Source organism: Cygnus atratus, chromosome 9 (assembly GCF_013377495.2).
Source record: "Cygnus atratus isolate AKBS03 ecotype Queensland, Australia chromosome 9, CAtr_DNAZoo_HiC_assembly, whole genome shotgun sequence".
NCBI classification, from domain to species: domain Eukaryota; kingdom Metazoa; phylum Chordata; class Aves; order Anseriformes; family Anatidae; genus Cygnus; species Cygnus atratus.
Genome location: NC_066370.1, coordinates 23,051,732 through 23,123,820, shown reverse-complemented (window position 1 = coordinate 23,123,820; position 72,089 = coordinate 23,051,732). Strand labels below are relative to the sequence as shown.

At 37.7% G+C, this 72,089-nt stretch overlaps 1 protein-coding gene across 1 annotated transcript; it reads right to left on the bottom strand.

The window, feature by feature from the left end:
• Positions 1 to 32,450: 32,450 nt before the first annotated feature.
• On the bottom strand, positions 32,451 to 60,368 carry BCHE (butyrylcholinesterase). Its single transcript, XM_035557150.1, is given in 5 exon segments — positions 32,451 to 32,838; positions 39,249 to 39,278; positions 39,281 to 39,355; positions 39,358 to 39,413; positions 58,852 to 60,368. Coding segments are annotated over 5 exon segments (1,806 nt in total). The 3' UTR covers positions 32,451 to 32,710.
• Positions 60,369 to 72,089: the final 11,721 nt, after the last annotated feature.

Genomic DNA, 72,089 nt, shown 5'->3' with positions numbered 1-72,089 from the left:
TTGTGGCCCTCTGCGGACTTGCTCCGGTATGTCCCTTTTTCTCTAATACTGGGGACTCCTGCACTGGGACCCAGCACTCCAATTGTGTCTTACCAGTGCAGAACACAGGGAAAGGAACATCTCCCTTGACCTGCTGGCAACACTGGCAGCCCAGGTTCGCTTTGCTGCAAAGGTACCTGGATGTCAGCACGACCTTCTGCTGTACCAGCCGCTCCTCCCTGTTTGTTTGTTTGTTTGTTTTGTATCTTGAAACAAGCTCTAAATATCTTTCATAATACATTCAATCTCTTTTCAAACTACAGCTGTATCATAAAGCAACATTCAATTTGTTAGCCAACTAACCAAGTAAAAAAAAAAAAATCTATATACATTTTTAACAACAAATTTTTAAAATTATGTCTTAGTCGTGGTGATCTGTGTGTCTGTGCTAAACCTAAGGATGAGACCTGTATTTTTAAATGGCCCTGTAACACACTGAATATCATTACCAAGAACAATTTATTTATTTATTTATTTTGACAAAATTGTCTTTTGAAATGCCTCTAAAAACTGTAGATACATGTTGAAAAATAAAAATGTATTTGTTTGTCTTTCATTTTACCCTGTAGAATATTGATAATAATATTTTATCTAAGATAGTTATAATAGTTATATATCTAAACTTTTTTTTTTTTTTTTTTCTGGGAAGTCACATTATAATCACATTAAGACACTTCAGGGTGTCTACCCTAACAATAGCATGCCCTGCTGTGTCTTATTACTTAAATGTGCTTGCAATTTGCTCTCCCTGCTGACTATTCATTTGTCTTTTCTAGGCACAGATTGATAGCAACTTTTATCAAGTTGTATTTATTTTAGTAGGAAGACTGTTGGTCAATAACATATGAGCTGAGGCAATCAACCCAATTTTCTAATGATACCATTTTTCCAGAAAGCCTGATGAGGTGTATTTATTTGTACCCTACCTTACAATCAAGTACTCCATCCATACAGATAGTTAGTGAGAAAATAACCCTATGATCACTGTTTCCACATTTAGAAAGACTGGTTACTCTGCAGATACATTTGAGCAATCCAAGCAATTTAACGCAAATCTAGACTCACGGACACTTATTGTCCATCCCCAGAAAAACAGACACTTCCAGTTTGGCTGTTCTGAGACTGTTGTAAGACACTTTAACTTGTTGGGAACAAGGGATTTGGGAATACAGCATAAAATAGGATGAATAGAGACCAAGTGCTTATTCCTGTGGCGGCCCTGTATCATGAATACACATGGCAGTCTTCATGTGAAGAGGAGGATTTAACACTTTTTCAGTGGAATTCAAGGTCACGGAATCTTTGTTTTTCACTGCAAAGATATATGGAAAACCAACCCCTAGACTCAAAAGCACTTAAGAAATATTTTTGTCAACCTTTTAGTACTGAAATGAAATTATTGTAATTAGTTTACAGGAATTCACATGAAGGCAGTAAGTAGACAAACATGATAAAGTGTGAAGACGTGGTCTGAGAAGTACTTTGAAGCTGCTTTTGGATACTTTCATTTAAGCAAATTCCTCAGTAGACAAAAGCCCCTGAGTCACGTTTGACATCCCTTCTCAGCGGGAATCTCTCAGACAAAGCCCAAGGCAACCCCATGGGGGCTCCTGTTCAGCTCAGGGTGAAGGTGCAGCAGGCTTTGCAGGTACATGAGTGCTGCTCTCTGTGCTCAGTTAGCTATAGACAGAGATTTGTTCCCCTCCTGGAATGTTAACTGAACTGTAACAACGCCAGGCTAAAACCCATCCTTCCTGACATCGGTCAGGAGTCTGCGAGGAGCAGCTGAGCTCGTAAAGGTGGGATTTTACACCCACCTGGACTCTCTGATGTCTAATAAAGGGCCATCTTCATTCTCAGTGCAGGCAGTAATATCTCCCCTCTGCTCCAGCTTCTGCTTTTATGAAATCTGAAGGAGTTGAATAACTTTGTGAACCCCATCTCTTTGTTAAATTTCATTATAAATGTTTAATGGTTTAAAAAGGCACTAGTACAGATAGATGGACAAATAAACAGAGGGATGAGCATGCAAGCTTAACTTCCTCTATTGAGGTTTATAAAACTAGGTTAAAAATGATGTAGAAAGCAGTCAGAAGAGATCTTCCCTTTCATAAACTCTTTGATGTGACTAATGAGGAAACCTCCTGATGAGAGAATAGAATACGATAACTTCTCTCTATTAAAGTTCATATGTATCTAAAAATGATTTTCTACTTGGTCATATTAACAACCTTTTCCTATTTCTCCAAGAATCTCAGAAAGAAAAAAAGCCTTACTAGCAGTAAATGCAGTAAAGCTCATTTTATCTTAGACTTGTTCTCCAAAATGACAAAGCACAAAGACTGCATTTTGAGTAGGTGAAATATCAACCGTTTGTAAATTATATGTTTAAGTAATGATTCATTTCTCTCTAGGTTTTTGTTAGCTGAGTCTAAATTTGTTGTATACCTCTCTTGTATTCCAAACCAGGAGTATCAAATAATGGTATTGTGTAGAAACCTACAGAAAACTATGCAGCAACTTGTGGCAATTAATTTCTTATAACATATTGAGGCTGTAGCGCTGTTCTCAGGTTGTCATCCAATACAAACTGCCTAGCTTTTAAAGCTGAAAGAGGGAAAAAGACTAGTAACACTGGGATAAACAGTCCTGCTTCTGAGAGGCTTCTACAGAGAAAGCAAAAAGGAAGCCATTCCTAATTAATGGCACTTTATCCGAGAACTTTCTTAATATCGCAGAAGCCAGGGAGTGAAGTTCCACATTCACAGCTGTTTTATGATTCCCCCTGCCCTAAAATGAACCATAATTTCATTATCAATTCCAGACATCTAAGTCTGAGATGTATTTTCAGTGTTTACAATGCTTTTCAAAACAGAACTAATGAACTGTGTGTTTTAACGGATTCTGTCAGTTTTGCAGGCAGGCCTGTTATTAGAGATAGAAAGCAAATGGGAGCAATAAAGTTGAAATGATGCCTGGTGTACAAATAAAAGTTGCAGGCAGCAGGTTCAATATCTTTGCATAATCGTGACTCATCTAGCTGAGTTGTCTGCAAGCAGTGAGCTCGGGATGTGAAGTCATGAAATGCTGTTACTTGAGAGAAAGGAAGAAGTTCTCTGCACTGGGAGCATGTCCGGCACAAACTCATGTATAAATATAACCTAGCATCAGTGGGAGACAAAGAGTTTTACTGTGGAAAGGGCACCCAGCAACTATGCTCTTGAACACAAAGTAGATATCAGAAAAAAAAAAAAGAATTCAGATATTTGAAATTACTGAGCTTTTTTCCCATGATATTTCCTAGCCATTCAGCTGGACAGGAATTCTGAATTCTCACTGAATTAAACTTTGGAAATGGCATAGCAGTATGCATGATGCACAAAAATATTTTTTCTATTACAGAATTTGGAACAGTCCAAAGAAATACCTCAGAAATCCATTGATTTTGGCAAAGTACTCACTATGAGCCACTGTTTAATTTGATATTAAGCACCACAATAAAAGGTCAGAAAGTCAGTCTAGAGCAATGTGTAGTTCACTACCGTTTTTCTTTTAAAAATACTAAATAGTAAAAATTTAAATGATCATACTTCATGCAAGAATGGAAGAAACATTGAAGATGACTTCAAAGAACTATCTCTGAGGTAAAAAAATCCTTCAAGTATAAGATAATGCATCATCAGCAGGCTTCCTTTAGCCCGATTTCTTCCACCTTTTGTTTTGTTTTGTTTTTCCTTTCCTTTCCTTGTTTGTTTGAGCCAGCTCCTGTAGCCTCTTGTCAGCTGCTCCTTTGCCCAGACAAACTGCCCAGAGCTGACCACAGCTAATAACAGAACTCTGCTTACATTTCTACTTCTGATCATCCCCAAGTCTCTCTCTATCCACATCAGCTTTTCATGTCTTCACGGCCTGATATCTACGCTTGCCTCTCTGATATTTCATGCTTAGAGTTATTTAGGTTGCTGGCAATGTCAGAACCTATTTTTTCCTCATTCAAGCATCTTCTCCAGAACATTCAAACACATCTTCTCTTGCTTCAGCATTTTACTGATAATTGTAACACCGCTTACATCCTTTTACAGATTTCGTTATTTATTTGGTACAGAAATATTCTGCACAGCTTTATAATAAACCCTCTTTGCATAACCCCTTTTTCTTCTTTCAAGTTTTATCCTAGATCTTACACTTGACAGTAAGTCAAGTCTTACCCTTTGACAGTAAGGCTTGTCAAACTACTTTGTGCTTCAGTCAATTTTATCGTCTTCAGAGCAGATTCATTTTTGCCTGCACAATAACACTGCTATTTTCCTGATGAAGGAGATTTATCTCATATTTTGTTTTAATGCACGGCAGGCTGATTTTTACCTAGCTACAAAATGGGAACATGGTCAGAATAACGTTCTGAAAAGTGGTGGGCCTATTTTGCCGGTAATGTATTAGCTATTTCCAGAGGAAAATTCTTCAGATTCATATGTTTTCCCTGCTTGCTTAGCTACATAACTTCTCCCTAGTAGCCAAAGTCTTTAAAGGTCATTGTATGTATATATATAACATAAAATTGCTCCAAGATTTCACTGCTTGTTTCTGCCACATCTTTGCACTGGAGCATTCTCCTCCAGGTGAGCCAAGGTCTCATTATCACTATCATTATTCTAAGTAAGCCAATTTAGCAATGCTTTCCATCTGGAGCACTCTTTACTATCTAAGACACAAAATCAAGTCCGTGACAGGAACATTTTATCAGATTAGGAAGCGATTTGGGAGGATTTGTGGGGCTTTTCTCCTCAGGGTGAATTTAACATGAGGAATAGATCATTTTGCATGGCTAGGATTGATTCCCTAAGGTTAGGAGCCTATCTACTATCTATTAAATGACTTGTATTTCATACACCCAGGGGTCTGTCTAAGTAGGAAAGGAAGCATGAAAGAGGTCATGGACTCTTCAAAGGGAGTACAAGCAGGAAAAGCTGTGCAGGAAGGGTGGGTTGCCAATGTCCAGGAGAAACACTGCTGAGGGACACCTAGCACTAAGTCCACACTGTGTGACTCTACACAGAAAGGTCTGCTAGAGAAGTATTGACTTGCAGTAAGTACTTTGTAGTTGGTGTCCCTATATTCTTCTTAATTAGATTACTAATTAATTGTATCACAATGATCCTAATCCAATTAGGTGTACAAATGCACCAAAACCATAGTAAGATGTTCAGCCTGAATATGCCAGGTACCTTAAAAAGTGTGAGGAGAAACAAAAGCAGAGAGAAGGGGCTGACCTTTCTGAATATATCTTAAAAGGAGGAGCAAACATATAAACACAATAATCAGTGGATTCACAGAGATACCTGAAGGAAGGGAGCAGCAACAGAAAAACTAATATGGCCAGGATGCTAAATAATATTCTATACTGTCCATGTTGTTCTCCATGAACACATCAGTTAGAGTGCATTTTGACTTCAATGTTTCATTACAGATGTTTGGTATTATTGCCAGTTTCTCACTAAATCCAACTGTTTGTATACATGGTCCTTTACATGATGCTGGTCATCCACTGTCCTCAATTCACAATGCAGCACACACAGCACTGAAGGGAAGTATATAGCCCTGAGACAGGAGCCTGGCAGAATTAAAAAATAGCTTGTTAGTTTTCTTCAAACCAGATGTGTCTGAATTACTGCAGATTACAAAGGGAGGAAGCCGGTCATTGTGTTTACTTTAGGAACATATTTGATAATATTCAAATTATAAATTGATACCTTAGCATAGTTGACTTATCCTCATTTAATTATTTTATTTTCCAGAGGCTTCCCTGGCAATCAGTGTCAAGAAAAGCAGCAATCTCTCTCCTCATGGCCTCTCCTGGCATTAAATGTGCCTCCAGGTCAAAGCCACATCTGTGCCTCCATCCACACCTGCTGGGATGGATGTGTGGGAGGACAGGAGAGCCTGCGATGCTCTGCCTGTGCTCCCCAGAGCTGTCTGCAGGATGTGGGGTGCCCCAGGGCTCCATGTGTGGCTGAAAATTTCCTAGAGGAGAGCAGAGCAGGAGCAGAAGATTGTGTAAAAAGCAGGATGAAACATAACACCATGCTTTTCTGTATGCCTGGAGTGTGAGAGGGCTCCAGCTTGTTGCGGGGGGAATGTCTGCAGAGCTGGAAGTGATGGGAAGCATGGGCAGGGCCAGCTTTGCTGGGTGCTGCATCAGCCGAGCTGCCTGCCTGCACACAAAACTACCCTGCATTAGGGTAAATCAACATCTGAATCCCCTCCTGCACTAGGACTCCACCTCAGATACAAAATATTCAAATTTCTTACCATCTTCAACTACCTGTTAAATAGTGCCGATCATTGTTGTCAGCAAAATTTGTTTGCATGGTATTTCTATTTGCAAGGTAAAAGTGGCCTTTCAGGGCATGAGACCCCAGGAGATTTGAATAATTTTTATTATTTTTTGCTTGATTTGAAGCTTACATTATTTTGCATGAGGTCTTAGTGGCATCTCAAACATTCTTAATCTTCCGACTGCAGGTCCTTTAAAACTGAGGGGCATAAATCTAGTCCAAATTTGCAAGTTTTTGTATGATCTCCTGTTAATTCATTTTTAATTCCTTTATACATTTTTAATTACATTATTAGAGTGCTTGTGTTGAAATTCACCTAGAGTGCTGCACAGAGATAATTAGTTAATGTATAACTAGAAAGCCTATTGTATTGAGTACAGTTGAGGATTACTGGAATTCAAAATATTCTGGCTTTTTAACTTTAAGATTGTACACTAATATGGTCCAAATGAAAATTTGAATACACAATATTAACCTGGCAAATATGAATGGAGAAGAACAAGGCAAGCAAACAGCCGTTTTTCTTGGTAGTCATGCAAGGCTCATTATTAGACCTGATCCAGTATCTGACAGACACTGTATCTGAATCTTGACTAAAAAATTAATTGCTGGCCAAGTCTAAAAAAATATATAAAACGAACAAGAAAAGGAGCTTTCACAGAGATGAAATTAATAGTAACACAATGCATTCATGAATCCAGCAGTGTAGTACATATTGTAATAGCCTTAACAAACTGTCATTTACTACTCCAAGTTCATAGTGCTGGAAAATAAACTCTGGTAATGGCAACAATACCTGGCTCATTCCTATTTCAAGCAGTACGTTCTAATTTGTTCTTGATTTCCACATGTATTTGAAAACAATAATGTTACATTTGTGCTCTGGAACTGTAAATATTACCTATACTGTTTTGTCTCAAATTTTTAGGGTGTCCTATGCGGAGCAGTGGCAGACAAATTTGGCTACTTCTGCTTCACCCAAGAAATATCACTTAGAAAAGCTCAATTCATTTTCAACTCTTTGCTATCATGATGGTCACAGCTTATAACTTCATTTGAGATTATGGTGTGGTTAAGATGGGAATTGTGCAAATAAATTGCAAGGGTGACCTGGAGAGCTGACAGTCAAAAAAAAAAAAAGCAAGATAGAGAAAAAATAAAATGGGAAGTGGGCAAAGGGGTGGTAGAACCTGCTCAGTGGCAGAACCAGAAATAAAAGCCAGGGATAATCAGTGTTAGTTCAGAGCACTGTTCAGAAGAGAGGAGTAAAGAACTCTGCTCAGTTCATGCCTCGTTGCATGTATGAGGTGCAGGTGTATACTGGAATTAAAGCAGGTGTATATCAGAAACTCCTCTGACACCCTGATCTCTTAAAAAATAAAATAAAATAAAATAAAATAAAATAAAATAAAATAATTAAAAAAAAAAAGGAGAGAGAGAAAGAGAAAAGAAAAAAAAAGAAAAAAAAAAAGAAAGAGAGAGTTGTATTTGGTTGTGTTCTGCAGAAAACTCCTCAAAAGCTTGCAGGAAAGACGACATTTTCCTTTGGGAGCAAAACACCAATATCTGCAATTCAAGATGGAAAACCTTTAAATTCCCATGTAGCTTGTTACTTAGTTATTCCATAAGACTGACAAAATTAAATGTAGGTGAAATACAAACAGCTCCATCTTCAATGAAGCTTCAGTGATGACAACATTTTTGGTACAATGTTGGTGATATGTGTGAGGCAGATCAGCAAAAGACTCTCAGACCTGAAGACAAAGTCTTATTTTCCAATGAAAATCTTTGCTCATAAATCTGAGATTGCCCTTTCCCTTTCTGTATATATTTCACTTGAACTTGGGTTTCCTTTATGTTGGTTTTATTATCTAGCCATTTCTGGTGAGAGAACTTAAATGAAATATATTTCTCCTCTCCATGCACTCACTAAGGATTAAAAAAGATCAAATCTGCCAGAGATTCCTTTCTTTTCAGAGGATGTGGTTAGCTGCATCCAGTGCAAGGACCTTGACTGCTCAAAACCTGTCCAGCCTGGGACAAGCATGTGCTTGGTCGGTAAGTTAAAACAACTTCGGTATGAGTGTGATTGCAGCTGGTCTCTAACTAGTCTTTCCTCAAAAGATTAGTGTAAATGAAACTTCTCTAGGCACCCCTTCGTAATCAGTCCATTCCTGTTTTGGATTCTGGTATCTCATTTCAAATACCATTCCTGCCTCCCTAGCTGAATATAGACTCTGCTTTTAAGTCATTCTTCACCTTCTTTTGACACTGACCTGCCTGGAGCACGGCCCTAACCTGCCATCAGATGTCCCTGCCATGTACGTGCGGATCAGCTACAGAGGCTCCCGAGCCTCTGGTCCTAACTTCAAACAACAGCAGCTCAAACTTCTAACTCAGAAGTTTATAGTTTTGGGTGCTGGCCAAAAACGATGCTGTCAAGCTGATATAAACCATCTGCTATTGTATTTACCTTTTTTTTTTTTTGGCTTTATACAACTCTCTGGTTTGGAGGCAAGTCCTTCAGCATAGTCCTTGAATACCGAGCTTTTGATGGAAGGGACAACGTGGTCACACCCCATCAATTTAACTGAACTCAGAAAAAGTGCCATTAAATTAACCAAATACTCCACAGCCACTTGGGAGCTTGTGGGCCTGTTCCCAGCAGAGAAGGCCACAACACAATCATGGTTACCAGGGACTCAGAGGGAAAATTGTTTTTGTGATGAAAACAGAGACACACACACGGCCTCAGAGCTTTACCTTTTCCTTATTGAAATTTATGTCAAAGTTTCCTTAACCAGATAAGAACATTTCAAATGTTTATCCATTTAGTTCGAAGCTATTTCAGCTGGAGGATTTAATCAGAATACTAACATTTCCACCGCAGAGAACACAAGCAAAAGTTTTATCGCAGTGCTTTGGCATGATAGTTTCACTTCTCAGGTGGGATCTGAAAGGACCAACTCAAGCAAAAGGCAGTAAGAAAGGCACTTGCAGAACCAGCTTTCTCAAAGGGCGTCTGTGCCCACCTCATTATGCAGTTTTTCAAAAAAACATCTGTGGAAAAAAGAATTATCATAACTGGCCTTCCTCTAAAAGGCCAAATAACATTAGTTTGTAGTGATTAATTATTTTACTTTATCTCTAAAGAGTAGGAGTCAAGCTGATAAGCAGTGTAAGAGTTTTATCCAGCTCATGAAAAGGCATCAAGAAACAACCTCTGTTGTGCTGCTGGTCAGTGGTCACAGACAGGTGTCTGCAGCCCAAACTGCTTTGTTCTTCTTAAGCATGAAGTTAGAGTGAAATAACAGCCTGGGAAGTGAAAAAGTTATTTTATACAGGCAAGTCAGCTGGCTATCAGTTTTTTTGCCAGGGTTGACAGAAGGGAAAGGACAGCCGAAGCAAGGTGATGATTCTGGAAAATCCAAATAATAATAAAAATCCACTAGAAGTAATAGTGGTTTAAGTAATCTACCTCACCAGACCTTAGAGCATGCCACTCTATAATCTCCACGAAAATAAAACATCAGTATTTATCTGTCAACACTGCTTAATATATAGTCAGCAAAATCAGAAATAGGCCTACATAAAATAAAATCTGGCAAAAGCACAGAGACTGTTTTCCATCCAGCACTTTTCAAAATGTCACCGAATGATGTATTATTGTATTTTGCAGCAGAAACCACTGCCGCCCAACTACTGAGATTTAAACTGATGTATTTGCGTGATATTCCTGATCTTGCCCATCAACTACTTAATTTACTTTCTTATGTTTTAAATATGTTACAAAACTTTGGAAAATATTGATTTATTTTTCATGGTGTTTTTATCCATGGATGCTACTACGGTTTAAGAATTTTTTTGGTTATACAAAATTTCTGGCCTGAAATAAAAGTAATAAAAGAAAATAGAAGCTTTTGAACCTCCAATCTTCTCCATGTCATGAGATTATGCACAAAGCACAGAAATTATTTCAAAACCAAACATTGTCTCTGTGTATAATGGATGCAAAGCCAGAGCCCTTTGGCATCTATAGCACCCATCAGCATCAGGGCCAGAGACTGCAAATCCTTCCACAAAATTGTGACAAACCTGATTACTAAAAAACTGTCCAATCTTTCCATGCCACATGCAACCCAGGAATCAAATAGGAGCGGACTAGAGCTTAGCTGATAAATCCTGTTTCTCAACCTTATTACCAAAGGATAAACTGATAAAACAACACCCACCCTTGGCTTTTTTCACCATTGCTTTGAGTTTTTAGAACATGCAGTTTATCTATGTCTATTTGAAAAGAAATCACAAGTGGGACTGGGAAGGAAAAGGGTAAGGAGTCATTTTAAATATGAGGATTAAAGAAACTGCTCAAAAGTCAAAAAATAATCTCTTAGAACTAGCTAAGTGTAAAAATCAGCATCTGTTTTTTTCATCTTAGGTCCCTCCCCTCTATGTTTTTAGCCCCATCTGTGACTCGTCTTGAATTTGTGGATTTAATTAAGGGCTCATGCTAAATGAACACTTCAACGTCATTTAATATCATTACGCCACAAATGTAGTAGTGAGTCATGATGGCATCATGGAACCAAGATCCTTGAAAGCACCATTAAATGAATGGCAAATGTTCTGCTAAGTGTTGTATTCAAATAAGCTTGCTTTGGTATTGCTTGATCCTCAGGACTCATTTTTTTAGCATAGAGGCTATTGGTGTTTGACTAATGTTTTACTGCGACAAATGTGTAAGGAAACAATTCTGAAATTATCGGCGTTCAGGAAACCTGTTTGGAGATAAAAAGAGTGATTGTGCAGGGACTAGAAGTATATGCATGCTCAAATTAATCAGGCAGAAAGATATAGCTGCTAGGGAAAGACAGAGATAAAGGTGAACAATCCCAAATAACCATTTTACTCAGAATTATCCCTATAAACAGTCCTATGTAAATTTATTAAAGTTATTATGAGAAATGTATTTTTGTACAGTAAAGACACACGATACTGTTACACTATTTCTCATTGCTAATCATCCAGTAATATTTCTTCCAAACCTGAATCTTTGGTTCTTCCTTGTACACACAGCCTCTCACTTGTTTTTTTGAAAGAAGATAAAGGACGATGGTGAAAATATCATCTCAGGAAAACATTTTCCATTTTGCTAAGAATGTTAGTTTTATCCCCAAATAGTGTGCTGTATGCATGAGTTGGTAAACCATATTCGCTCCTTAGGTAAGACACAATTTATTCACCACATTTCATTCAATAGATCAACATTACAGTGTTTATTTATTAACATTAACATATTTTTGATGTACAATATCAGTAGCTTCTTTATGTTAATAATGATTAATTGTACTTCTATTTTGGAAAACAGCCTACCTCCGGGAATGTATTAGAATAACAATTGGTTTTAGCATATCTTCTGCAAAGCTTACAAATATTTTGGTATAACTCTAAGTATATGACAAAGTCAATCAATATCATTAATCTCAGTGGATTTTATAAAATCATTATTTATTTATTTTTTTGCTGTTTTTCACTGAACAGTCTCTCTGATGTCAAGTGGACAACAATTACATTTTGCAGTGTCTTGGGTACAGTTGAATAAGCTTATTTTTTTTTACTTAGCAAATTCACAAGTGACGAAAGGAAAAAAAAAAAACTGATTAGAATGCAATGAGACTTGAAAACTCACTGAGTTTATATGTGAAAGCACAAAAGAGACTTGGGTACAGATCATCCAGACTGCAGAAACAGTAGAGTCAAGTTCAAAAATCCTTTCCAAAGGATCTGCATGAGATGCACAACCCATCCAACCCCCACACTGCAGCTACTCCATGGGCCCCATCACTGGCCCTTCACCCCTTCCCCACCAGGTGCACCTGCACAGGTAAAGATGTGCCCACTCCATTACAGCTGCTTGGAGCCAGAAGCCTCTCATGATGTTCCCTGATGTGGAGGGAATTTGTTACCATTTAGCAGCTTGTCCCTCTTCTGCTTGCCACAGTGTGAGAGCATCCACTGTAAAGATGGCAGCCATGGTAACTGTAGCTATATAGTTATATAGCTCACATTTCTGACAAATTGGCGGCAAAGTGCTTCCCATGTCTCTTTTAAAAGTAGCAATTATAGCATCTTCTGCATTTTATCTTGCAATAAAACACATGATTTTAGGAGTTTTTAGGAAATATCAATAAACAGTAGTTGCCACTTGGTGTTTGTTGGCCTCATAAACCCTGTTATTATTCATTGTGTTTAGTGTAACTCTATGCCAATCAATTTTTTGTTAAAAGAATTTATCTATGCATGAACACACAATCCCCAACTGAGTAATACTTTTTCACTTCCCCCTCTCATTCTCTTTCCCAAATGAGCTGCAGGCACTTTAAATGCTCACTTTAATTGTAAATCTCCAAAGCTGTTCAGGAGAGGTGGTCTAGAGAGGAGGATGCAATCCAGAATTTCTCCTAAATGTGCTGGGATTGAGCCATGAAGACAAATTCTTTCACAGAACTCATGCGTTTGAAATGGAAGTTCAATTATTTATTAGTAGTATTTTTTAAAATATGGATTTAATCTTTCAACTTTTGTATTCTTTTCCAGTGTTGCCAGGTTGACTTTGGAAATAGATGACATATCAAGACATGAAAAAGGACCTATTTTCTTAGACTTCTGCCTGCTAGAGGCAACTGTAGGGTATACATATGGCAGCTTTTCTGTGCTTGGTATAACCTATACCTAGGCCAACGTATTTATTGTATGCAGCATCTTAGGAAGTATATGGCCCTTGAGACAAGTGAACTGGCGTTACTGCCAGAATAAGTTACGTTACATCTAAATAACATTACAACCAAAAGAAGATCACCGTCATATGGGAAGTAGTGGGAAAAGGTTTAAAGGGAACTTTGTTTTCCCAAAGACCCCATGTTTCTTCACCTTTCATCCTTACAGTCTAAAAAAAGGGGGTAAAAAACAGCTGCATTAAAAAATATGGAAAGTACCAATGCGTTGCTTTCATTGTCTTCACTGTCTATATTACTTACATTTATCTGATGAAAACAAATATTTAATATAAATGTAAAACAGCACTATCTGAAGCAAAGGTATCAGTATCCTGGCATGCAACTGAAGCATTAACATAAAATAGATTGCTCTGATGGCTAATGGATCCTGTTTTCCCATCATATTTTGTATCTTTGTGACTAACTGTGCACTAAAGAACTGTACACAGATGCTTCATTTAGGGATTTTGGATTGGTCATTTTGGAACGTTTGACAACCAACAAGTGAATTGCTGAATATTAAAAACTTTTGCTGTTCCATATAAGTATGAAAAAGAATGTCATATTTTATAGGATCAAATAGCCATGTCTTTCTTCCTACATTCCTCTTTTTGTAATTTAAAGCCACTTTCACCTAAGTTTCCTATCCTGCATTTGTCAGAGAAAGTTTTATCATCATCATCATTTGAATATACATGATATTTTGCACTAATGGACACGAAGACAAGACACTTTCAGCCTGCAATCCCTGCAATAAACTCTGCTTGGGCAATTCCTGAGCTCACCCAAAACCCTGTTGAGAAGGTTTAGCACACCACTCTCAAACACTGTTTAAAACAAACCTAATTTAGATAAACTTTATAACCAATTATAAAGAGAAGTATGAAAATACATAGGGACAGCTACTGCATTCAGTAGGAAGAAACTTAGCTCTGGGGACTTCACAAAAGAAGAGGAAATCATATATCTCTTCTTCCTCTTGATTAAACATAATTTTAATAAAGATTAAAAAACAAACCAACCTAACAAACAAGACAAAACACACACACACACACACACACACACACAAAAAAAAAAAAGACTCAAAAGGAATGTTCTTCCTTTCCCAATTTGGTTTAGAGGTATAAAGCTTTTCATTCAGATATCAGCAGCCTGTAGTATTTTAAATTCTTTTCTGCTCAGGTGCTCCTTGAACAGTTTTGCAACTCCCCTGCAAAATCATTCTCATCACAGCTACAAGGGAGCTCTGTAAGGGTGTGGGGGGAGCTCCTAGAAATACTCATTAAGTGTTCTTAAGAGGAAGAAAGATCCCATGCGGATCTTCATAGATTCCCTATGGGGAAATACAGCAAAGAAAAGTTTCTGGTACTCTAAAAGTGAAGATTATATTGAGGCTCAAAAGGATGAAGAGAAATGTTTGTACCACAACTGATAAATTAGTCTAAATGTTTCAAATAATCTTCTTTTATAAACAACGATTAAATTATAGTAAGTAATTCAAAACAGTACTGTTTAGTTTCGCTTACTAGTTAGTTGTACTTAATCGAGGACATTAGACATCTATGATGATGCTCTCTGACCCTTTGTACCAAACAGGAAATAAAACAAACATGTTGCAATGTTGTGCTTCAACAGACCTACTGAAGTTTAACACAGACATTCTAGAAACATCATTTCTGTAAAAATAGGAGTTGATTTTTCACTAACTGAGTGAAATAATTTTCTAGGTCTCAGTGGAGACACCCCTTATTCATACAGCTGTGAAAAAGGAAGGTCATGGTGTTTGCAATAAACTTTGCTTCTTGCCTTAAGATAGAGCAAATGATACTGCATTTGCAGCAGGAATAACCATGCATTCCATCTTATTGATTTTCTGTGCTATTGCAGATCTGGAATATTGTCTGTTCATGCCCAGCTGGAGGCATTCTGTTAATTTCTAAGATTTAGATATTCATTGTTCTTTCAGTAATTTTTCAAATTTTTTTTTCCGACTTTTTCAACTTGCCTAAATCTTAGACAATCTAAACCTATAGGAAATAACATTTTTAAAGCTGCCAAAAAGCAAAGTATTTTTAGAGAGGGCTCTACATATTGATTATTGCCAAATCTCAGTGGACTAAGGCACTATGTTATTGTCAGCATTTTTATTCTTGCCTTTGCTTTTTCTTTTTCCCTTTAATAGTAACAAGTGTCTCCAATATATTTTAGACAAAACTGCTCCACCAGCTAGAAGGCATTGAGGACTTTTCATAAGAACTCTATCTAGCTTTAAGAGAGAGAAAAATGAATATACTTGCTGTGTTTCTGTTTTTATCTTACATTGTCAGTCCACAATAAAGAAAAAAAAAAAAAGAGAGAGAGAGAGAGAAATGTTATTTCTGTTGGTTTTGAGGAGTAGCAAGGATAATCCTGTTCCTTTCTTGATCTAGCTATCCTGCTGCAAACTATGAATAGCTTATATATAATGTAAAAATGTTATGGAAATTGAAATGCCTGAAAAGTAGGCAGAAACAAATCTATCAAGATGTAGAGAAACGGGAATACATAAATATCAAGGGAACTGGGCCCAGGCTGCATACAGACAATTTGTGAATGATGAATATTCTGCCCGTCTGGAAAATCTTGTGATAAGTTCAATTCAATGCATGCTCTGACAGTCAAGGTTCTCCTTGCTTCTGTTTGCCTCTGTTTGCAGCTTGGTCAATATTTACCCCTTTACCACAACCCTGCAGACAGCAGAAGGCCAAGGAGAGGCTGAGGCCCTGTCAGAGCTGGCAGCAGAGATGAGCATTTGTTCCTGCCCACCGCAGGGCCGACCATAACCACAAATCACAGAACAAATGATTAACTTAACAATTCTGACAACGAGATACCTGATCTGCACATAATGCTACATATTAGTGGCTAGCAAAAAATTTATTTCCATATTCGCCTTTGTTAAAGTTATATTTTGGTTTGTTTGTTTGTTTGTTTGTTTCTTGCCTGCTTTAGCTAATTAAAAAAAAAAAAAATTAGAGAGAGATCGAGAATATCATCACTACCAGGCCTTTCCTGGGGCAGTGATAGCACATTTCTGTTGGTGAGGCCTGGTCATTGAGTACCAGGACTTCCCCTGCAGTGGGAGGGCCGAGGCCCGTCAGGGCGGGCCATGCCACAGCACCACCAGAGCTAGGCTTTGGCTGGGAGGACAGGCAGACTCACAGAGAGGCCCTTACTTGCCACTTCTTAAATAAAGGACCTGCACAACTCCCTCTTCTCTCTGATTTTAACATTCATGTGGTATTCACACCATGCATATGGCACTTTAGGAATACTAAATCTTATTTTTATTTCTTCCGCTCCTGCTGTCTCAGACTGAAGCAGGGGTGGTGTCCATGGGGATGGTGTGACAGCTCATGCAGGAACTTGAGGGTCCCCAGGTGTCCTTGTGCATTTTGAGACGTGCTGTTCCTGTATCTCAGTGTCCTCTGTAAGACCAAAGGGCTGGAGGAAGGGCAGCCGGGGTTGTCCCTGACAGGGCTGTGTCGAAGCAGGAATGCTGCAGCTGGCTTTCACGGCACGTGGAGGGGGGCAGAAACCACTCCAGAAAGGAGCTGTGGAGGTAACTGATCTTAGCTTGAAAGGACTTTAAGAAAACCTACAGCTTCTTGAGTTACTGGGATCGGAGGGTAACTGAGAGGCCAGCCTGACCTTGGCTCTGCGTCTGCACAACCTGAAGGGCTGGTTTCTCAGTGCACACATTACCAACACTCTTTTCTCAGAAAAGTGTATCTTCTCCTTCTCCTCTTTGATGTTTCCTATTGCTTATTATTGGAATGAGAATCAGAGCTATACAAATTCCAAGGATTTTTCAGTGTTTTTATGAGCCTGCTTGGTTATTTTCACTTGTTCTTGAGAGTGTCCTTCAAACAATCGCTACAAAGGCAAACCCTAACATTACCATAGAGTTCTCCCTTTAAAATAATGCAGAGCTTTTTTTTGCAAAGTTCTAAGCAGAATCTAAAGTCTTGCATAAATTCTGCATACCTAGAGAGCTGTTACACAGCAAATAATATGGAACACATTGTGAATGTCCCAGCTAAACTCCTAATATACAGCACGGAGCAGCAGAAGAGTTCTGTGGTGAATTTAATTTGCAGAGGTTTTCTTTCTCCATTTGTTATAAACAAATTCTTCTTTGTATAAATATATAAATACCATTTTTTTTTGCCTTTGCTGGTGTTATTCCCAGTGGCTCTCTTTATAGTGCCATTTTGCCATTTCTTATAGGTTCCTCTGTACTGTAATTATGCCAGTTTGCTTTTCAAATATAGTTTTTGTCACTGAAATATAGAGGTCGGGACTGCATGAAGCAAGGTAGAATAATCTTTACAGAATTATTTCTGTCTCTTCAGAGACTGCATGTAATGTTTTTACAACTTTCCTTGTTTTTTCTTCTCGCCTTCCTTCCACATATTTGGTAGTCACTCAGATAATAAGACACACTGAGTGTTTGAGAGTAGGAAAAGAAACTGCTGCGTATATATCTGTTATGAGCATGTAGTGCACTCTACATAGATATTTTACATGAGAGAAGTGGTTATTGTCAAACGGACCGGTATTATCTTGCTTGAACATTTTCAAGCTGGCTCTAGGACTGTATATGTAATGCTAGCAGTGATGGAGTAGGTACAATATTCCTACAGTAGCATAGCTCCCTGCAGACGTCAGTAGGTTTTATCAGGCTCAGAGGGAAAGTCTGACTGTTTATTGTACTTTTGAAGAAGTTCTCATGCTTTGAAGAGTGCAGAGCAGTCTGGGCTTTTAAAAAGCGCTGACTCTTTAATTTTATATTGTAATGCTTTTTGATGAGAAGTGGGTCTGAAGTTTTTGCAAATTTTGTTATCAAAAAACAAACATGCAAAATATTTCCCATAGATTGCTCTACAGTCCATAAACTTATATAATATCAGGTATGAAATGTGTAAACAACGTGATTAGGCAGTAATGACAATTGCCATATAAGATAAAGCTGCCAGAACTAAGTTTCTAAAGTTCTGAGCAGCCTTTGGAACTGGGTGGTAATAGTTAAACGTTAAAACTCCAGCTCTCTTAAGATAAACAACAGAAATCCTCTGAGGGCTGCTGCATCATGGTACTGGATGGATATTCAGATATCTACTTTAAAATATTTGTTCATCGGTATGGGAGGCCAGCTTTCTTGCATTAGTTTGAATCTCTCCCTACAGCAAGGTTATAGAGTGGCATTATAATTTTGTAATAATATGTAGTGAGGCATAGAATGAGCACAGTCTTCCCAATGATATGTAAAAGACTATTCTGAACTGAAGGCACAAGGAGGTGCCTCATATTAAAGGATGGGAAATTACACAGCCCAGTTAATATTGACTCAGAACTTTACACAGCAAAGTGCTTCAGCTTAAGCGCATCCTTTTTGAGCAAAGCACTTATTTTTGTGGGTAGCTTTAAGCACCAACATAAGTCAGCTGATTTTAATATGACTTTGCTGCTTGTTGAATCTAAGAAACAGAAAAACAGTTTAGTGAGGGTCATCAAGTTTTCCTGACAGAGGCCAGGAGACAGTAAGTTCCACATGAGCTCCCTTGTCTTGAGACTCTGAAGCACCGCTGAAATTTTGCTCCCTGCCAGCACAGCACCTTCATGTTTCTCTGAACCCTTGTCTCATTTGCTGTCCAAGGGACCAGTCTGTCACTGTGCTAGGCTGGGGAGGAGATGATTTTACCAGAGCAGCTTCACTCTGGTACATGACCCAGTGCAATGGCATCTCTGCTATTACCTTCCATTTCCCACTTGCAACCACCCCAGCATAACTCTTTTCATCACACCTCAGAGCACAGCAGAACCAGTAATTAGATATCTGACTCCATTTCCTTCCAGGCACCTGCTTGCCTGAAAACTGTCAAGGGCAGCCAGCACTGCAATAGGATTAGAAGGATAACAAGCTAAAACCTTATCCTTCCTGATCTGCAAGGTTGGTTTTGAAGGAACTAGGGGGCCTTAAAGTCCAAAAATGTCCATCCCACATATGATCCTGGATTGCAGTAATCCTGCTGATGATTATTTACTTACTAAAAAGTAAAAGAAAGAAGAAAAAAAAATCATATTCTTAAATCTACTGTTACACAGCTACAATTTACAATCTTAGCATTTGTCGTGATGTGGAAACTGTTGCAAATCTGGCGATCTCCATAGGATTGCCAGCTAACGCACTGGACTCCACAGTGTCTCTGTCACTGTTCATGAGATAAGATGAAGTACGGAGGAGTGGGTATATCACCCCATGGTGAGGCCGGGTACCGCACTGCTGCTTCTCCCTGCAGGAGCAAGCTGAAGCTGCTGAGATTTCTCCTGTTTATGAGGCCTTCATACAGCAGTTAATTTTTTCTTATATTATTAATATTTCCCGGGGGGGGGAGGGTTGGCCATTTCTGATTATAATAAATAAATTAAATCAAAATAAATTAAATCAATTAGTAGTAAAATACAAGTCTCAAGAGGATTGGATCCACACTATCCATTGCAGATGCGAACCGAAGGCAGCTAATGACAAAAGACTTTGGTTTCTACCTTCTCAACTGAAATGCTGTGGCTGAGTTGGTGGCTGTATTATAATGCTATTTACAGACACTGTGTGAAATTACAGACATACTAAATCCAGGAAAAGTGCTAGTGGAATTGAGAGGAAAATTCACACTTCATTGAATTCAGTGTCAACTTGCATTAAGTTCAGAGGGACGCAATAGTCTTCATGAGGTTATCGAGCATCTGTAAACATTTCCAAGTATTTCCCAAGTTATAGGTTTATTTTTCAGTTGACAGAAATTATTTTATATGTTTACATCTTAGTGTAGAAATAGAATAATGAGACCAAAGGCTTGACTAGAAAGCAAAGAGATTTTAAAAACTGATCAAAACCTTATGATATTTGGGGTGCTACACAGTTTGTGGCCCCCACTGGATGTGGGGAGCACAATCTGATCTGACTTATGCCAATTTTTTAATCGGTCTTAGCTACACACTCTCTCTAGCGTGACCTCAAAGGCACTTTGGCATAGCCATGTTTCAGTTCTGGTGTGCTTCATGTTGAGGCACTGAACTAATGGGCACATTTGAAGACTGCTTCCTCTTTAGCTGTCTTCAGCAAAAGACAAAATATTAGCTGATCTCAGGGCAGAGGCAGCAAGATCACTGGATCTTAAATTCATGAATAAGAAAGCTGTAATGAGAAAAATACTACTGTGCCAAGGTTAAAGAGCTTCTTTAGTTCAAGTAAAGCTTCTTGCTTAAACATAGGAAGAAAAAGAAGGAAAGGTATCTAACCAGTTAATTGATAAACAATATCAAAAGTCTGTGCCCAGTGATAGTCAGAAATGCAATTCTGCATGCTACAAAACTGGAGCTGGCATCTGGCTTGTCTGAATCTTCCTGCAGTGAAGGTTATAGTCAACAAAGCCTTGCAATTTTGGGGCATGTGTGACATGATATTACTTGTATATTCATCTTAGTTATAAATACGTATTTTATTTTTTATTATTGCTATTTATTTTTGTGCATGTGTATCAAGGCATAACCTGTACATTGAGTACTGATGAAAGACTAGGGGCTGGCTCAGTTGCTGAATGAGGGTTCAGTTTAAACCCTACAAATGTCAGCTGAAAAACTTTCATTGACTTCAGTCACTTTTAGATGAGGTTTCTAGTGCAAAATATTGACCTATTTGGTGCAAATAATCTTAGAGAATGAAATCCAAAGATGTCTGAAAATAAAATCCTAAAGTTTTCTTGAAATCTTGGGTTTTAATTGCTGTTCAGAGCTAACAGGGTGAACACAAGAGCTGGGGTAAGCTCTGATAGTCTGAAGCTTTCATAGTTATAAACAACTGGGAGTGGTATGAAAGGCAAAATGGTATTCATTAGGAAATGGACTGCAGCTGAATTCTGTGTTTGGAAACACTCTGGCTGGCTACCATTATGGAAAATTATCCTTTTTTTTTTTTTTTTTTTAATGGTAAAGCAAAATAATACAGAGAAATCCTGTGGATTTCTTAAGGTTCCAAAACACCGAATAAACAGTACAGGCAACGTAGAGAAGAAAATTGAAAAAGGGAAGGGGGAAAATAACTGAGTCACTGATAACTACCTGATGCAATTTGCTAGTGGGATACAAAAGGAAAAGAGAAAGGTTACTTGCTTACTAGTTAATAACAAATGAAAAAAAAAATTTAAAAGGATGGAGAGGGACTCTTTACTCAGATAGTGATAGGACAAGGGAGAATGGTCTGAAACCGAAAGGGTATAGACTTAGATTAGACATTAGGAAGAAATTCTTCACTGTAAATGTGGTGAGGCACTGGAACAGGCTGCCCAGAGAGGTTGTGTATGTCCCGTCCCTGGAGGTCTTCAAGGCCAGGTTGGATGGGGCTTTGGGCAACCTGATCTAGTGGGTGGCATCCCTGCATATGGAAGGGGGGTGGGAAATAAATGAGCTTTAAGGTACCTTTCAACCCGAGCCATTCTGTGATTCTATGAAAATGACCTAAGTGTTTCGGTTAAGTGAATTTGGATTGAAACTGGAGATTGAAAGTATAACAGGTTAATTTTGATGTAGAAAAAAAAAGTATATGTTCACATTATGCAGTTTTCTGAATTTTAATAACCACAATATTGAATGAGATAAGTATTACACAAAAACAAAAAAGGAGGGTATTTGACAGGGGGAAATAGCAGTTCTCCACTTTGAAGACTTTATTGATTAATCAGTTTCTTCTTTTGCTATTTTACATTTCGGGTTAGACACAAATTCAGGTATGCTTCAGCAGCTGTTTAACCTAGTTGTTGGTGATGTTTTTGCTCTGTTTGAAATACTTGAAGGGACTGAGTTTCACCGAAGGAGGCAGCAAAAAGTTTTCCTTCACAATACAGATGGTAATGAAGAACAGCATTGTCAGCAGTTTTGACCACCTTTCTGGTTATGTTTGGCAAATCTGAGATCTACAATCAATGAACTGAGCTTCTCTATATAGCATTGAATTATAGTGTGTCTCAGAAGCAGCTAAGATACCTGGCTAGGGGACTATAAAGTGAAGTCAAGCAGATAAGCCCTGATTCCCAAACAATGAATGAGAAATCCCATAATTCAAATAGAAATACCCTTGAAGCAGTACACGTATTTATTGCAAACCACAATTCATTTCTTTACATTTTATTTAACAAATTCTCCATTACTTGCTTCAGTTACAGTGAAATGGCCTACTGTATTTCAAGATATTTCAGGCTTCTCTTGTACTTCACTTTTCCATATCAAGGAATATTCAGACAATTGAACAATCAGATTACTGAAAAGCTGTTAAATGCCTTGTGATGCAAGGAAGTGTGAACTATTTGAGAACTAATGTGAAAAAATGGCAACTTACATTCTATCAGGTAAGTCTAAAGGAAAAAGGAAGAATAAGTCAGTATGATTAGCTAGGACTGTACTCAATAAACACACTTTTGTGTGTTTACTCTCACAACTGTGAGAGAAGAATATTATTTCTTGGGGTTTTTCTTAGGATTTTAGAGGGAGATATCTCTACTCTGTAACATTTATTTTTCCTCTGCAATATCTACAGTTCATAAGAGTAATGTGATCAAAAAGATTTAGATGCACAGAAAATGAGATTTTTTTTCCCCCTCTTCACTGAAGAAGCTAAAATGAATCCTCCATATTAACAATTGCACAGATTATTTATACAAGAAAAAACACATTAAATCCATCATTTTTAAAGCAGAAATGAGGTCAAAGAGAAAAAAAAAAAAAAGCATTCCATAAATGATGGCTACTTGGCAGCTCTGCAGAGGTTTCTCTGGAATAAGACGTTGTTGAGTTAATTTGAGTGGACACACCACAGGATCATTCATTTAAATAGCTGGTAGCTTTGGCTGAAGGACTAAGTAAGCATTTACAGCTAAGTGCTGCATAAAAACTGAATAAAACTTAGAATCGTAGACCCTGTGTTTCGCTGCATTTTATTGATTAAGATTTCCCAAACCCACAGTACTGAACTAAATCTGCTCTCTCTGAGGTTAAGAAGGTAGGTAAATATTAACGGATGAACTCCCACAACACAGATGGGCACAGTGAGACACAGGGAGTTTTAACCAAATGTGTCCTTCTTTTGTGTGATTTTTGAAAAGAGCTTACATTTGGTTGTTTTTCTCTGTGAAGCAGACTTTTATTTAGGAGCTTTGCAAAATGGATAATGTGGAGGAAAAAACAACAACAACAACAAAACTTCACAGGAAAAGCACAGCACTGAACGATGCATATGTGAGTGAGCTTCCGGAGTGACCTGTGATGGTCATGGGAAGAGTGGGTCTGGGTGAGGCAGAAGCAGGAGGAAGGACCCCAACATGAGCCTTATCATTGCTCCCAGTCTCAGAGTCAGCCCAATCACCCAACCTGCCCAGTGGGAAGCCATCCCAAAGGGCTTCCATTTGGACCAGCAGCACTGCTTCGTATCTTAAAATGGAGCATGTTGAATGTAAAACCCTTATTCACATAGTCCTGCTTCCCCCCACAAGCAGATGCTGCAGTACTGCCTGTAACACAGCTACATTGCCCTGACTTTGGTGCAGTATCAGACAATGCCTGTGAAAATGTGACTGTTTTTAACTCTTATAAGACAATTCGATCACAGCAAACAAAAGAAATATAGGTTTTGAATGCAGAAGTGACACTCCAGTTGTCAAATGGTCACTTCCCAGACTCAGAAACCTCCCCATCCCCTAGTACTATCGTTTCTGTACTACAGAAGTTAAGAGCTTGAGTTTAACTTGCTACAATTCTACCACTCTAAAACATCTTTAGGTTTCACTGAAAGTCTACATTTGTCTTAGAAGGGACTACGAAACTAGCAATGCAGACAACTCAGTAATTCACAAGTTGCGTGTTCGTATAAAATGCGAAAAGTCTTATATCAGAAAATACATTTTTTATATTACATACTCAAAAAATAGCAGAATCTATTTTTTGATAGTCTCCAGGACTGAAATACAACCAACAATTATTAACATTTGAAAAAAAATAAAAATAAAATCCTAAGTCTTTGTTGAAGACAGAGTGCCAGAGAATTTACCAGAGTTGAGTGCCCCTTTCCATCAAAATTTGTCAAAACCAAAATATTAAGACATTTTCAAAAAGTCCAAAAGATTGCAACAAAAGTGTAAAGATACTTTAACTATAGCCAATACATACTTACAGAAGATATACCCTATAGAAAGATGGTGTTTATATGAAGAAAGGTGAAGAAGGTCAGAAGAAATGCACATTCTACTGAAATCACGGAACATGTGTACTGTAATTAATGGATCAAATTGCCAAGGAATCACAAAGAGGATCAGAGGGTAAAAAGATAATTAGCAGATCAAAGGGTAAGAAGCCAAGAGTTGAAATAAAGTAGTAGTAATACAGACAGCTAAAGAGGAATTATTGACCAATAATTATAATGCTTTAGACAAGGTATGCTTTGCTAGAACCACTATTAATAAGGTCTTTAATGGACTAATCTATTTTTATAAATGAGTTATGAACATCAAATGTCATGAAATCACGGTACAGCCATAGTACTCTAGTTTTTAGGAGTTTCTAACTGTAGTACAAAAGGGAACTAGAAGGAATTCAGGCTTCAGTGGGTGGCTACATGCTCAAAGCAGCTTTCTTTGAATGTAAAAATAAAATATTGTGTGATTTTCAAGGATTTTGCAAAAGACTTGTTATTATATCAACAAAAATTATATAGCTTATTCTGGAGTTGGAGATATCCTGGACAAAACCCTCCATGAATCCTCTCCATTGCTCTGAGCAAGTTGTATTCCCTGTTATTCAAAGGGTTCAAAAGATGGCCAACAGCAGACCATCTATTTCCATACTACAGCACACCTGGATCACCGGTAACAAGGGCAAGACCGAATGAGTGAAAAGCTCACAGGGATCCAGGGGCTTCCAAGTGTCCCCTGAAGTAGTGTCTTGCCAAAGGACCGTTCTGCCTGAATGGGGAGTTCAGTCTTGTTTCCATCAGTCCACTGGGCTATAGTCCTCACGTCCTGCTACAGCTGGCGCATTGCTACCTTACCACTGTTTGATGTAACTAAAGCACTGTTAATCCAGTGTTTTTGTGCCCAGGGATAGGGAAGAAAATACAAAGAGCCTTCCTTTATTGCTCTCTTTGCTCTGAAGTATTGTCAAATTACATTGCTCAAACCCAATCAAAGAGTTTCTTGAAGTACAGGTAACGCATTGTAGGCTGAGTTTTTAACCAAGATCACTTTTTGCAGTTGTGGACTCACAGGGGATTGTCACAGCTTGTGAGCTCCTGCAGTAGCTGGTTGTCAGTGCCCCTCTTCAGGAAGGAGTTCTTGGATTTACCGATCTTAATATTTTTAATAATCCCTACACTGTATCTCAGTGCAGATAAAGATGGGAACTGCTACAGCAGATCAGGTTTGCGTTACAATTAAAGTAGTCTGGTGGGGAGCAGAGGATGCTCAGGTGAGATAAAGAATGTAAATATGTAAAATATAAAGTGAATTAATTGTTGGAGTTTTCAGTTAGCATCTAATGAATCTTCCTCTGCAAAGAGGAGCATATAAGCACAGTTTGTCCATAGCTTCACTCTCCCATTTAGTTCATCACTAAGAGAACTCTGTGAAAAATGTAGGCTTCGAGGTGTGGAATTTTTCCTCTTATATAGTAAATATCTCCCAGATTAGTAAGTGATAAAGAAGACTGAAGGTGTCAGTCAAAGGAGGTCTTGTACTTCTGCTGAAGGCAATGACAAAACTTTAACTGAAAGTCACCCAACAGTCTAATACCGTGAGTACTGAGGTCATTCCCAAAGAGAAATGCAACATACAAATACCACTGTACCAAGGTATCCAGGTATATATAAGCATATAGTTGAAGTTTTGGTTTCTAATAATCAGTCTTGAAACCAACATTATAACTGCAGTGAGAGCTACAAGTCTCTTTCAGAGATCAGAAATGGGAAAAACCCCGAACTACCCAAATTACCATAGCACTGAAAATGAAGTGTGAAATGGGATTGATGCCCAGATAAAAAATATGCTGAAAGATAACTAAGCAATGTTTTTCTGTAATTCTGACTCCTAATTAAAAAAAAAAAAAGTTAACCATGTTTCATTTTTCCTCATGTAAAACACATATTTAACATGTTATTTAATGGCTAATAGAACTTCAGCTAACAGTATCTATAAAATTTGTAGGTCTGTAATTAGCGAGTGGGAAAAGTTTAATATTTCAGAAGTATCACTTTGGATGTGTAATTCCAGCTGGTTTGCACTGTCCTCAATAAAGTCCATCTGAATTACTTTCTAAACAGTCCTCGATAAGTGGTCGCATCTTTTGCTTCTTTCTCTGGGTTAATACCCTAATTGTCTCCCGTATGAGATAATAAAATAATATCAATCTGAAAACTCCATCGGAATGTATCTATTTTGCAAGAAATGGTGCTGCATAGCCTGTAATAGAGAGGATGATGAGGTACCCTGAAGTGATTAGACATGCTGCAAGAGCAAATTTAATTTGGAAGATTGAGAGGTGTGGAGATAACTGCTTTCTGCCTACACACTTTTACCACTACTCAGTATAACTGAAGACTTATAAATACTTTATAAATTAAAGAAATTAACCACAGCATTCCCAAACTGCAAGAACCACCTACACCATTTGTACATTGTTCTAATAATAGCGGCTAAAACATTAGCTCCTGCAACCGTGGCATATATTCAAATGGAGCAGAATTGAAAAGATCAGAAGGTGATACTCTTCTCCAAGCACATATGTAAATTTTGAGGGACTACGTACCTTTCAAACAACAGTAATTTCCAGGCTACCTCCAGATCCCTGACCAGAATGACAGTATTTTTTAAAAACAAGGCTACATACACAATGGCTTGATTCAGTAAATCCCAAAAGACAGAACCTCAAAACCAATATAAGCATTTCTCATACCACCATAATGCTATCAGTAAGGAAACATCTCATCATTGACTTTCATGTAACAAACTCCATGCTAGAATTGAGCCTCCTTTTTCCACCTAATTCTCCCCCCAAACCAACTGAAAGCATTATACAACTAACCCAGCCCATGCTTGCAGCATGCCTAAAAGCCTTATTTAATCTCACCTGCAATCCAATTAAAAGCCTCTCAAATTCACACCTGTGCTAATTGTAGATTCACATCACTGCTTTGTAGTCATTAAGTCTATGAGTTAAAGTTTTTATGAGTGCAACTAATCTAGTTTATCAACGAAATGCTGGAAGGTTTACGTGCTAAAACAAGATAATCAGTATTCATACTTCAAGATTTCAGCAGGGGTCAGGAAGGAATTATCTTGTCTTATGAAGCATTTAAAAATGGCTAATTATGTTTGTTCATAAAATTTGGTTCTAAAACAATTGAAATCAGAATAAAGCTTTTGAACTTTTAACTGTGAATGACTAATTTGGCTGAGGTGCTAATTTATAGCAGAAAGTCCTGTGATCACTTTCTTCAGTAAAGGCTAAAAAGGTACATGTTGAAAATACAAAAAACATCAAAAACCGTAACACATAAGCCTTTATCTCCAAGTCCACGTTGCTTACAAAGGTTGGAAATATACTGCTAAGAGTATATTTCCTATATTAGTATGTTACGTGTTTGTGGATGCATATTATCTGAAGTCTGTAACAGAATTTTAAAGGAATGGTCTTCTCAGCTCACAAAATAGAATCAAGGTAGTTAAATATTAACCATGTCCACACACTGTTTCCGAATAACTCTTGTAGATCCCTAAGACACGGTATTGAAATAGCCTAAAATTTTCCATTTTGCTAGAGATTTATTAATTTTTTTAAAGAAGTTTCTTTACTTTCACACAGCAGTAATCAGCTAGCAATAGCAAACCCACCTAGAACCTCAGGCAGATGGGGAGAAATGAAAACAAAGCCATGAGAAATATTTGTCCTTCAGCCAGGAAGTTTTTTCTAATGGAGTCTTGCTCTCAGTCCACCCAGAGTAAATCAACTGGCATGTGGTGCGTACTACAGATGGATCAGCTGTGGTAAACATATACAGCTGCACATATCTGTTACACAGGTGCTTGGTTTAGACTTGCTGGCTAGCCAAGAGCAGTCTGAGTTTTTGGCAAATGCCCATCATTCCACTGATTGGAAGAGAAAAGATAGTGAGAAAGTAGTCAGCTGGCACAAGCACTTTCCATAGCAGCCCCCAAGCCTGAGCCAAAGCTGTGGTCTCGTTCCTCACCCCATATTCTGAATCATTGTCAAATTCCTAAACCCATTTTGCAATTCAGTGGAAGACTTTTTTTTTGGCTGAAGTTATCAGAACAGAGACACTGCGATGCTTAGGACCACTGTGGCCATCATGAAGCCATTCAGTTATATCATTCTGGGGCAAAAATGTTTGTGTTTTTTCCACTGCAAGGGAAGAAAGGGCAGGAACCCTGAGTGGACAGGCTGGCATTTGGCAGTGGCTGCTCTTTACTAGCTGGACATGCTGCAGGTGTAACTGAAGCACAGTGACGTTTGTTATGCCCCTTTAAATAGCTGCCGCTGATGCTTCAGAACTGTTGCTGAGCCAGTAGAAATGCATGATACGTAGTCATGCCTGGGAAAAAGAAAGCATTATGATGCTGACAAAGACAAATATGTATATATCCCCACTGTTAATATTATGTTCAGATTATCTATGTGATATCTGCATATGACAATGGGCCGGATCGCTTCCTGATGATCCATTCTGATAGGAACATTAGAGAGGCTGGAGGTCATATTAAGCTTGTACATCATGAAATAGATATACATTTTTCTGTCAGTTCTGTCAGAACCTGAGATAATTTTTTCTCCAGCACTCTACTTAAAATAAAAGATGGACTTATGTTGCAAAGACACATTTGCAACTATGAGCTGTTAGAGATTTGCCTCTGTTCCTTGCAGACACATCTGACTTGTCTGTTCATGCAGAGCTAAATTCTGTGCATATATCCATATATTTATAGAGCAGTAATCTTTAGTCTATAAATAGCTGATCGTCTAGTGACCAAAGAGGGCCAAAAAGCCAGGCTTCCACTTAGAGGGAATTTGGCTTTATCAGTATGATAAACCTCGAGTGACAGCCAGGACTTAGGACAGCAAGACCTGAATGTCCGTCCCAAAAGTCCAAGTTAAAAGTGTAAAATGTGTTTATCAGGAAGCCTGGAAATCTTGCAGGAAGCTTGCTACTGCTAAAGACAATGTTGGGTGACTGAGGGCCACTGTTCCAAGCCAGGAAGCTTCAACCTTGGCTGGCCCAGCTCTGCAGAGCCCCCAGGTCAGACACCCTGAGCACCCCAACTCCTTTGGTTTTGATATTCCAGGAGGGGCACAGATGGAATTTCATTTAAATAACACTTAACTTTACTGAAAGCTTATCTAACCCAAAATCCTTTAGACAAAACATTTGAAATGCAAAAGTCAGTAGTTTTAATTAAACAGAATTTTGCTGGGAAATTTCTGACTTCAGCCCTCTTATAACTATCTCCAAAATAGGTGTGAATGTTTGTAATTTAATCAGCATGCTGTTGGTTTATAAACCTAATGACAACTGATTTAATGCCAACATTTTTGTTGGCACTGCAGTTCATTTTCTTATAATCTTTCACCAACTCTGGGACTAAATTCAGAATTCTTGCTTCAGATATCAGGAATGGGAAGAAAGGATCAACACATTTTCTCTGGTTTCACAGAGAAGCCTTAGTCTCTTGTCTCTTTTGAGCCAAGTGAAAACATTAATTAGCAATGTTACATCTTCAGCGAGGTCTGGATGAAATATTTGTCTAGTATGTAATTGTTTTAAGCTATGACATAGTATCCTCAAACAATTTCCAACACAGGTTTGTTTGACCTTTAGTTTTAAGCTCTCCACAATGGGGACTGGTCTTTTTGTGCTCTTTATTACCTTAGCCACTTACATCCAAGTATTTAAGGCTTTACTTTATTTGTGTAAGTGTGGGTTATGACTATATGACTAGATAATATATTGATTTCATATGAACGACAAATTGAGATATTATTTTCCAGCATATGAAAAATACAAAGTTAGCAATTTATTCTTACCAAGAAAATCAGTAAAACAACACTTCAAAGTAGTTTTAAGTTTTATTTTACTCTGCTTTTCTTTCTTCCTCCCTCCATCCTTATTCCTATTTAAGAACACGGTACAGACATGTTATAAATACTGTGGAAAGAGTATTAGTCTTCAAATAGACCTTATACATCCTAGCTGACACCACATATAAAGACACCTTCACAGCAAAATATTTTATAGACTTCTTTGCATTCTGCCCTTCCCAAAGGTTATTTGTACATTTTAATTAGCTCGGATTTTTTATTTTTTTTTCTCACTGATTAGGCTGATTAGACAGATAGATAGTGAAATATAACTAAAAAGAGGATATCAGAAAAGAAAAATGTTGCTTTTAAATATGCTTATGTGCTATCGCAGGTGTTGAGGCTCACTGTGGCAGATGAGTACCCAGCATACCTATGAAGTACACCAAGTGAGTAAAATTGGGAGATCCAGAATGAGCTCAATGTTGGACAGAAAGTTTACCCTTCTGTCACTTTTTCAAAAGCTTATCAGCAGTATGTAATATCCAGTAAATAGCCAATACACCACAGAATGACACAGCTCTCCATGCTATTATTAATAGCAGTAACTATGCTAATGTATGTAGTGAGCTAATTACTTGTGGTATAAACATGAAGTGGTGTATGAAGAGGGCTTTTTAATCCTAGATACATTCAAGTTTTAATTAGCCTGCTCAAAAATGACCAGTTTTTTTTACTGTGTAGGATGAATTCTAGTCTTTGGAAATATTGTGGTAAAGATGTTTTTCCATTAAAAAGTCAGGAAATAATTGTGTTCTCTTAGAAACAACTGAAAAGATGATAAGCCATCATCAGTTTCAGAGTTTAGCTTTTCTGCAAAAATAAGTCTTCATGTGTGTGTGTGTGTAGGGATCCCATGTGGTCAAACTAACTGCCAAAAGAGACCACCCTCTGTTTCTTATCTAGATCTCTTCAGTATATTAAATTCAAGACGGAATTTTGCAAGAGCTCATAATCACTAGAACAGAAAATAGATCCACTGAAAGGCTATTACTTTTACAGAAAGCTTCAGAATAATTTATTTATGAGATGGGTTGTTGCTTTTACATACTCCTTATGTTTATCAAATTTTTGACATTTATTCTTCCCAGATGGGCCAGTAAAAAACAGCTATTTAAAGTATTATTGAAGCATACAGCTTGCAACTCCATCCAGAAGCAGAGAAATAGGAGGAAAAGTTATCCAAGGTTTTTTTTAGGACAGTCTGATAGAGTCAGCTTGAGTGGGTAGAAAGCCATTGAGGAGACATCTACGTGTGTGACAACTGGAGCCGATTTGACCATGTCAAAGAGCCGCGTCCTTCCCACCACATCACAATGTCCCTCTACAGTGAGGTTCCTCCCAGCCTTCCTTAGCAGGGCTTTCATGGCTGACTTCTGATGAGCTTGCTAGATTGAGGAAGAACAGACTGATGTTCTTCTAGATGTATAAAAACTTATCCTTCACGTTCCAGTAAATATGGGCCTGTCCCTTGACTGCGAGACAACTCAGTGAACAAAAATGTTCATAATTAGAGCTTACCTCCATTGCAGAGACTTGTACAGGGTGAAGACAATTGGGTGCCTGAGCAGGGAAAGCTGTGAATGTATTACTTTGTAAATCTGTAGTTTTTTGCTCCGTGGAAAAAAAAAAAGAAAAAAAAAAAAGGATAGCAGAAGCACAGGTCTCAGTTTTTCTGGCTTATTTCACCTTTGCACTTGCACAGAATGCAGATGATTTAAGTCTTCAAGTCTTCAACAGATAGTTTGAACACCCTCTTACTATGGCTTAGTCCTACAGATTTTGCCATAAAGAAGCAATGATTCAGGCTTTAATGAGCATCTTAAAACTTTTTGGTCTAACAAGCAAATATCATTTGGTGTGTCCAGCAAATTTGTTATTTCTTTATATTTATGTCAATTAAATTATGTCTGAAGCAAGGTTTAAGTGCTGTGGCATTGCAGTTAAAGATCAAAAATGATTGTGTTTTGCATGGCAATGCTATAAACCACTGCTATTTCTACTAAAAAAAATCCATTTTTCTATAACAGATTACATTGTATCTTTGAAGTGTGAATTTAAGCAGCTAGTGTTTATATGTACATCATTAATCTTCAGACTTTAATCTCTATAGTCCTATTTAACACACCGAAGCTTCAAAGGGTACAGATGCCTTATATTGTTTATTGAGATATGAGATAAAATATAAATGAAAGATCTGGGGAATCAAAATTATATCCATAACGTTTTTTTCAGTCTGCATAACATATTTAATGCTAGATGTGTTAGAAAGCTACCTGTATACTTGCCTTGATGAACAGTAATACGGAAATACTGGAAAGGGTAAACATATTAATTAGAGCCTGCACATCTCTCCTTCTTGCTGGTGTAATCATTAAATTGATTTTTCCAGTCTGACATGTAATTGTTCCAGCGATGGAATCCTGCTTTCCACTCTCGTTCTGCTTCATCAATATTTCCTGTAAAACATGAAATGGGTTACATTAATCTAAATTTGAATCTCTTTATATGTTAATTGAAAAATAATTTTGATTATCAGTGTCACTTGCTCTAAATATATTATAGGATGGTCTTTTGTCTCTTTTTCTCAAGCCTGGAATGACAGAAATTCAGTGACTAGCACTTTATCTTTAGATCAGGAAGGAAGGACTGCAAAGACATCATTCAGGCACACTTCTGGTAATAAAGGTGTTTATGTACGGGGTTGTTGCTTCTGGATAATATTCTGTCCATCAAACTTGGCATTTTAAAGCTACTTTTTTTTTCTTTTTTTAATTCTCAAAGTATTACTTTGGTTCAATACACTCCACAGTGAAGCCTACATACTCCCAAAAGTATGTGATATGCAAACTGAGATAGGTACTTGCAAAGATACATTGAAACCACAGCTTTGTTGAAGGCAATAACATTATTGCCATTAGTTTCAATGGATTACAATGGATGGCCAGGATTTCACCATACTTTGAAATAAATCTGCATGTTCAATGTGTAAAAGACACAAGTTTGGAGAAGGACACTGTAAGATATGCATAATGTCAATGTGAAATTTTCTTTTTTCTTTTTCATTCTAGCCCATATAAAGCATTTGCTGACTAATCCTGTGTCCCAAGGCAATATTTATTGCCAAATTTGTTACAGCCTTCAGAGCAGAGGGAGAGGATGAGAAGAATAATAAAAATATATCATTTTGCAAGGTTTCCAGAGTATCTTATGGAGAAGGATCACTTCCTCCAGTCCCAGAAGGTAATTAACCCTAGAGAGGAATGAAGTGACCTTGCAGGAACAACACATACAACTACTAAAGGAAAGATAAAACATACAGGGTCCATTACATGCTGTAAGTTATTATTTTGGGTCAGTTGCAGGCTTTTTCTTAAAGTTTAGAAACCATTTATGATCTATGATTGCCTTTATTCATTTTGCACCTAATTATCTCAGTATCCCATATTGACATAGCTTGCTTCCAAAAAAATGTGGTAATTGTGTTCATGAGATAACAGTTCCGTGGTTTCTTTATGCTCTTTTGACTTTATGTTCTTCTGCTGCAATAGAGCATAGGCCCTTTTCCACCATAAAAACACCCTTTCCCCCCCTTTTTTATGATCTGCCAGCACTGCAAGTTTAGCTGGTTATGTGAAAATGAAATACTTTTGTGTTTTATACATCAGTAGAGAAAATATTCTGGAAAGAGAGTTAACAGATTCAGAGATTTAGTTTGGAGAAGCATCCAGTAATTTGGTTGCTTATCTGCAGTTCAGCTCAACATTTCCAAACCTTTTTGGTCTGGAAATCCAGATGGCAATTTAATGAGACTTTGAAATGAGATTTACATTACTTTGTTCCAGTGAGGCCAGAAATAAAACCAAGATACTTTTTCTTGGGGTGGTTCTGTACATCTTTTCGTAGCCAGAAGTGAAATTGTGAAGAACAAACATAGGAAGAAATATTAAAAAGTTAACCAAATTCCTCTCAGTTCAAAGAAGTAAATAAGCTTGGCTATATCAGAGTTCAAAGAAAACTTCAGATCATTTTTAAATTTTTTTTTTCTGCTGGCCATAGTTGTGATTAACTCAAAGAGCATTTGTAAATGTTGGTAACAATAAAAGCATGTTTTGATTACTAAACTATGCAGATGTGATTCACAGAACTATAGGGAGAAGATATCTACGTCATTTTACTTTCCTGACCCTAGGAACTCATCTTTGCACATTTCTCAATTTAAAGAATTATCCAGGGTCTTAGAGCCAAATTTTCACTACATATATCAGATGGATTGGTAGTTTGATGTATGAACCATTACTGGTATTACTTGGAGAAAAGTACCTAAACCTTATTTATTGTCTTATTCTGTATTATGGATTCCCAGTTTTATTTATACAGGCAAAGCTTCCACTTATGAATTCAAAAAAACTGTTCCTTCTTTAATTATTCAGGTTTAGATGTGTTTGAAGTCTTAATGTGCAGAAAGTGTTTCTGCCCAAAGACGTTAGAAACTGGAATAGCTCTATCATACACACATCTTCAATTAAAAGTCACTGGTCTAGAGTGTAAGTTATGAGACATTTCAGTGCTTCTTGGTGAAGAAGCGAGGGAGCTAAAGAAAGCAGACAATGAGAAATTCAGACTAGCCACCATTATGAATCTAAAAGACAAAAAGGAGAAAGGAAAACACTGAAATAAGAACTTGGATTCCTATTTGCGTGCTTTTTTCAGTGATAAGATCCAAATTGAAGTCACAAGTCAATGCATCCCATTATCACTAACATCATCAATCTCTTTGAAGCAACCACCTATGACTTAGATGAGCTGACAGCTAGAAGGCAAGTAAAAAATAAAATAAAATAAAATAAAATAAAATAAAATAAAATAAAATATAAAATAAATAAAATAAAATAAAATAATAAAATAAAATAATAAAATAAAAAAGGATAAGAATTAGGGAATTCAACTTGACTGATGATTACAGTTCAGAGTAGTGAGTGCTGCAATACTCTGGTAGTCAGCTAATACTACAGTGAAGTTACATGCAGTCTTTAAGATAGTCCCAAACTTTATACTAATACCAATTAGCCTAACACAGAATGTAGTGAAGTTTACAAGGAGAAAAGGAGAGATTTCAGGAGGCAGTGAATCATACCTTAATGCTCAGAAAGGTCTCAGATTAACAGAACAAAAAAAAATAATCATAATAAAAAAATAAAAATAAATAAAATTTAAAATAAATAAAAATAAAAATAAAAAAAAATAAAAAAGAGGATTGTTTTTATTCTTCAGCAGTGTCAGCACAGACAGCTGGCATTTCTTTTCTTTCCACATAGGCATACAGCGCTCAGTTCAATGGCATTATAGCAGAGTTAAATTTATATCCATACCATCATTTGTTGCTCTGCTAGATACACCAATAAAGTGCTAATCTTGAATTTATTTTTGTAGTATTAACATTAAGCTTGGGACAAAGGCCATGTAGCTCTTATAATACAGTATAATTAATAAGGGATGACAAATAGGAATTATTTTTTTCTGTCCTCCTCAGCAGCTCATAGATGCTGGTATCTGCAAACTTCTTGATTCATTAGTGTGATAAACACTACAGGTTTATACTGTAGTCGCTCATGGTGACAGCTTCCACACAAGATTTCAGAAAGGAGAAAACAAATAGTATCTCTACTTCAGTATCTCTGTATTAAATGTTCTTTAATCACACACTCTGAATATAAATGTTTTTTGTTTTGTTTTGTTTTGTTTTGTTTTTAAATCAAAACATTATATTTGTATTTTGAAGGACTTCAACATTATCATCATCATCTTCTAAAAGGCAATAGCTCTACCTGGGAGGCAAAATATTGTAAGGACTCTTCTCCGTCTTATGACTCAGGATGCAAGATGCTGGAGCTAGAAAGAATTAAGATTATAGAGGTCCATAGATGGCTGCCATAGGCACACTGAGTAAGATTTTACTTTGTCAGTAGCTGCATTACTATTGGTGAGATTACTTTTGACTAATTCACTTTTCTGCATGCATAAAGAGTGCTGCACATAGCTCCATGGAAATAGAAAACTAATTGTGACGGTGGCTTTTCTAATTCATCACATTTTTAATAGTCTGAATACCCTGAGTGTTTAGGTCTATAGAATCCAGATGCTGTTGAGAGGATCATAGCAAATACAATGATTTGGATTATTACTAGTCAAGAGGTTGAACTTTTCTGTCTCCATATTTAAAATCTTTTCAGTTTATGTATTTTTTAATACAATGTATTTATATTAGCTACTTTGAAGTTTGATTTTTTTTCTAGAAGATATATAATGCAGTAATGCCAAATAAGATGGAAATTTATGTACTATATATATTAGACACTAAAATAGCAATGGAACACAAATGGAAGGCTTGGCTGCCTGCAGCTTTCTATAATTTAGACGAAACAGGTATATAAATAGGTAGGGCTCTGGATGCATTAAAGATTGTGTTAAGGAGGTAGAGTCTTACGTAGATGCTTTTATAATTAACATATGATTGCTCTAAAAGCTACTTAAGAGTCACTTACTGTTTACTGTCCCTCCAGTGTGTTTCTTTTAGAAGCAGTCATCAGAAACTGGTGTGGTGGTTGTCCCGGTGCTTGTGCCCTCGAATGAAACATTAAATGCTGGATGCTCCCGGCTTGTCTTTGGCTGACTGTGAATGGAGGGTATTCTAAGTGCGGTTAGCCCTTTTCAATAGGGTGGAAATTTGTGTAGCAATTGTGTCAACTTGGAACTCAGAGCCCACGTAAGGCATATCTAAGTATGGTTTGTCTGGGTTGTGATTCTTAACAAGCTTAACCTGAAACCACAGGTTTGGACTTGTGTCTTCAGTTATACTCTTTCACATTGAAATTGAAGGGGAAGACATTGAGAAATCTTCCAAAATCATACAAAATGTTCTAGAAATATAAAGGCTGGTATTATATGTGGCTGTTACTGTTAGTGTGTGTGGTTTTTATTTTTATTTTTTATTAATTTTCTCAGCTCACAACCCCATGACTTTTTCTTTTTTTTTTTTTTTTTTTGGGGGGGGGCATGGGGGTGGGAAGGAGGGATGGTATCAGGTTTTGTTGCTTGAGGAAAAGATCTAACCATAAAGATGGCTGGAACTAAATATTTTCCTCTCTTGTATATTTAAATGCTTCAGTCTTACAAGTCTGCCATGGGAGCAGGCTCGCTCAGATGCTGGAATACATTTGGACCTGGCCATGACATATGGAGAAGATACCGAAGGCACAGCACGGCTTGTGCAATGAGTTGCTCACTGACTAAGTGAGTGGTTCACCAGCAAGTGCCTCCGTATCAAACCCTGACCACTTGGATCAGTTAGAAATTCCCTTTCAATATCTGCAAAATAAGTCAGCTTGATTGCTTTCTTCAAGTCCTAAGTGATGTAGTCCTATTTTGTCTATCTGAACTCAGCTTGAACTACAGCTTTCAATAATGATGACATAAAATTTCCTTGCATCTTGTTTTCTGTCATCTTATATCATGTTAAAGTAACCCAGCTCATCTAAGAATATTTCTATAGAAGAAATGATAGAAGAGATAGTCCCTCAGAAGATAAAAAAATACTTGTATTTATGGCACTCACTGTCCTGTCAGTTCTTTTGAGCATAAAAGGAAATGCAAAATACTATTTCCATGAAGAAAATTATTACAATACAAAGTACTATATCATGATTGCAAGTAGAAACTTAAATGTTTCTTTGTCAGAATTATATGAGATTGTGTAGGAAACGTATAAAATATAAAACCACAGTATTTCTGCTACAATATTTCAAGGACTGATAGATGTAGATACATGACAAAACAGCAGTACTTAACCATACTCTTGTCTTATTTCTAGATTAGAATCCAAGCAAAATGATTCTTTCCTTTTTGCTAAGAATACACGTGGTTAATTAACCATGTAGATTTATGTTGTAAAATTACTGAATATGGTAGATAAAGTGATGTATTTATGTCTCCCAGCAGATCCAGTGTTGCTTCATCATCTCTCACACCACAGGATCATGCAAAACAATTCTGCTGTCCTGACAAGATGTGTTGAACTATGTCTGGTGATGTGCTCTTTTCTACTCTGGCGTGGAGCATTTGGTTATGCACAGTCCATTTTTAAGGCACACATTACTCAGTAGGGGTTCACAGCCAGATTAAAGAAATGTATAAAATTGTTCACTTCTCCTGGTTCAGCATAAAGGGATTGTCAGAAATGGAGAAACCTCCCTAAAATCCATCCATAATTTGGAATACCGTGATTTTAAAATCACAGAATAGGCTTTATAAATTATTCATTTCACCTCCTGATTTTTCTTCTCTTGATTTAATTTAGAAACATCTCTTGAATTGAGAGGGGATAAAATTTGAGCCATAACACAGTTATAGGCTCAAATTAGGAAGGAACAAATTATTTCAGAAAGAATCATCTGTGCACCATGAAAGTTTACATTTTTTTTAAGACTAACATTCAAATTGAATCTTACAGAAAGCTTGTAAATTACTAATTAACCTTTAAAAAGTGTATCGTATTTTTGAAGTGAGACTTTTTTACTCCAAACTACAGATTGCATTTCCAGAGCTGCAAAATCACTTTATAAAAGCAATTCCTGTTGAAGTCCAGAAGTACAAATGCTTAGTCTGTTTGGTGGGCTTTACAAAAACTGTGGCTTCAGGCTTCTCAAGAAAATCTATGTCATTGGAAGTTTTGTCCAACATCTGAAAATCTCATGGAAATAGAGCTACAAATAGAAATGTAAAGATTTAAACTGAACTACCACATTAATACCAAGTAGATGAGCCTTGTATAAAGCAGTTCAAATAAAAGTATCTACAAAACCATTTTTACCTGTCATTTCCAGAACTTTGGGAAAAAAATATTCCAGAATCGACACTGCTGAGAACGTAACTTTGTCAGCACCTCTGAAGCATCAGTATTTAATGTTAAATATTTTGTTCAGTACTGGTGAAGACTGGCCATCTTGTTCCATTAACCAGGGTCCCATTTGGATTTCTAAATGAGAAAGAGAAACATTTCATTTTGAATGAGAAATTATCACATCACATGAGGGTTTGTAGGTTGATTGGTTGGTTGGTTGGCTTTTAACTTAACAGTTATTTCAGCTTAGCTATGTTAGCTTGGAATTACTGAAGTACACTTTTGTAAGTGACGGGAAAAAAAAAAAAAAGAAGAAGCAAAAATTGGTTTACGTTCATTAAATATATATATATATAAGTATTATGGTTTGTATTTTAAACGTTTTACCTAAGGAAAAAGTTAATAAACTACCATACACAAGCTACGCATGTTGAATTTGGAGATTCTCACAGAAGCTGTACATTACTGAGGGTGAGTTAAGAACAAATAAACTAGTTTGGGGGGGATGAATGATTCATGTTTTAGTTTCAGTGATGCTGATCACTTCAGATAGACAAACAGATTGGACTAGATGACTCAGATGAAAAATACAAGTAAAGGTGCGGAAGTGTCTAAGTTTTGGATCAGAGGTATCTATAGTGGAAGAGAAAAGAATTATTTCTCTTTAAGAAGGAACTGTTCCTCCCTGAAGTGCACTGAACTCCATTAGTGGAGTGCCAAACATGAACAATCTCAAATCTTCTGGAAACTGGGAAGAGTGACAGAGCACTTGGCTCTTTATAACACACACTCCGCACATTAAAGGATCACAGCTGTTAGTATTAAAATAGTTGTGATAAATATTTATAACACAATAGAATTCATAAGGTTGTAGGGACAGACTGATTAACATTCAAAGGGACAGACAGATCCAGTTTTTTCCTCCAAAAAGGACAACATGTAGCACCTATAGGATTTATCTGCATGACTAGAGAAAAAAAAAATGGTTTAAGTGTGTAGAAGAAGAACAAAATGAGGAATGTTGCGTTAGGGAACAAATGAGACAGAATATGATTTTTAGAAAAAGTGATCTGGGACTGTTTAAAAAATAAATCTATGTTAGCTCTGAAGAGGTTAGAAGACAAATTAAGCGTCTTATTTCAGTGCAAGCAGAACTCATTTTCTTTGCTAGAAGATGATATAGGGAATGGGTTTTAGAGCAGAACAACAGTAGTCAGTGATCTTTGGCAGGATAAATTAAGGAACAGTAGAAGCTGAGTTTATTTGGTTATTTCCATTTTGCTTTTCACCAAGAGTTCCTAGAAGGCAGCGGTCAGACAGGAGTCCAATATGTGTGAAGCCCACTTGAGAGATGCTTGCCAAGAATGGGAACAAGGTACTGGGCATAGGTGGGAGCAGTCAGAGCACAAGATTCAGCCACTGAAATAATATGGACACGTCTCAGAATGAGTCAAATATTTGGCCCATATTTTAGCATTCTGCTTTACTCCCATGTTTTAGCATTCTGCTTTACTCCAGATTCCTTAGCATCAGGTATCCGCCACTTACAGAAACATCATCTTAGAGTATGAGATTTAGCATGCCATTTCCCGATTGGCTCACTTCTTTACTGATTTTTCTTTACTAATTTTGTTCTGATTAGCTTATGGAACCCTTTTTAACTGCACATTTATTTGTGGCTCACGAGAACGATGACTTAAACAGAGCTGACTTGCACTTCAGTTCAAGATCAGAATGCTAATGGTGCTGTCAGAATTCATTTAACAGCTTTTATGCTATGAAATAAATCATGACATTCCACATTGTAATTTACAGGTGTGTGGGGGATTATACAATGGCTACAGATGTATTTTACTAAAAATTATTGAAAGAAATATGAGAGCATTTTGAAATACGTGAACCTGCTGGTTATGACATTCTGTCTGCATTTCCAGAATGCTTACTGTTCAAAGAAATGTCCAGTAATTTTCTTCTTAGCTGAAAATTTCCAGAGTTAAAAAGTGGTTCTCATATATAGCAAAGCAGAGATATCACAGGAGTATAATTTTTAATTGATAAGAACAAGTTATGGTTATAACCTCATTGTCCTATCACAATTACTTCTAATTCCTTCTTGCTAATAACTTCGTGATGAGAATTGCAGTGCACAGAAAAAAAAAAAAAAAAGAAAAAAAAAAGTAAAATTCAATGGTCTCTGGACCAAGCTCAAAGTTTTATCATGTTCTTTTTTTTATTATTTATTAAAAAAAAAAATATGTGAGAATATTCTCACCAAACAGAAAGGGACCCAATACACTGCACAACCCTACCTCTGAAATTGCATCATGCAGGGCTTGGGCTACACATCTTAGAATGGATCTTGTATATCTACTTCTTCAAACACTAATATCATTTCTTAGACTTCTGTCCCTATCTGTAAGCTCTAGTTAGGGAAGAGCTTCCTTTTGTTCAGAGAGAATGCAAGCTTCTTCACTGAATATTTTAGGAAGAAACTAGCTTATTATCTATACACCTTTTAATGTGTGCAGGAGTGAGTCTTGACACGATTAAGTGCAATTATTTGAATTGCTCCTAGAGAAGAGAAGAAGAAAAGAACAACCTTGTGTTTAAACTTTGATGTAAACAGAATTTGTTTCAATATTTCTGCTATTCTTTCTTCTTTACATGTGCCCTGAAGTTGTAGGCTGGACTTTCTCTACTTTCTGACAGTGGTACAGCAGTTCACTCAGTTATTTCACTAAGGCAGCCAAACTTCTTTTCTCATTAACTTGAAAAACAGAGTACTTTGGGGGCTCAATCTCCACTAAAGTTGTTGTCATGTACTACCTTCACACATACACATGCTCCCACTGAATTTCGTGAGCCTTATTTTAATCCTCTGCTCAGTGGAATTTGCTTGTTATTGTTTACTGTTACTAAGATCATACTCTCCCTCTTTGGGTATTGTACAGCCATAACTGTCAATAACATTCGATTCTCAAGACTCATTCCTAGTAAACATTCGAGATTTGACATACCAGGAGTGAAGAGGGTTTCAGAGGAGCTTATTCACTGATCATTTCTGGATATTTTATGTTCTTCTTCAAAAACTTCAGAAAGAGAATGTTAATTTTGTGCAGATTGAATGCAATAACCTGAACAGAGTTCTGTTAATCATAATAAGCATACCTTCATTACCATTCTCATTAATATGATCAATATAGCCTGGAAAACAATACTACTTCATTGAATATTTATTAATATTCACAAATTAGGCAGAACATAATATTCATTTTTACAGATGGCTTTTCAAACACATACAGAAAAAATTAATTCAACACCTAACTATTTTTTTTTACTATTATTATTTTGTAAGCGCACATGATATAATGTCTCTGTAAAATACAGTTTTTATTTTGGGGAGTGAGCTTTGAATCGTTTTCACTCTGCTGTGGTATCACCATTTAACAGAGTTGTTCCTTTGTACTGTTACATTATATTTTGATATAGTCCATAAAGAAAAAAAAACAAAAAACAAAAAACAAAAACAGAACTCTGTGCTACCTCTTTTGGAAAATGGTTTAGGCATAATTTACCTTCTTAATGAGTGTTGTAAACACTAACCGCACCACATGCTAGCTTAGACTGTCCCAGGCTTTCACTCTATTCCTATTTGGCTGCTCTGTAAAAGGATCAGGTTAACACCTTGTGTGTTTCTCTAGAGAAAACAACAACAACAACTAAACAACAACAATGAAAACGTCCTTTTAGCTATCTAACACAGATGAATTATATCAACCCAACCTCACTAAGAGATTCAGAAGCTGAAACACAACTCTGCCTGCAGTCCCTGGTAGCCCCTTCCTCCAGATAGGCCTGCCTGGAAGACCACAGACAAACAAATACTGCTTCTGCCTGGCTGCAGCTGTTCATAGAGATATTGCTCCCTGAGAGGAAGCACATACTAATTTCCCCTGAGCAGCATGTTATTGCTCTTAATTGTCTCTTCAGTTGCCTCTGGCTTCCATCCGACCCTCTCTGAGATGAGCGCAGCAAGCTCGCTTGCCTCCAGTTCACCCCGTAGAGAATATCCCATTCCTCCCTGATCTGCAAAGCAGTGGGAAGGTGGCCTCTCCATGCACAGCTTACCTCTCTGCTGCTCTCATCAGAGCAGCAGCAACCACCCCAGCCAAAGACAGTGCACAGTGAGGCAATTTCTTCCTCGGTGCCTTCTGCAGGTTACCACCACACTGACATTCTGCTGGCATGTGTCTCGTTAGCTGAATAAACTGCCCGCTGAGATTAATGAAAGGTTATGATAATGCCGCTGCACCCTCTGCTTCCCCTGTGCAGTAAGAATTGAAATCAAATGGAGACCTGTTCCTGCTAGGTGCAACTTTATTGACTTCACTAGGGTTGTATCTGCTGACGCTCACTCTCAATTTTGCCCCCTTTTCTTTTAACAGTTGGTTTAAAAGGAGGAGAGAGTGAATGTGAATCATTTTTATTAGCTTTCATGGCTCCTTGCAGCTATCAGGCAATACTGGCAATCAGCTGTTTTTCATGGGATGCCGTTTTACACTGTGTTACCATGGGCACAAGATAACAGGGAGGGGGATCTGCCTCCCGGATAACTACGAATGCCACAGCAGCAGTAACCCTGACTCTCATGCATTTTCTACAGTGGTATAACAAAGTCTTTAAGAATTATGGAAACAGTCAGTTCAGCACCATGTAAGAAAAACACTGTCATTGTTTCACCTTGGGGCCGCTCTGGGAAGGGGGGATGCTTCTGCACATCTTTACTGCCAACAGAAGGAGCTGCTGAAAACTCGTGTGGAGGTACCCGAGGTAGCTTCTCAGCGGCCACATGTACAGCAACACAGACGAGGCAGCAGCATGGTTTCCACTCCTATATGCCCTTGTGCAGCAGCCCAGTATAGATATTAAACCTAATAGTAGTGAATGAAATTAATAATGTACTTTGAGCTTGCACTTGTAGAATTACATAACTAAAAGATTTTTCTGTACCATTGTAAATTGTGGTTGTGTTTTCTTCTAATGCATTTTCTGCCAGGTAAAGAGAAGTAAGATAGCACAGGGCAGAGAAATTTAAGGTACAAAATGAGTAAAAGGATAAGAAAACATCAACTGGGCTATAGTGTCAGCTGCTGATATCCATGAGTAGGAGGTGTGAAGCAAAGTCAAACTGTTTCTAACTGAAACAAGGTTCCCACCTAATAAGTGATATCACAGACTAAGCTGTAATGGCACCATGAGTAAACATATCCATTTGCTTTAATGAAATTATTGGTAGACTTTTTAAAAATGATAGGGTGGGAAGTGCTCCCGGATAAGATCACCGTGAGATAGGTCCCCACCAAAGCTCTGGCCTCCAACTCATTGCTCTTCCAAGGGATGGGCTATGGCAAACATTTTACTCTTTCTGTAACAGGGACAAAGCCTGAGTCCCTCCTCCCAATGCCTCAGTCAAGGAGTGATCTCATTGAGGATATGGTACATTTTGAAGAAAGGCCATGAGATTTGTATCCTAAAAATATATCTTAGTTTTACAACTGATTTATTAATGGCTATGCTGTGTAGAACTCCTCCATTAATCATGTTGGCACTAAACAAAGCACCCAAATACCTTTCAGTACCTAGCATTTGAAACAAATAGATGACTTTTTTTTTTTTTTCCCTCCATCCTGGAAGAGAACATGTTGTTGTTTTCCTTCCTTTCACTCTTTTTCACTCCTAATTAGCTGGCAAGCAGCAGAGGTGCACCAGGCGTGCCGGGCTGCCCACGTGCTCCTGGAGTTCAGGGTCAAGGGGCAGGAAGTGTTTGCAGTATTAGTCAGGCAAATGTCTCCAGATATCTCACATAATTTCCAAAGGCCATAATGCATGATATTTATACCTGTGTTCATTTTCTTGTCACAACACAACCCCTGCCAGGTTAACAGCAACTCTGGGTGGTGGTGCGGTCCCCAGGGGGGTGGTGGTGGAATAGTCTGTGTAAGGCCTTTCTCCTGACCTGCGCTGGGAGTTTAACAGATACTTTCCAGCCCAGTCTTATTAAAAAGAAGAGCAGCTTACTGTTAAGTACTTGTTGAATCTTCTCAAACCTTCAAACAATTTGGCTTAACGCCAGTGTCTTCATACCATGCTGTTAAGTTTCAGATGGCTCGCTGTTAACTAGACACCAGAGAGGGCCACAGCGTTGAAAACTCAAAATCTTTAAACTGAGGAGCAGGCCTAGCTATTGTAACAAAGAAAATGAACCTGTGCTGGAGACTATTCTTAGAGAGGTTAGCATGGGAAAGGATAAAAAGCATCTGTAACACCCGTAAAAAAAATTCTAACTGTAAAAACATCCCCTGAAGCTCAAACTGTTGCATAAACTTTCCATTCAGCAATGGAAGGCTATATAAATCCAAAAGGCTCTCACTGCGTGAATACGTAGATTGCATCTGATACAAATATCACCACCAATTGGGGCCACATATGTGTGATTCAGTATAATGAATTTACTCTCAGATTTTTTAAATTCAGACAGTTATTCAGAACATTTTCCCAAGTCAGCTAATCATTTACCCTCCACTAAGAGGACTTGATGGAGTCCGTGGACAAAATCTCAGTATTATGCCAAAATATTTTACATTAAAATATACACTTTGGGGCTTTCTGCTATTAGAAACTGCAAAGCAAAGACAAGACGACAGAGGCACTTTCCTGTTCATTATCTAAAGTTTACAGATTGGGTCATTTGCAATAACAAGCCAAGGGGAAGTGCCACTCCTAAATAAGTGAGTTGGAAAGCTGATGTTATCACCTCACAAATACACACATTAGTTTTGATGTTGTTTGGTACTGTTGATCCATAATACTGCATAACAACTTACCTTGCTAGTTTTTATTTAATTGACGCAGCTCTCCAGGGTATTCCTTAATATCAGCTAATCACTAACCATCCTATCTATTGAACTGATGGAACATCTGCAAATGTCCTGCCATGCTTAATATTTTATTTTTAAATATCCTCTTAAGGTCTTTATCCTTTTAGACTAATGGGAAAGACAACAGTTATCTAATCTATCAGCTGAAAGGTCTGAGTGGTGCCATTTATAATAACCAAGCTCTAAAAACTACCATACTGAAAGGTGACAACTCCGACAGGGCTATTGTCAGCCTGTGGAATACTGGGTGATTGGAAAGCATTCACGATTATCTGTTTTATACACTAAGCTTCTTTGCAGCCTCATAGCCTCAGCAATCTCAAGATGTCAGGCCTGTGCTCCTCTGGCAGTATGAAGAATAGGGGAGTTTGGAAAATAAATAAATCCTGATTGTGTTTTAAAACATTGATTTGTTTATTAGAATTTAATCCTTGCAAGAAAATAGTAACCAGCTTCTGAAAATCTGTAGTAATTAAAACTTTATTATTTAATAGTTCCTTAATGTTGCATGAAAATCATTTGTCCCGATTATGTGATCGTTGAGCCCTACTCAGATTCCCACGGTACTGAATGAAAGGAGTCCGATGATTAAGTACTACAAATTTGAGAGAGGTTGTGGGGTTGAATCCTTCAAATTGCTTTTCTCAAGCAGTTGTTTATGGAAAGTTCATTATTTTTGTTGTTCTCAGCTCTCACTCACAGATTACAAACATGAGTTCATTATCTAGTGACTATGAAGTGCCTCTGAGTCACAGCAAAAGGAAACTGCTTTGCAAGTAATATTGAAGATAAACATTATTTCTTCTGCTGATCCTTGAAGAAACCTGTAGAATCCAGCTGGCATGCTTTTTAACTGGCAGAAATTGGAGAAGACCTTTGCAGCTAGGCTTTCTTACATCTTCACAGGCTAAATAAAGCTCAGGATATTCCTTCCAGATTCCAGCTTGGTGACAGCCGTGGTGTGTTTAAATCTTAAACTATAATTTGTCCTGGTATGCATTATTACAGATGATATCGGTTTCAGGAAATGAAGCAACAAGCTGTTGCTTCTTTTTTGGTTTTATTGTGTTCTGCTCAAAACAGACTCATGAAGCACCCATCCAGTTAAAATGCTTCTTGCTTGTGCATGTCTTCATGCTTATTTGTGAATTCCTGCTATATATAAAGGATTGACAAGGAAGGAAGGTCTTGAGATATTGGCCATAGATGATATAGTATTTGAGACATTTGGATCCGGGATCTTCTGTCTTAGCTCTTTGGGCACGCTGGCAATGCATTTAGGAGCTCAGTCCCTCAAATCCCTGGCTCCAGGATTGGACTCTGCTCTGGTATCAGCAGTAATAATAAGCCAGGTCAGCCGAGCCAGAGTTAATGAGCCCTTCAGACACCAGCAGAGTATTTCCAACCTCCTGGGCCCACGCTAGCACCCCTGCATGTAGGTCTCCTGCATTGTGAAAATGTTCCAGCAAAGCTTGGTGCTATTTCAGGAACCCCTGCCCCAAACTCTGCTATCTTTATAGCATGTGATGAGATGTAATTATTATACAAGGTCTGGAAGAGCAGTTCCAATGTTCTGCCTAAGAGTTATCAGTGTTAGAAACTTGAAAGTGAGGTAAAATGTCCTTTTCTGAGCAACTGTGAAGATAAACCTGAACAGATATTCCTCTAAATTTAGCTTGAATCATACTGATTTAAATGAGCAGACTGTTGTCCTGATATCCTCTGAGTCCCTCTGAGTGAGAGCTGTCAGTCCTGTGTCTCCTGGCTTCTCAGCAAGTCTCTACTACAGTCCTAAACCCCTGACGCTCAGAGACCCCACAGTATCTTGGATGGTATATCCCAAATGCATGCATGTTCTCCAGAGTTTTAAAGAGGGTGTAAAGAAGAGATTGAGACCATGTTGAGAGCATTATTTCAGGCCAAAGGAAAGAAAGCCTGGAAATGACCACAGAATAATCTTCAATGTAGTTGCATGATGTCAGGAAGAAAAAAATATTTGAAGTTGAATTGAGTTCAGGAAAATGGATGAAATCTTGGAATTAATGTGGAAATAGTTTTAAAACACAGAAAGCATGGTTTATTCTGACTTTTAATAAATATTTATCACTCACTCTAGCTAACAGTCCCACTAAGTTGTATGTGACAAGTACCTAACACAACATACCTACATCATCTAAGTGTAGTCCTTTATACTTCTTCGGTTATATATTGAGATAAAGCAGTAAAGATTTTTTCAGAAGTATTTTATTACTTGTGTTTAACATGCCTTGCATCTGATTTGTTATTTTGGATGGTGTTTGAAGACCAGTTCAACACTTTTCAAGGTGAATCGGTAACTTAGGGGCTGACCCAAATCCACATAAATGGAAGAGATTTATTTTCAGAAAGCTCTGGATCAGGTCCCAGTAGGAGAAATACCTGCAGTTCTTTACAAAAGAAGCTTCTCTCGTTCTGGATAGGGTTTACTATGATGATTTCCTACCTTCTCCAGGACTCCAGGTTCTAGAGTGAATATTCACAGTTCATGTTTATGTCATTTTTGAATAGACATGAAAGGTCCCACTATGACTTCAGCCTTTTTCATTCTAAAGGAAAATTTAAAACTTTTTTTTTTTCTTTAATGTTCCTGCAAAGTATTTTCTAAGACCTTTATGACCTTTCCTACAATATCAATTTCAGCTTTCACGGACCACTTTTCAAATATGCTATTTTTTTATACTCTTGGCTACAGCAGGGACTCAGATGAAACAATAGTTTTTAGTCTTACTTGTAGAAGTTGAAGAGGAGGGCTATTTGGAAATGGAAGAATGTGCTGAACCCTACTGGGACTTTGAAGAAGGAAGTCATTTCCACCGAAGGTAAATAAAAGAATAAGTAGACAGAAATGAACATGGCACTTGCCCTTTTAGTTGTCCACTGAAACTGGTATATCTCCTGTACACCCTCACTTCTGCTTCTCATGGCCTGGGAAAACTTGAACTTACATAGTATTTTAACCAGAATTGCTCACAGGGACAAATCTAAAGAAACTGCATAAAAGGAGAGAAAAATGTTTTTATTTCCATAGAACTATTAATACTGTGTTTAAAATTCCCAGTGGCTTTGGTAAAATTTGTCAGCCCCTTTGGTTGTAAGGAAGAGTAAATGCTGTACTTATATGTATATGATTGCTGTTTCCATCTCTCACTCTCCTTGCCATTAATAGAGTTCATTCCCAAACACATGGAAATTGTTAGATAAACGGACTTGATGCTTTTCTTATCTCTAAAGACTACATTTTCAATACAGGCTGTGTAGTGGATGTTATTCTACAATATAATATTTGAGATCTGTTTTCAATTGTAATTGCCTTAATCATGATTTCTTTTCAAGATGGATACTCCACATAGCCCCGAACCAAGTAAAATCGTCTAGATTCATTGTGTCCTGATGGACTTGATCATAGTAACATTTTTCTTGATATTTTCCACTACTGCCACTACTTTATTTCTGTAAATGGTAGGAAAAGCATAAGTCACAAACTTCAACTGCCATGAAATCTGGGTCAAATTGAAGAGTGCTATATATGAAACCTTCAGGCAATTTTCAGTAGCATGTATATGTGTTCTTGCTTCACCTGAAACTGAACTACTGATACTTCATGATGGAAAATGTAAATAAGAAGTAATAGTATTCATAAGTCCACCATTAGGAAACTTAAGAATAAAATAGAAAAATATATGATAAAATTATTTTCTTATCTGTTATAAATTTGCTGTAGATTTGACAACTACACATTGAGATATGTATCTTTTTACATTCAACACATTCATATTATGTCCCAGCATTATAACATCCTCTGAATCTGATTTAAACTACATCCTGGCACCAAATGGGAGATCTCCAAATAGAAAATTTTGGATTGAGAATCATGAAAGTCACGATCTCAAAAAGAAATAGTATGTGAAGAGGGGAGGATATCTGATAATTAAAGTTCTTCTCTTTAAAATCGAGGGCGCTTTTGTGGAATTATAGTATTCACACTACTTCATACCTAGGAAAAAAAAAAAGTAACTTTTTAAACCTCTAAGAATTTCCAATTACATAGAAAATTCACTTGTTCCTTGAGAAAACCACAGTGAATACCATTCATGAGAGACAGATACTTAACATTTCATTAGTTAAAATAAAAATCACATAACAGCAGCTCCAAAAGGGAAAAATAATAATAATAAATAAAATAAAATAAAATAAAATAAAATAAAATAAAATAAAATAAAATAAAATAAAATAAAATCTCTCTGGTGTAAATTTGAGGCAACACTCCTTGGAGTTTGTATTGTGTGAAGATAGGAACTTGTTTTGTGTTCCCTCATAGAAAGGTAGAGAATACAGATGTAGGCCAGGGATGTCTGGGAAGGAAGATGATGGCAGCAGATTTAATTTTACATCTGTACTAGCATATAATTGTGTAACATCACTAACTGTGAGCATGAAATGTCTGATTTCTACTTATGCAGCTTCTAGAACTGTGGGGAGGGAAGATCACAAATCCTGTGACTAAATTGCTAACTACATTTACCCACAACTGACTATTCTTGCAGTTGATCGAAAAAAAATTAAACATTATATCGAGCTACCTTTGAAAATATGGTGTTAGGTAACCTCTGCTGCTCCTCATTTCCTCTTTTCTCCCCTTTGCCACTTCCCTGAAACAAGCCAATCTCTTGTGTTGGGTAGTAAATTAAAATTTGTACTGAAAGGTTTCCATTCCTCATGTGAAATTCCTCAGTAGGACTTCAGATTAATGTTCCAGAGCCACTTGGAAAAATGGGGTTTGCAGACCTTTCAAACTTCAATTTCTGTCTTTTGGTGATGAAACAAGGACTAAGCTGTAGAAAAGCAGCACAGAAAAAGTGTTCTAAAAAGAGGGTTAACTATGGGTGAACGCTAATTAGAACTTCACAGTGACTTCTGCAATCATTCAATTATGTGTACACGGTTATGATTTAGGGAAAGTAATCCCTAATCCTAAATAATCTCTGAAGTGTATTGCTTTGTGTCTTTCTTTGTTCACCTAGCCTCTTGCATCCGTTAGCATTTCCCTTTCTTGTTTTCCCATCTTCTTCACTTATATATTTTCCAACAAATGCTAAACAATTTCCACCCAGGCTTTTTATTTCCAACCCCAAATTGAGGGTAGAAAGCATGCCATAATTTTATTCTAACCCTTAGCATAGTCGTACCTCTTCATCCCTCTCCCTTCCCCAAAAATATTCGTGGTAGGCTTCCTGCAGAGTTTGGGGCACAACAGAGAAGCAGGTCTGGTACAGGTTCTTCTACCTATCTCTTTGTCACGAGAGTAGGAAAAAGCCACATCTGAGATGTTTCCCTCTCTTCTTGTTCAGGGTCAGCCAAAGGCAGCCTAGCTCTACAAAAGCCCACCTCAAAGAGATCCCCATTATCATTTCTTCTCTTCTGCCTGTATGTTCATGTTGGCGTGTCTCTGCCCATGTCTCCAGACACAGGATGTTCACCTTCTTCAGTCTCAGAACTGTGGATAGCACTGGTGGTTTTGATCCTGCAAACCTTGTCAGTATTTAAAAAGTATCTGCTGTCTTTTCAAGCTGTGATTTCCACTTTGGTAACTGAGCACATGCCGAAACTGATTTATTGCCCCTGCAATTTATCTTTGAGTTAGAGAGCTACGTTAGTAATCATTTTAGGAGTCTCAGATACACAAAGGTATTCAGCTGGATAAGTCCCAATGAAGTCATCCTAAAAAAGAACTATACTAATATAGCTTTTAATACAAAGCAAAAAAAATCTTATAGCAGCAGATTATTATTTTTTTTTTTTAATTGAAATCCACTGATTTAATCATGAGGCTTTTTAGGCCATCCATCATCAGGAAGAGATTCTTTACCTACTGCTCCATTCCTGACAATTGCATTAGAGCTTACCCTTTTCTATAATGAATTGCCAGTGCTATATCCAAGGCAAAGCTTTGCACTATAGTTTTAGGTTTTAGTTTTATGTCTCATTCAATTACTCCTACAATATTTGGACATTTCCTTAATAGACGTTCTCATCTCATGTTTGAAAATAATGATTTGACTCTCTTTTGTAGAGAACAAAATCTGTATGGATGGAATTGCATTTGCTGCACATATGGAAAGCAACAAGACATCTTTGTGTAATTTTGCAATATTTGCAATAATACTAAACCAATCTAAACAATTTGTATCCCAGGCCTATTTTCAAAAGATGATTGAATCAAATATTCCTGTTTTCAGTTTTGAAATTCGATGACAGCTTGTCAGCTTGCAAGCCAGAAACTGAGATGAGTACCAAAAGTGAGTCTCTAGTTACTGATTTTTTCCATGATGCACTATTTCCAAATGTATTGTGTTGCTTGTTTCCATTACTGCTTCTGAATATAACAAATATATATGGACACTGGAAAAGTGATGAGTCATTTTTAGAACTCAAAAAATGAAAGTGAAGGTAGAGAAACAGATACAGAAAAACAGGAACTTTCCTAAAGTTTGACCATTTTTTTGTTCATGAATACAATTTCCACAATTTTTCATGGCTCAGAAATGATTCCATGAAAGAGTGTGAGAATGCATGTGCTCTTTTGGGTCAAAATAACAGCTTTGCTTTTCCCTAACACAGGGAAGGTAAGACCTTTCTTTCCATATCTTTTTTCATATTTTTAGAAACCCTCCTCATGCCTTGTTTATACTCCTTCAGCTTTTACCTCACACCCAGAAGTCTTCTTATTAACCTGATCCAGTCAAATCACTCATTAAGATGACAAGTGATTTATTCTAGATGACTGTGAGATGTCAGAAGCAGAAGCCTCAGGGAAACTCTCCTCTTGGTCCTGCTGAGCTTCAGCATTCGTCTCTCTGAGGAACCTGTGAGGATCAGCACCAGGTCTCAGCCTGTTTCCCTGTAAATGTAGGCTAGTCTCAAAAAGAGATACAACCCACAGTAAATTTCTTATAAAATGGCTTGGTAGTAAGTAAACCATCCTAGTTATTGAAGTATTAGAAAATTAAGTGGTTGGATGGTTTATATTATCTTTTTTTTTTCCAGTATATTCTTTCCTTTCCATACATAGATGATATAGGTCCCCAGTTCAGTCTCTCGTCTGGACTCTCTATGAGGCTGTTGCTTTTGTTCTCACTGTTCTGAAACTACTATCTATAAACATGTTGTGATAAGTTGGTAACAAAAGCACTGAAATTTAGTATATGTCTACCAGTGGAACATCAGGGAAAGGCAATAATAACTAGGCAAAGTGCTTCAGAGCTTTAGTGGGACAATCAAAGCCTCACAAATTCCCCTAAAACATAGGAGGAAATATTTCAAAGGCTTCACTTTAGAGAAAAAGCTGCAAAGATTTGTTTCAGCAGTTGTAAAACTGGCAGTGAGACAAGTTTTGCCAGTTTCCTTTTATCTGAAACATTTTTCACAAAGCCTTAAAAATATTATCTCTGTATGTTCCACTACATTCTTATATGTTTTCATCTCATCTGATTTGTCTATCTCCTTGTCAGTTTACGTCACTCATATCTAAAAAATACAGTTACCAAATCTAATGAATAAAGTAATGCAAAAGGCATAACCTAGCAACCACTGATTTGGGATGCCATATATTTTTTCCTGATAAATAAAACTTCCTCTTTCTAGAGTTAGCAGAGCATTCTGCTGTTTATGATTGATAGTACCTGTTAGTGTCACTTGCTTACTTTCAAAAGCTTTCTCAACAACATCAAAAATGCAGCAGAGAATTTTAAAAGTACTTAAAAAGATATTTTAAAATTATTTCTATCACCATGGACTTCACTTAAAATAAAGTGTGCTGGAAAACATTCAGAAGGTCACTGAAAACTAAAAATATTTTTTAAATGAACTTTACCTATATTCAAACATAATTATACTGAGCCTGATTCACCCCCTTCCATATAATGTTAATATCACACTTTGGTTTACAGTTGAATAAAATTCAGCCACATTTCTTTGCTATCACCAATATTCAGTTTGGTGATAGCTGGAATTCTATCAAATGTTTTAAGACTAGTAAACGATGTTCAACTGCCACTGGTCTTAAAACAAGAATCAGATAAGGAGTTCTTAGGTCAGGGTAAATGGAATAATCTTAAGTCAAAATTTAAATCAAGGAGCTCAATTTCGGAATCTGTTCTTTCTCATAATACAAATATTTTATTATATTTGATTTATTGAGAAAGCACCAGCAATAACCCTCTTTCCTCCCTCACTTCTCTGAGATTTTTGAGGAAGCAATGACAGTCTTGTTCTCTCAATTCTCAAATATATGCCAAGAAAAAGTGTTTTACAAAATTATGGTAATAGCACTAGGAAAGTCTGGGATACTTGGTCAGAATGCTTGATAATGAAAGTTCAATCATTAAAAATTGTACTGATAATGAAGCAGCAGAATTGTCCAAGTAATGGAAAAGGAATTGCCTTGCTTGGAAGCTTTTGACTTCCAGTCCCAGTGATTTATTGGCAGTTTGGTAATCACTGACTTTCTCTGCATTTTAAGGGACATCTGCATCCACCCTAAGACTGGAAGATGCAAGAGTCCAGCTGCCAGTAGACTTCAAATAGCAGTATGCTGGAGAGGCTGGGAATGCCCAGGACTGGAAGGCAGAGGCACTTTAACCCGACCAGGAAGGGTAGTAACTGGCTGCACCTTTCATGGAATAAAAGACTGATTACTGGAGCCAGGCTCTTCTAAACACTGTGAATCAGAGCACGGTATTTTTCTCCACATGCAGCACATACTTGCAGAGTCTAAAAGCTAATCTGTACCACTGATTACTTAGACCTGCTCTTGAAATAAATCATAAGCATATTTCTGAGAGGAAGAGATGCTGTGAGTGTAGAACTGGAGGGGAAGTTACCCACAAAGCCAGTCCACTTAGCCACAGCTCCCCAGGGGTTGCCCACCTGTGTCCTGTGGTCTACCTGCCAGCATCAGGGTTAGCAGTCGTTGGAAATAATCCAAAGGGCTGATCCTAAACATCACTACCCGGAATATTATGGGCCTCCCAGTCTGTCCTTTCTTCAAGCTACTCCATGTTAATTGTCAGACCCACAAGGAAATTTGCCTTTTTTTTTTTTTTTTCATCTCAAATGATGTGCTCTCTAGTAACTGTATTTATGTAGGTAAATATCACTGCCTGTTTCTTTTTTTGCAGTAACAGAAGTAGTTACTATATCCATAGTTCCCAAGCCAAATAGTGTCTTATTGTCAGTGAAGGATACTTCAGCAAGGCCTCCACAGATATTACAGAACACATAAATATACAGCAGATTCCTAAAATTGCCACTATTCCCTTGGGTGCTGAATGAAGATATTGGTGTAAAACTCCCACATCTAACTTCAAGCCACATGGGTGAGATGTCTTTTCCCATTTCCTACTCAACTGTCTGCATTCCCCATTCATATTAGGTATTTCTAAGAAACTGAAAGTGTTCCTGCAGAGCATTTGGACCTTTGACTTTTCATATGACCATTTTTAATCCATTTTTAATCCAACAATAGGCTATTACTTTTGGCATTATTAACATTATTTTTTAAATTATTTCCCCACTACTTGTACACTATGAATATAGAATCTGTGGTCTGGATGATGAGGAAAGTGGCACACAATGGGTTAATAGTGATCAGATCCTTTACTGGTAGGTAAATTGAGTGATTACATTGTTGATCATAATAGTGATGTTTTTGATACTTGTGGTGGAAGCAGAGGGAGGGATTATTTGCTGTTTGCTGTGGAAACCACTTGAAATTTGATCCGTAGGCTAATCTAATTATAGTGCAAATGATAATCAGACTAGATGACCAGACTGATGGTAAAATCAACTTAAACCTGAATGTATCTTATGTTGTCTAATTTTAGCCAGGGTGACAGGGACAGTATACTCTGTTTTGTACAGCAGGTAATTGAGATTTATATATATATAAATATATAGAGAGAAAATCCAGTGGGAGCAGTAGTTCACAGAGATGTAAATATAGTGTTGCAAAATCTTGCGTAGCCCTAAATTTCTCTTTTCCTGCTAATAACTAGTTCTGCTTAATGGAAAAGTCTGCAGTTTTTGGATGGGAGGTATAAGATGCTGATTGCAAAGTCGTATAGGCTGTAAAGCTGCAGCATGTTATAAGGAGCCTCCTCTCAGTTGGCTCTCTGCTGAGGGCGTAGTGACACCAGCCTCAAAGCAGTGTTGTCATAGCATGTCTTCATGATGCGGGAATTGTTAGCAAGTTTTGTCCTATCTCATTGTGCAGACATCATCTTGGGAATCTATCGCATGCATTTTTGGCATTGATAAATCAACCGCAGAGCTCATTTCCAAAATGCATGCCCCTGCTGAATGCTTGTCTCTGTGTTAGTCTTTCACTCTGAGTTGATACAGAGTGGTGCTATCAGGCTCCGAGTTAAGACAGAAGCAGGGAGAGCTCTTAGTTTCTTATTATTTTTATTTTATTTTATTAGAATAAAATCTGCATTAAAATATTATGCTTCTGATAAGTATAGTCATATGTATGGTCATTTTTCTGAGTTTTAAAATGCTGATCGCTTATGGTAAAAAAAAAAGGATATTATAAATCCAAGACATAAAAGGGACAGAATTTGTTAGTGTAACTAATAGATCTACATAAAAAATACTTTGAATAAAAAATCCCACATTCTCATAAGTAAATCTGTTAAAAAAAAAAAAAAAAAAAAAGGATGCACATAAAACTTAATTGTTAGTTCACCTCGGAGGATAACATAAAGGGGCTTTAACAGGCTGGTGCTGCAGCTCGGCTGCCCACAAGCTGGTGCCAGCCATGACATGCAGTGTGTTTTGGAGCCGAAGCAGAGCCACCACAGAAGTGGGGACCATAGGACTGGGGCAGATCAGTTAAACACCATGCACAGGCACACTGCAGCTCCTAGCATAACAGCATGGTCAAAGAAAATAGCATTTTCCTTGGAGGAGTAAACAGGGGAATATCAGGTTGAAATAGAGGACAGATGACACCTGTAATTAGGATTCTTTGGGGGATTACAGTGTTTAATTCTAACACAGAAAGTTCCAACGAGGTGTTGATGAATTACAGTTTCAGAGGAGATGCACAGTTATTACTTAAGGACTTTGAAAAATGCAGTATAGTGAAAGACTCAAGAGTATAACCTGTTTTGTTTAACAAGAAAAAGGATTAAGGGTTATTTGAATAGAGCCTAGAATTATCTCTGTATGGAACACAAATCACAATGTAAAGCTTAGAAACTGTCGAACAAAATATAGCATCTGGAAAATGGAGAAATAGAATAGGCATGTCCAGACCAGACACAAAACTTCTCTTTATAGCTGTAACTGGTTTAAGTATAATTAAGCATTAGAACAACCTACCAATATTTGTGCTGCAAATGCTATCACTGGAAATGTTTAAGTCCTACCTACGTTTTGGTTTATGTATGAGGTAGCATGGACTAAACAAGCACTGTGGCCTCTTCTGATTTCTAATCTCTTAATCTATTAAGAAAAATAATGAGATCCTGTTCCGAAGTTTATTTCAGTCTTTACAATGCTACATATCCTTCACAAGTCAAAAGAAAAGTCCACCACAGAAGTCAAAGCAATGCAGGATTTTAAAATTTAAGTTATATAAACATTTTAAAAGTATGAATTAAGTTTCTGATTCTGTATTTTCACAAATGCAGGTGTTTATACATATAATTAGGAGACAATACAAACTAAGCTTCTAAGAAAAGATAGCTGCCCATTGCATTAGGCTTGCAGCCTTAAGACTCTGTACATGGCAGTGGTAGCTGCTGTTTTTCTTACCACACTGAAATGTTTTCATTTCAAACTGAGTATTGCATCGAGAGAGCCCCACGATCTCTCCATGCAGAGCAAGGGCTGTCTCACTCTTCTCTTAGACACCAGATAAATAGACTGAATGAGGGGCTCTATTTAAACCATTTCAAATGTCCAAATGAACTATGTTTATTTGCTTCTTATGCAGGCTAAGGCATATTTCATTTAAAGATGAGCCTAATGGAAATAGCAAGTGATTTGTTTTTGGCTTCAGTGAAACTCCGGATTATACTTACAGTACATATGGGAACATAAGGCTTTGTGAAGAGAACATCCAGCAATCCAAATCATTTCATCATGTGAATAAAATATACCTCCACGTTATATACCTGCATGTTCTGAGCAAACTACATCTGAAAGCAACTTGGACTTTTTGCTCCTACTTGTATTTTTTGAGGTCTTCAGAATTCAAAATATTTTGTTTCTACAACTTGAAACCATTACCTTATTTGTACCAACTGCTGCCATGGCAAAAAAAAATGTTTTGTATTTATTTTCATAGGTGGATAAACATTGCTTTCTTAAGCTCACTCAATACAGTAAGCTACACGTCAACAGTTTATTTTACTAAGACGGTGCTTTTATCGGAACTAACGCAGGAATTATGGCTAGCTGAACAGTTAATCCTTTCTCATCATTCTCATCAGGCATCAAATCACTATCAAGACAATTAAGGTTTTTCTGTCTGTGAAATAAAAAAATATCTAACCATCTGAACCAAACAAACTTTACTACAGTAAACTTACCCAGTTTTCGCAAAACTTGCCCAATACCTCAACACGGACCGGCTTAAGATTTCTTCAGCTTTGGTGTAATTAACTCTTCTTTCTAGAGGCAATCCGAACACAAACTCAATCTCATAACCATGCATTACCCCCATCCACTCAGGCCAAGGGAGCTTTGAGGATCGATGTTCAAAAAAGTAAAAGAAGACATTGTGTCCTAGTTGTGCAAATTTTTTGGTGAACTCCACTGCAGGACATATGATATTGTAGTCCCCGATAACATCATCCATGGCATCACGGTAATGTTCTGGCTTTTGCTCATTTTCCCAATCTGTGTATTGAAAAATGATTGATTCTATTGCAAGTTGGCTTGCTTCTGGAAAGGACAGAGTTAAAGCTGCTTCAAATTCTGTTTTGTTTATCAAGCCATCACTGTCCTTGCTGAAGCCAGGGACTCCATATGCTAGAAAACTCGATCCTTCATCTTTATTAACACCAACCAAGATCTGTGTTTGTTTGAAAATGCCGTTTTCAATCAATGTTTCTGGCATGTCCAATAGAAAATCACCATCCACAGTTGGACAAAAATATATTTGTAAAAGAGGGGCATATTTTGTGACATAAACTTCATTCTCCAATATATCCTTTGGGTCCTTGTCTTGGAGGCAGAGAATTAGCTCTGTCTCATTGCTGGTGGGACACTGGAGTTGTTTAGCCAAAGCCACTGTTCTGTTCCTGGCCTCAGATGCTGTTATTGCAGCCCAAGGGGCATTTGCAGATCCACTTTGCATGATGGCTCTTGTGAATAAAGGATGGCTTTTAGGAGAAAGGATATGGTAACTTACAGAAGCCGAGCCAGCACTCTCTCCGAATATAGTCACACTTTTTGGATTGCCTCCAAAGGCTGCTATGTTCTCCTGGACCCATTGAAGTGCTAGTCTTTGGTCAAATAAACCTGCATTTCCAGGAACTTCCTGGTTTCCCGGCAAAGCCAAAAATCCTAATGCACCAGTCCTGTAGTTCATGGAAACTACAATAACTCTTTCTACCCTGGCTAGAAACTTGCCATCATAGACAGGTAGGGAAGTTGACCCAGACTCAAAGCCACCCCCATATATCCAAACCATGACAGTTGCATTCTTGGGTCTGGGAGAAGGAATCCATACATTAAGGTATAAGCAGTCTTCACTTAGGTTAGTTTTTGGATTCCACATCTCTGATCCAGGAAATCCAGGGTAAGTTGTATCTATAAGCTGATAACAGGAGTTCGCGTGTTTTGTGGCATCCCAAACATCTGACCACTTCTCATGAGGCTCTGGTTTTTGAAATCTCAGTCTACCAATGGGTGGCTTTCCATAAGGTATTCCAAGGAAGGCTGTCACAGTCCCCCCAAGCACCTGCAGGTTTGTCCCTCTTACTCTGCCATTCTTGGTTGTAATGATGTTATCTTCAGGCACTACTTTCCTGATGAACATATACAGGAGAAGAAGCCACATAAGAAATCTGGTATGGATACTTGTACCATTTACCCAAATCATGATGCCTGAAACACAGGAGAAAAAGAAATTCAGGACTATTATTTTGATGTATTAGCAGGATACAGGTCATCCCAAGGGCACAGAAAATAAGACAGTGCTGCTGCACAAAACTCAAGCAGTCTTTAACCACGACTTTTTGTCAGCCTTGTTGCAAAAGCTATGTTTAGGATCTAGTATTTAATACAGTGTTTCAGAAAAAGTCTGTCACTAAAATAACATAGAAGTGAGGAAGCCAGACCAAAGAAAGAAAATAAGTAGTCTCTGACTACATGGCCATAAGTCATATATCATGCCATTTATTGATATAAATCCACAGCAGTGACCAGGGAGATGTTTTGAGGGTACTGTTGAGCCTGATGCTTGCCTCTTCTGTTCCCAAATATCAGCAGTGTCTCACGCCACCAGCAGGTGACTTAAGCACTTGCATTTCCACTGGCATGATGAACAGAACATTTTATGATCTGTGACACAAAAGGCCGTGCCCAATTAACCATTATTCTGTTAGGGGGTTCTTTGGCAGTTTGTATTCTCAGATCAATAACGGGAGATTATAAACATCGCTAGTCACAGATTTTTCCACACATAAACACACATTCCATGAACAATGCAACAGAATTTGAAACCAAGTTTTAATCCAAGGATTTCCAGGTCCACGTAATTTTTGAGCTACGCTTTCATGTCACAGTGCATGCCTAGGCTGAAGCAAACAATTAGGATGGCATTGCTGTAAACTCATTGCTAATATGTCTTCAGATCGGGAAGTGTTTTACCAAGTGGAGTACATGAAGTACCTCTGAACTGAGTGCCAGCTCATTAGCTCCTGTGGGTGTCTGCATACAGAGGTACGCCAAGACCTAAATGAAACATCAAGATCTTATTTCCCTAAAGCAACTTAACCAGGCTTATAACCATCATAATCGTGACAAACAGTCATATTTCCATGACATAGAACGAAAAATCAAATGTTAAAAAAAGGATTTTTTTAATATATATAGGTGGTGCCTCAAAATTTATGTCCTTGTCTTTGCTTCCTAAGAACTTTTCAAACTAACAATTAATACTATCTTAAAGCTAAAGGTACAGATACTGATTACATACCCTATTTAAGCATACTAATGGTCCCATTTACTACAGCCTTTCCAAATACTATTAAAAAACACCCAGTATCATCCTCTTGAAAGTGAAAAGCCAGAAAAATACCATTTACATAAACTAATTTCTATGGCTTACATATTTGAAAATGCTCAACAAAGCTTCCTTCTATTTTTTACTTATTGCCCTGTTGTACATAGTGTACTCTGTCCAGCTACTTTAAACAGGCTATTCTTTGTTAATGAGAAGCACTTGTGTCCTTAAAAGGAAGGAGGCTAATTTCTGTGGAAAGTACAGCTGTGCGCCTAATCTGAGCTCCTCTTGCTTGTTTGCATATTGTTAGAAATAAACTAAGAAAATGCAAGGGAAAAAAAAAAGAAAAGAACATTTTGTGCAAGGAAGTTCCCGACTTTGAGATAGCATCAAACATGCAGAAAAGAACCTTCAGAGATGGTATTTTTAGCATTCATCAAAATAGATAGAAAATAGATAAAATTAAGAAAAATAAACATTTACTTTCTTGTCTTTTTATTTAAAAAAAAAAAAAAAAAAAAGCAGTTAATGGGGTAATAGGTTTCAGAGCTGGTCTAATGCTCCACCCAGCTGTAAGCTTGGTGTTTAGAAACCTGCGAATGCTAAGCTTAATATATATGCTAAACTTTACAGATGTGAGCAGTCAATCTGGACGACCCACGTGGTCCAGCAACTCCTGCAGAGCTGGTTTAAGCAGAAGCTTGTTCCAGCAGCCCACAGTCCCCGTGAGGGAGACTCACACCATTGACTGCTATTTAGCTCCCCTTACTGTGTGCTAGTCCTTTTGTTTTTTCATTCATTCCAATTAAAAATTTTGTAAGAACTGGATGAGAAAAAATATTTTAAGATTAGGTTAGAACCAAGCTCTTTGCTCCTATCTCACAGTCAGCCCAGAAATGGTAATAGTAGAACCTAGCTGGGCATGCATGCACCCACTACATAGTACTGTCAGATGGGAAAAGTAATTTCTATGTTTGCTGTTTCATTGACACTTTCTTTTTTTCCCTTCGTATTCACTTCTAATGCATTGCCTAGGAATGAACAATAACAACAAGCTGGAAATGGTAAGAGGTTTTAAACATCATCATTAAGGAGGAAAAAAAAAAAAAGTACTAAATAAAAACAGAGAGGTTACAGTTCCTAAAGCTTTTACTATCTAAATAGTAATTAAAATTAATTGTGCTCTGTCTCCCCCGTTAATTAGAAAAGAATGGGACAGGAAGAAAACACTGTAGCAGGCATAACTTTTGATCCTATAAAGTTTTACACAAGAATTACATGAAAAAAAAACTAACTCCAAATTAAATTCTGTACCTTGTTAATGGTTTCTGCAAGAGGATAGTAGGCATTTTAAAGAAAAAGTTTGAAATAGATCAAGCTTGAAAAATGCAGAAGTTTTGTACTACTGAATGAAAGGGTTTGTCTAGTCTCGAGTTACTCTGCTAATATTGACAAAAGTAGCAAGGGACAGAGGATTATAATTACACCTTCAATGTAAGACTAATATTACATTTAATAAGGTTTCTAATGCTGCATTAAAACAAACTCAACGATGAAAAACACACTGAGAAAAACAAATATTCCTTGATCATTACTATGAGAGTAAAAGAGCAGAAGAGTGCTTTAGCTCATCAACCTTAACCGAGTAGACGTATATCATATAATGTATTTGCATACATTAAAAAACTGCTTCTGTAGTAGTTTTCTCCATCAAAAGTTAAACAAAATACACTTTTGTATTCTTATTCCACAAGGGAATACAATTTATTTCAATGATTGTTTCTTCTCCCTGCAAATCTTTACCCAGCCAAAAAATCTACACACAAGACTATAAAGACACTACTTAAATAGAAAAGATGGTTGAATTAATAAGTGATTTCTGGCTCGGTTTAATTTACTTAGCCCAGGATCCCCTGAATAATACCAAGGTCTGATACACACGCCTGCTTACTCGTTCCATTTGCAGAGCGGAGTGAGTTTTCCCAAGAGAGCAACAAATGGGCAGAGCGTAACATTTTAAAAGATCACAATCCCCGTGCAAATCAAGCTGAACTATAAATTACCCTGGCAGACAGAGACGTGTAAATAGAGAATCACTTACCCCAATTCTATTACAAGAACTACAAAGTTTTTAAGAGTCAGGTTCTTTGAATACTTCAGGGAAAATGCAGTATGCAGCTGCTGCTTTAAGCCCGTAAATTGGACAGTACTGACATTATAATCAACTGTTTCTGACACAAAGCTCGCGAGAGTTGGCAGCAGCAACTTGATCTGCAGGCAGCCGTTCCTTAGTATCTGACATCTGCTCAAAGGCTAATGGTATCGTTGGAGAAATGCTACAGAGAGAAACTCATTTTGGAGGAAATCAGGCATGAGCTTCTATAGGAAAGGGAAGAGGCAGTGATTTGTTTTTAGCACAGGACAACAGTTTTATCTGGGAAGATAAACAGAACTACAAATATAGTAAAATCCTGCCTCTCTTTCCTTCATCACGTCTAGAGCACTGACACTACCTGTTCTTTTTTGCTGATGTACAGCACAAGATTAGCACAATGTTAAAGTATCTCAAAGTTTTCTATTCACTGTAACATAAGTCACTATTTATGGTTATAAACAACTGTGGCAGATAAAAGAGGAGTGTCCACTGCACAGACATGTCAACAACTGGCAAGCATCACTGGTATTACTTGACTCATGGCCATCTGAGGACTACTGTAGACGTCTGTGTTGTCCTGTAGTGATGTTAGGGTGAAAAACGGTCCCCATATGGCGTCACACACAGTTCTGTCTCTCTTTTTAGGGTTAAAAAGATAAATCATCCTACCTTTTAGTGTATGAGGATACTCCTTTAGTATACGAGTATACTCCTTTTTCCTGAGTCTGCAAAGTATTGTTTCTGTCAGAGTTCGAGGCTGGGGATGCCAACCCAGTCTAAACTGCATGCCAGAGCTGTCGGGGCTGCTGCCCAGCTGGGGACACGTCACACAGTGCAGGGGCCCACGGTGTTTGTGAATCTGTGCCTGCCCCATCCCCAGCTGGGAGCAGGACCCGCAGTGCTACAAGCTACGGAGACAGCTCCAGAGAGCTTATGCAAAGTGCCAATGTTGTGAGGTAGAAATGAAGGCAGAAAAGAGACATGGAGGGGAGTAAATAAATAAATCATATACACCCCACTTACAAAATGTCTTGTCAAAGCCATGCCCCTGAGCCACTGCGTGACGCCAGAAGGCCATCCTTTGGTGGCCGGGGCTCCTGGCCCCAGGCAGCATCCGCTCTGCAACACTGCTCTGAGTAAAGCAACTGTCCCACCCTGCAAGGTTAGCTGCTACCAAGGCCTTTGCTTCCCCTGCTGGAGCTCGAGACAATTACCTTCCCTCTGTTTAATAATCAAACTATAGCTCTGTTTCAATTACACAAAAGCAATATTTGGCAAAGTGTAGAACAGAAATAAAGAAGAAATAAAAAATATGAAGTTTATAGACCTTAACATGGAGACTACAAATGGTTTTTAGAAGCTAGCATGTGAAATAGTATTTTAATAGGGAAAAGCTCAAGAAAGCATGTTCATTCAGTCTTTCCTGGTAATTTTACAATCCACCTTCAGGATCAGACATTCGATGGGTGCATTGCAAGGACATGTCCACTGGAGAGAATATATCCCATTCCAAACCCAATCCAAATTATAAATCCCAGAATTTTTAGCATGGAAGTGTCCAATATGGTTGCTAGTTTGAAATTCAGAATTCCTAGCCAAGATGTTGGTTGCAGTTATGTAAACATAAGTTTATGTAAACATAAATCTTAAATAAATCCTAGGGTTAATTTGGAATCAAGTCTAGAGACACCTCCAGCTGATTAAAACATTCCAAGTGCAGTTTCCTGCAGGAAACACTAAGTTGTGCTGTTTAAGGCAGTTTCCCATTTTCTCTGACACACACATTCACTGACTTAAATGTCTCTGTTGGGAACGTTGCCAGGTGACACATATTTGCTTCATTTCCATGACATCAGAGGAAAGAATCATAAGCCCCAAAATTTGTTAGAAGCCACTTTTAAACAAGGTATTTTGGATGCTTATGACAAACTTGTTTTCTCAACTCTCATTGTGGTCTTCAGCAGTAGACAATGAGCAGAAGACATACACAAAATGTTCTTTCTGGCTTCATCGTTTTTCCAGAGTTGGCTGTGTTGTCCCACATCTGCTTTCTCCACCTTGTTCTCTCTCTTCTCCTCTTCCCTGCTTCCCAATGATCTGGGAGCAGCCACACACCCTCACGCAGGCTCAGTCGATAAATGCAAAATGTGGAGCATTCCCATGGGCTCCAACAAGGTGACCCTGTGGGAAGTGGATGGCTGGTTTTGGCTCTCTGTTCAGCCTTGGGGTTACCTGGCTGTCTTCAGGGAAGGGGGGCATTGAGGCCAACTGTGGAGACTGTTATAATTGACTACTACACTTTAGTCCAATGTTAGAATATAATGCTATACTTTTTAAGAGAAGTAAGCCCTCTTCTATGAATTTTCCTTTAATTAAAAAATTAACATATAAATTAAAGTTTCATCACCGTGTGCTGTGAGAGGAAACACTTATATTAGTTATTCCTTAGATTACTAAAAGTACCTGAGAGAAAATTAGAGATTAAATACATTTAATGCCTTTAGTAATTCTGTGTAGACTGGTCATTTTCCCAGCTTTCCTTTGGGAGTTTTAAAGGAAAGGAGGCACAAAACAGCAGACATATAGAACAGCATGTTTATATATGTATGTATGTATATATATCTACATATACTGATGATACTTTTATATATCCTTATCCATCTATCTGTCAGACTATTTTTTGAGGTCATGTAAATCTTTATTTAAGGCAAGGTTCTTAAAAAATCGCCACCAGAGACAGGAGTTTTTTCATCATTCAGCACATACATATGAAATAGATCTCACACTGACACAGGAATTTTGGTGGAAGAGGTGCCCAGGTCTCTTAGGAAATGAAAACAAGGGCCAGCTCTAGGAAAGATTGACATTTAATAGTCTAAGAAGCTTAGAGAATTTAAACAATATGTGTTATAGAAATATCAAATGGTTTTGTTATGTTTTTGTTTATTATTAAACTGCCCTTCAGGATATTACCTAGACAGAAGCAGATGTTTACCTTTACGAATACCCCAAGTGATGCACATTTTGGATTATACTCAGGAGTCACCTAACAGAGCTGAGAATCTCTGAGGGAAAAACCTGTTTGAAAAATAATGCATCTCAGCTATTCCAAGTAGAAAGCGTGGGCCCCTTTCCCAGGACGTCCTCTAGGCTTTCAAGGTTTGTTCACATGTGAAGTGTCTCCTGCTCTGGATTTGACCCTGCCCTTCCAAGCCATTTACAGTCTCAGAAAGAGCACCTGGGCTCCCATAAGAATAGCTGGGCTGAAAAACTTTGCAAATGCCACTTCAATGTAAAAGATATCACATGTGAAGTGTGTTTGGAAATATATATATACAAATTATATGGTTAGGTAGGAAGCTTTTTTTTTTCTTCTTTTTAATTGCTGAGAGGAAATTCAAAAGGCAAATTATGGCTATACTATATGAAATCTCATTTTTATGAAAAAAATGAAGAGGTTTTATTTAAACTCCAGCTCTGGTAAGCTCCCTAGGGGGGCTTGGCTGTCTCCAATCATAGGCTGAGTTTTCCCATAGAGCAGCTGCATGACCTTGGCTTGCACTTCTGAGAAAACTGCTATGTCGTGAGAAAAAGCTGTGAAGAAAACAAATAAGCTCAAGCTGTACAAGATAAGAAAGGTGAAATTGCAGACAGGGGTAAGATTGCTGAGATGGGGACAGTTAGCAGCTCAAGGACTCAGTGGGAAAAACACTGAAGCCAAAAGCTGTGAAATTTTCAGGTGAAAAAACAGAAGACAGGAGCTCAGCAGCAGCATGGATCCACTAATGCTCAGCTTTGGGGCTTACATTCACATTATTTGACTGGGCATATTATGAAATAAATAATTGCCTTTGATTTTAAGTTGAGTTTACCCTGCTTGCAGAGCATCTCTGCACAGTAGTTGCCCATATACAGTGACCCTGAGAAGGACAGTTACTTCTTCCTGCTCTGCCTGTATTTCTTCTGCAAATCTCATCCTTGGCACTGCACGTGACACCCCTGTATGTAAATTTTAATGTTCATGTAAAACACTGACACCATTATGAAGCCTGTTGAGAGACTGAGTGTTGCTAGGGCTGATTGTAGCTGGTCACCAGACCTTTCTGAAATTCTGTCATTATTCTGGTTATTCAGAGAAGTCTCACTCCAGAGAAGCTTCCAGAAAGAGGATGCCACCAGGGCAGTGCACAAAATACCTGGTGGAGTAGGTGTCTGCCAGAACTGACAAAGTAATGAAGCAGAGATTAAAATATCCTTGATGGAGTTATTGCCATCCAGGTATTACAGCGGTGCTCCATTGAGAGGCAGGGGTTTGTCTCAACATAAGCTTTTCGCTGGGGACATTAGTAGCATCCACATGGCTGATCTCCTGTACTAGTCAACATTTCCAGAGATGACTGCTATTCCACTGTCTGAACCTTCTGAAATGCCATCACCCTGTGCCAGGGTGAGCATTTCCAGATTGTGCTAGTGAACACAACACAGGTCCACTCTGCTCAGGAGGCTTCAGTTGCTGATGAGACTAGCAGAAATTTCAAACAATATTTCTACTAACAAATAGTTAGAAAAGTCATGAGACCCAATTGATTTGAAGGGAAATTTGATAATATTAGGAAAGGTGTCTTAGGTACATATTATGAAAATGGATACCAATTTATTAAGTATACAGAAGACACTAACACTCATATAAGCCATTAACATAATTATATTTTCCTCTTATTGTTTCAGTTACGATCATCTGTAACTTTCTTATTATTACTCTAATTATAGGTTAATATAATTTCCTCTTTATTAGCACAGTTATGGTCTGTACTTTTAGAAAATTCTTGAAGAAATCTGAGCCAATGAGGAAATACAGCCAGTGGAAAGATAGACGCATCATTGTTATTATTATTTCTTTTGAATGTTCATTTACTCTTAATCCCCTATTGTATTCTTACATAACTCATTACTTTGTCTCATATAGGGATCAGATTCAATAAAGAAAGTAAAGAATGATTAACGTATACACAGCATGTCTTGCATAACATTATTATAGCCCCGGTGTTTAGCTTGTAAGAAAACAGGTAAAACTGGAATGTTAAAAAAAAAAAGCTGAAATATTGTGTGAACATGATGAGTTTAATTGAATTACATGCTAGGTTTCACAGATTTCTGAAGAAGATTAATCAATTGCCTATAACTGTGTTTTACATTTTTATGCTTCCGTTTTCTTTCCTATGGATACTAATGCTCTACTTATTTAAAATTACGTAAAAATGTGTTTTACACCACCAAGGCTAGTGTGGGTATTTTTGAAGCAAGGAAGTTCAGATTGGTCTGCCTTTCCTCCCCTGACTTCAATCAGGTAAATGGTTTAAAAAAAAAAAGGTAAATGGTCCAACTCATCCAATGTCCAGGTGGAGGAAGAAAGGATCTGGAGATTGCAAGGACTGAGCTAGGGTCAAATGCTGGCTTTTTCCCCAAGGTAAAGAGCATGCTGTTTTGCAAAGCATGACATTGTTTTACATGATCCTTCATTGACAAAAAAAACATTTTAATGTGTTATCTTGTGATAATATATTCAACAGATATCAAATATTTTTGACAGCTATTAAATACATAAAAATAGTTGTCTTTGCTGTCCACTCTCAAAAGCAGAAATGACACCTGTGTGGCTCTGAAAACTAAGGTTGGCTACTGTAATCGCCTACCAAGAGCAGCATGAAGTTCACTCTGTGATAACCCATCCTCTCAGACTGAAACTCTGTGAATAACTAAGAATTTCAATGCATAAATTAACTCATTTGGGTCTGTTAAGCAGTACTTAAGTGGGGAAGGCCGGAACTCTTCCCGATTCCCAATTATCACCCTTTATTTTAGGCCTCATCACTACTATGATTTTCCATCTTTCAGTTTCGGTAACAATGAGATACATATCTCTCATGAAAAAAGTCATAGGGGTGTCCAAAGGTTTAGCTTAAGCCACTGCTGTTTTCAGATTTCAGTTTCATCCAGAACACTGAAAATGTGAATGAAAGAACTGAGGCTTACATTGGGACCTGCTGGGACCTGATGGTGGAGAGTTATAGAGGAAACAAGCTCAGTGTGCCCTTGTCCACTCTTCAATAAATGGTTCACGGCACCTGAATGTGTCACAGCTATGGGTTTTAGTAGAAATAAGTTCGGTGTCTGTCATGAGGTAAAACGTCAGATCCACCTGTCACTGCTCTGCATGGGTCTGAAGTGCATTGGAGAGGAGGTGAGAGAGGTTTCTGCAGCCCGCCTGTTATTGAAGGCAGCCGGGCTGTGCCTTTCCCACAGCTCTGCTCAAGTAGGGGGAAGGAAGCACTGATGCTAGTCGGCATCAGGTCATGTGTTGGATTTCCCCTCACTGTGATGCATCAGGGCAAAACTCAAAAATATTCCAGTCATTTTTTTGCTTACTTCCCATAATTCACAGCTGATTTGATCTCTTTGTCTATGTGTTCTGCAAAAGAAATATAGCTTCAGGAAAAACAGATGACCCTGGAAGAAGCTGTGCTTATTTTGTTGCCCCATGGCACAACACACAGAGGCACGCACTGACCTCTTCCATCAGGTCATGTCCAGAGATTATTACGCTCCTGAAAGCCCAGGCACTGCTAAGCACTGTTGGTCCTCTCACAGCAGCAACCTTCTTAGGCCGAGTGCCTTTTTAACAGAAGGCCCCTTCGCTCTGTGGATGTGCAAGCATTGTGTAATCATGAAACCCTCGTTATAAACATCTGTGCTTTTTTTTTTTTTTTTTTTTTTTTTCAGGAACATGCCATCATTCGAGAATATTGGGTAATTCATCACAATACCATCTGCTTGAAAAACAGAGTTGTCAGAGCAGGTGGCTTAGGGGTGAAGTACAACAAACGCCCTCAGGTTTTGCTGTATGACTACATAGTAAGTACAGAAAGTAACCAAAAAATAATATGAGGTTCAGTATGATTTGATGTTACATACCTACATCTTTGTAGGGATACAAATTAAAGTTTTGAGTCCAACAATGTTCTTGAAACACTAATGATGTTCAACTATTATGAAACTTTATTTTACATGAATTATTCTTCATCAGTAGCCTCCATTAGTTTCTTGCCAGTATATTCTGCTTATTATTCTGCCCTAAACAGTTTCCTGGTGTATTAACCTGTCTGATAAACTCCTCTCTTCTTCCTCTCACCTTTGCACCAAGGAAATCATACAAGACTGAAACAGCGCTGACTTTTCCCAGTCCCTTCCTACGTATCATGCAATAGCATTTTAACACTGAAAACAATCTGTAAGTGGATTTTCCTTCAGCATGGGTTGCAGCAAGTTGAACAGGAAAGGAAAACCTCAGTGCACGCAGGCAGAACGTGGCACCGCAGGCAGGCACCGTGCACATCGGTTTGGCAGAAGAGGCACTTTACCAGTCACAGGAACATTGCGATTCTCTGTTAATTCTCTCCCTTTTGCCTGAAGGCAGGTTCAGTACAAAATGCACAGAGACAGCCTGCAACCTGAAGGACTTTCTATTTATCAGTCCAGAGATACTGGAAATTAAAAGATGTGCCCAAGATCATAAGGAAGACTGAACTGCATCCAGACACACAGAGCATTAAAACATCACCTTTGGTTTGTTTTAAATCCCTGAGTTTTATAGGTTTTATCTCAAAGTATTACTGAAAATTGAAGTGGTTTTTTTTTGTTGTTGTTGCTGTTTTTATTTTTTTTTGATAGCAATCTTGAATAAGAGCAGCATTTCCATCCATTTTTCACAGTAAACAGAATTCATCCTTTGGGATTCAGAGGCTGTATTTTCTAAAAGTCACAAAGGCAATGATCAGAAGAAGTTCCTGCCAACTACTCCAGGGCACCTCAGCTGGTGGATGTACCACGGGGAAGGAGAGCCACTTCTGAGCACTCTGCCCAGGAGCTGCCAGTGCCTATTGTTGGAGCCACCACTGCAGCTGGGAATCTTCTGTGCACAATAATTAATCATAATAAAGGTTGTAGTGATGATTTGGTCTGGAAGTGGATTCCAAAGGCACAGATGGAGTATTATGGCATTAAGAGCCTGCATTTTTTGCCGAAGCAGCAACTCGCTTGTATGGGGGGGAAAAAAAAAGAAAAAAAAAAAAAAAACAACACTCACCAACCTACAGGTAGGCAGGCAGTCACCGCTAAGCACGTTTTACATGGTTTGCCTTTCAGCATCTCCAGCAGTACCTAGCCTGAAGGGACATAGCTTTAATAAAACGTCAGTGCATTTCCCAGGGCCACTGGAGGAGTGATGTACAATGGCTAAGGTTTGCTCAGTGAAGACAGTCAAGTAATTTTAACTTTCATGTTCATGCAAAACATCTTGTCAGCAGCTGATGAAAACTAGCTAAGATTTTAAATGTCGCACAAAGAAATGCAGATGCCTGTGGTGTTTCCTTTCTGATTAAGCA